This window comes from Natator depressus, chromosome 2, assembly GCF_965152275.1.
Source record: "Natator depressus isolate rNatDep1 chromosome 2, rNatDep2.hap1, whole genome shotgun sequence".
Taxonomy (NCBI): Eukaryota; Metazoa; Chordata; order Testudines; family Cheloniidae; genus Natator; species Natator depressus.
The window spans coordinates 3,103,674-3,173,927 of NC_134235.1; the positions used below are offsets into that span (position 1 = coordinate 3,103,674).

The following is a 70,254-nucleotide window of genomic DNA, read 5'->3' on the forward strand; positions in this document are numbered from 1 at the left end:
CCAGGGAGAGTCACAGAAATGTAGGGCTGGAAGGGACCCTGAGAGGTCATCTAGTCCAGCCCCCCGCGCGGAGACAGGACAAAGTGCACCAGACCTAGAATGGTCAGGAGCTGCCCCTGCAGCAAAGCTGACCTGCCCCGTGGGCCTGCTCCACGGAACAGAGACTCTGCACCCCACGGTGCTGGCAGATCTCCTAGAGAGCAGGGAGGATGACTGGCAGCACGGTTTGGTCAAGTAAACACAGACACAAGTGGTTTGGTTTGGTTTTTTACTACAGTTACATACAGAAACTATTCAAACAGAACGCAGACCACAAAAGGAACAGAAGAAATCATTCCCGACAGCGTCAGAACCAGCCCTCTCAGACGGGGGTCGCCACGTGTAGCGCTCAGGCACCGGGAGGAGGCGGGCGGTAGCGGTAACCAAGCCAGGGGCTGCACGTGCTCTGACAACGCCCTAGCAGCGCTTCTCAGCCCTGACTTGCGGCAGTCCCACGCTGCCCTGATTCGCCTGCCAGCTGCGGGCTGGTTCTGCGAGACACGTGTCCAGAGGCCAGACTGAGACCCACCCACCCTCATCTACTTTGAACACCAGCCTCAAGCTGAATCCCAGAGTTAGAATTAACCCTCTCACCCCCCCGCACCCCACCCTGCCCGTTCTAGCCCTGCTATATAGAATGAACTAAAGGAACGAGAACACAAATAAAACCAGGCCAATTACAGAGAGGACATACGATCCCGCAAACAAACCGTCAACTTTTAAATTATTTTAATTCTACATTCACTAGTTAAATAAATTACCCACAGTAAATACTGTAAGGAGGTTTGTGGTCTGCCAGTCTTCAGCCCTGGCATGAAGAGACGTGCTACAATCTTTATTTGTCTAGTACTGAACTAGACACGTAAGGCTCAGCTACTGTGTATGAATTTTCCAATGTCCAGTAAGGACAGGGTGACCTATGCAAGGGAGTTAGGGATGAGGGCGAGGAGAGAGAGAACAGCTTTGCAAAAAAATTTGATAATTTAGAATTTTTTGACCATCACACCCAGGAAATCCGTTCAGTTGAGTCTGGCTGGCAGCTGGCCAGGGACTCCCGGACACAGCCACCGATTCAGGAAGGCATTTTAAAACCGCAAACCCAAAGGGAGCAATGGACACAGCTCTTATGGAACGCCAACTCTAGCAGCTGGACTCTGATGAGTAACCCCAGCTGGAGTCCCCACTTTACCAGGTCCTCCCCCTCACTGCAATGTGTTTTTCTCAGTCTAATGCTTCGGTCGGATGTGGATATACAGTTGCTTCTCCCTTCGTTTTGCCCTGTTAGAACTAATACTAATATACAAGAACTTTTGTAATACTGTACAAGGGCCCTGTCTTTTGGCTTCCAAAGAGATTACCTGCCATTGTCTTAGTGAAGCAGAACAGTAACCACAGGGGAAGACTGTGCATTCAGTCCCATTCAGACACAATTTGGTCACATCACTCCCCAGGCCTGGGCCACAAAGACTGGCCCGGGCTTACGCAAATTTAAGTCTGCATCTGACCAATAATCTCAGTCCCACCTTTCAGAAACAGGGAACACATGGCTACTCCAAAGCACAACGCCTTGCGCTTACAGGAGAGAGGAATCTAGAGGCAAAAAAAGGGGACAGAAACATTCAGTGGCAACAAGAGAAGAGAAAGAGGAAGAGGCAATACCTCTTCAGTGAAGACCTGCAAACACATTCATTCAACTAGCATCTGCTGAGGGCTGCAGAGGAACGTTCCTGGGAAAGGAAAGGGTTCCACTTTTCCCATAGCCATCCTTTGAAAACAGTGGCCAATATTAAAGGCACATAGCAAACAGTATGTAAAACAGTATGACACAAAAGAGGAGTAGGGAGACATCTACACACACGGGGGAGGATCAGATGACAGTAATGGGTCTCTGCCCAGACAGGTTTGTCATGTGCAGCCCATGGCACTGTGCCTGCTATTGGGAAGCACCCTATGGTGCAGGAGACGCAGAGTTGCATTAAATCACAGCTGACGGGCTGGGTCTCAATTTGCCTTAATACTGGGAACTCTCAGAGATTGTGCCCGTTTCACTCAAAGTTGCTGTCTGACGACATCTTCTGCTCAACTCATGCAACTATCACACAGAGACTAAAGGAATCTCGTTAAATGTGCAAACTGGAGGTTCCTGCCTGAATCTACAGAAGAGAGTTGCATTAAAAAAATCTGTTCCATCTGAATTCAAGGCCTACCGGAGTTGTCTTTGGAGAGAAGACTAATATTCCGACACTGATTAACCCTGTGTTGCATAAAATGCCTGTGGCTTCCCTTATCTTCATGGGGAAGACGGGCCATGGAGATTACAGGGCTACACTTTGATCTAAGCAGCAGCACTGTGCACTGGCAACCATCCTACCCAAGCTGCATCCCTCAAAGAGATGAGGACGGCTGCATCCGTTTTACATACTAATTAGGTGGGGACCCCAACCCCTGCAAAGTAGCCAGTGTGGTGCTCAGCTGGGCAAGCCCGGGAGCACCCCCCTTTGACAGCAGCACAGGAAGACTCCCCTGCCACTAGGCATCATCTAAAGCAAAGTGCACAGAAAACAGCCAGATTCTTCCCATCAACCAAATGAAGATAAGCAAAGCTACCTCCTCCCATGGGAGCCAGTTGCTTGGGACAAGAGTTACCAAATACGAAACAATTTACCCTCAGAAACTCACCAGCATTCACCCTACACACTCAGGGAACTGGAGAAACACTCTCAGAGATGAAAACATAGTAACCTGGACTATTGTACTAAGATTAGGCCACAAACAAGTTCAGACCTGCAGGATTTTACTAGCTTTAAAATCACCGGGGGCGGAATTGGGGAAGCGACCTGGTTAAATTATTCTATCCTGAAAAGTTTGGAGGTTGCCACAAATTCTCCCCATGTTCTAGAAAATGAGTAAGTCCCCAGGTAACCTTCTGAAAGAAGAAGCTGGCGTGGGGAAAACCCAGCATGCAAACTACACATGGATCGAACCCAGAAGCGTCAAGAGCCGGTATTGAGAAATATAAAATGAGTCTTTCCCTATCAGGGGCACGTGGGGGTTGAACATTTCCAATTTTTTAAAAAGTGAATCATTAGAACAAAGCTGTACAAAGATCTCTGCAGCTGCCCATCCTCGGAGCAGCAGAATGAACTCTCCAGAGGATTTGCCTGAAGTTCTCTAGGAGAATCTTCAAAGCTTCCTAACGGAATGACGTCTCTTTGCCATCTCTTGATGGGTTCTCAAGCCTCCTGGGAAAGAGGCTCCCCCTGAACTAAGCCCCAAGTTGCTCTAAGCTTTCAGGATGGAAGGGGAACTCCTCAGGGACAGGATTTCTTCTGTTGAAGTTCATTTCCAAGCACATGTTTCTCATATGCTCCATTTACTTTGGAAAGTTTTACCCCTTAATGCCATGCATAGTTCTCACCCTCCCTCCAACAGCTCATATTAATGCAGAGCGCCTTTGTGTTTCGCTTCTGTGCCTCTCAGTAGCCCATTCCATGAAGCTGTTACTGAAGTTCTACCCCTCGCACGGATGATGCCAGAACTTGGATTTCTTTGGTCACCGGGTTAAGAGGCAGTTGCCTCAGTAGAAAGCACATGAACATACCAGGTGTATTAGCAAACCAGTGGCACTGGTTAGAGAGTGATCAATGCCTTCCAGGCTATACTAAATGGAAAGTGTCAGGTATTGCAGAACATTCCTAGGGTGACCTTTAATGACTCTAGAAAATACTCACCCTCCTGCCTTTGCAACAGTGGGAAAAGGGCATTGGTACATGGGAAATATACCTACCTTGTGCACTGGTCAGTTTGCATGGTGGCTTTAACTAAATTCTCATACTCTATTACCGGACTTAATGTAGCAACTCCTTCCTGATAGATGCACTGTGCGTATCTGCCACACGTGGTATTTTCCAGTTACACTAGGATAGGCAAATCCTTCCTCAAGGTGACTCAACTCTTCACTCATGAGCTTCTTAGAGCCTTAGGAGAAGGCAAGTCTAAGTTTCACAAATGCCAGGGCTGGTAGTCTTCACTTCCCAAAGGTTATAGTCAAGACACTTCTAGATCACTTTTGGTCATTCCAGCGATGCTACTCTGAAGATACCTGCCACAGTGCCACCGTACTCTGCATAAAGTGGACAGAGCACTAAGTGTCCATGTAACCCAACATGACATGCTCCGTCATGCTGACGTTACCCACACCTGGCCATCCTCTCCTGGAAGGTCTGCAGAACATTGGAATCCCCGATACTCCAGTAGGATCAATAATCCAGTGGATACCTAGTCCTGTTCAAAACAGTTAACAAGGACAGGTTCAAAGAGCTATTGCTAGTCACAGAAGGAAGTAGTGGCCTGTACCAGACTGCACTGGAGTTCTTCCACCTCGTAAAAAAACAAGCTCTATTCATGTGGCACTGGCTGAGCCAGTCAGCTACCACACAACGGCCCCTGGTGAGGGGAATTTCTGTTTCCTTGACAAGCCTTTGTGCATTTGACACAAAGGAACAAACTGCACTACAAACTGAACAACTGCAGGCTGGGGCAATGGGAAGACAACTGTGATGCAAGTTCCCTTACCATAACCAAGGGGAAGTCTCAGTCTGCCCCTGGTGTTTGACTCCACTCTAGACTTTTCCAAGCAAGGGACTCTGATCGCGGCCAACTTGTTCTGAATGGCTTTTCCTGAGGGCACCATCTTTCCTGAACTGGCTTCCAACCTATCCTGTAAGCAACTAGATCTCAGGAAACAGCACTAAATGGAGTCTTTGGTGATACCTTCAGTGTTGCTAACACAGAAGACAGGCAACCCTGACACTATCCATTTTGAAAAAATGTACATTCATCACAAAAAAGTTCCTCTGAAGTTTTCCAAGGTGGTCTGACCTGCTCTACGGGCACTGTAGTGTTGGGGTCATTCTTAGACACTCAAAACCGTCATCAAATATAGACTGGCCATTTGCATGCTATTTAGTCTGTCAGTCTAACATGTAGCATGTGAGAGTAACGAAGAGTAAAGGGGCTAACGGGAAAATGGCTCTTTGGTATTTAATCAAAAGAAAGCTATAACAGGTGTAATCCCTCTGAAGCGACGGAGACGCCTCTGTAAAATGACAGCTTACAATTCTAGCAAGTCAGTGTTAGACATTCCACACACTTGGGGCTCTAGCAGCGGAGATCCCGCTCGCAAGGCGAGGGAGGGGAGACGTGAAGGACGGGGCTGCACCTGTAGCACATAAGCTCAGACTCCAACCTCCACACGAGACAGCCACAGCAGCAGCTAATGGAGAGCGATTTTTTCTTTGTAACTCTCACACCCACTCTAACTGAGCATTTTCAACAAGCAAGTTTTAACCTGGCAGTAATACCGTCACTCTATGAAACTCGATGCCTCTTTAAAAGACATCACTAAGATTTCAAGACACTATTAAGACTATTAACTAGGCTTCATGCTATAAACATTCTCCTATTCCATGGGGCACAGCAGAAAGACTCATCAAGTTACCAATAAAAGGGCTCGAACTCCCAGTGGCCACTACCTTTAGAACGGCCAGTGGGAGGTGAAAAAGCTAGGCTGGAAAGCTGACATGATTCAGAATGAAAACCCAGGGCAGAAGAAGCTTCATGACAGAAAGTAAAACAGTAATAGCTTCATTGTAGGCAGCATCTGCGAGAGGTTTCCATGATTTACATCATACCCAATCCAGTTATTCCTTAAAAATAAAATTAGATAGCCTGACTTCAGTGGGCATAGTTACTGGGTGGCTGGTCTTGAATACACGGCATTAATGAGCTTGTGATAGTGTTTTCATCCACCACCAGTAATACCCCACATTTACATTTCTTAAAAATAGTGTCGAGTGAAACATCCCTGTAGATCTCTTCACAATTTGGTGACTGGCTGCACTATCCCTGTCCATAAACATGCTGTATATATTTCATATATAAAAAATATTCTCACACTGTAAAATTGCATAATTACTAGAAGAGCCTGCAACTCGTTTCTTTTTTCTTGTTTCACAAGAAACTCAAGTTTTGGCAAAACTGCAAAGGGACAGAATTTCACCCTGCATTCCGAAAAGTCTGCAAGAATTTAGGTTTGGTTTCTACATAGGTCCTCATCTTGTCTAGATAAAATCTCAACCTGTGCTATATTGCAGGGCTGGAGGAAGCATGAAACTGTAGAAATGACCTTGGGATTGTTTCTTCATGATGTGCAATACGAAATAAACTAGAGATACAGTATTTTGTTTGCAGCAGTCCAGGTGGTGTTTGTGGGGGAAGGGAAGGAGAGGGGACACTGAACCGTTCTGATCCATTCGCCGTTAGCACAGTCCTGACAAAAATGCTCCAATAACCTGTTCTTAAGTTATTCGAGAACAAGAGCATCTTCGCTTGGGAATTACCAGGAAAGCCCACTCAGTCCAGGAGGTTCACGTCACAACCCCGTGAGAGATCATGCGATGCTCAGCATGTCTGCTTTTCATAGTCTTCACCCTGCATCTTAAACTTCCATTTACAAACCATGGCAATGGTTAACTCCACTGGACCCAAAGCTTGGGGCGAAAGGGACGTGGAACAAAGGGTTAGTTTACACAGACTAGACACAAATGGGGAGTCTGGTTCTTTGGAGCACTTTCATATGCAATGCACTACAGCTCCGTCATTTCTCCCCACTTCCATCCTCTTCCCACAGAAGAGTGGAGCGTCAGCCCAGCCAGCACAAGTGCCACAAACTCCCCCAAACACCTCATTAGGGTTTTGCTTTGTTTTTGGAAGGGGGGGGTGGGAATCCCCGTTTGTTTTATTCTACTGATACAATAGACAGAGGACCAGACAGCACAAGTAATAATGAACTAGGCTCTCCCAAGCCCTAAATCACAGCTAGACTTGTCTCTGTGCTCCCCACCCCAAAAGCAAAACAGGAAACTGAAATGTATCCAGTTCATTCAAGCCACATGAGATCTGAAAGGAGGGGGAGAAAATAACACCACTGCCTCCCTTACAGCCCCCCCAGCTGCCACATGCAGATTGTGCACAGGACAACAAAACTGTCTATTCACATATACTGAACTGCTTGGATCGCTGGCTCCCCAACTTGCCCTCGCCACAGCATGCCAAAGAGCTCTCGGTATGCTGCCAGCACCTGCAGGTTTCCCAGCTGTCACCCCCACGTGCCAGTCCTCGACCCGGACCTGGCTCCATTCTTGTCTGTCCCTGGGGAAGATGGGGGAAGGGAAGGGAAGGAAGGCTGTGACTGCTTACGCTGTTGCATACACATGCAGACGTTTTGTTGTTTTTTTCCTTTTAAAATGATCAAATTACTGTGAAATCACAACGGGCACAGGCAGCCGTACGAGGTAACTATGGTTCAGTGGTGCTTTCTTGGTAACTTCCAGCATAACTCAGCCTTGCCTATTTCTGTATCTGGAATATAAAAAGCCGCAAGTTGATGTTCTTGGCAGCCAGCAGTTTGTTACATTCCACAGAGTCGATGATGGGGAGCGGCACGTACTCCGTCTCATTGTTCTCATTGGTGAAGACGAAGTGATAGATCACGGGGTTGATTTTCACGTCGTCGTAGGGCCCCTTCAAGAGCAGGAATGAACACTCCATGGGGGAACTGATCTTGCTTTTCAGAATGAGCTGGAAGGAGAGGGTGCGCTTGCAGGACAGATTGGGGTTGCGTTCGGAGTCGTTGACTCGGGCCTTTAACACCCAGGTCTGGTTGAGCACGGTGAACCTGGGCGTCTCATAGTACAGGCGGGTGATGAAGTCATCGGTTCTATAGGGACGGAACTGAACTTCTGCAACACAACAAAAGAGGGCGGGGGAGAAAACACAGACAGACAATTAACCAGAGCAGCTGGCAGCCTGAACAATCGAGCTCACGTTACCTGTAGCTATTGTGCAGGACCTTTCTTGACATGGCATAAGGAGGCAATTGGGGTTGGGGGTGACCACTCCAAGCCAGTGTCAGGAGAAATGGGACTTCTTGGGAAGGAACTCAATGCACTTTAACAGTCCATCGAAAACAGTAAATACAGGAAGCACTTTTAAGATGCATAAAATTGAGGGGAGGGAAAGGGAGAGGGGAGAATAAAATACAAACAAGGTCAATCAAATCCATTGAATAGACCACCTTATAAACATAGGGATTGCCAAACTGGGTTGGACCATCTAGTCTAGCACCCTCTCTCTGACAATGGCCAGAATCAGATGCTTGCAAGGAAGGCTGAAGTAACCCCATCTGTAGACAGTGAATCCCCTGTCTCTGATGGGTTTAGGTCTGGAGGCATGAGGGTTTATATGCTGTAGATATTTGCATATTTAGTGTAACTGTAGTTATTCTGAATATCAATGTCTGATCCTTTTCAGAATTCTTAGCCTCGGTAATATCTTGTGGCAGAGAGTCTCACAAGTCAACTGGTTGTTGTGTAAAGAAGTATTTCCCTATATCAGTCTGAATTTGTTGTTACAAGGTAAATGACACGCTAATGTTAGCTTGTGGTGAGTGGGTGGTGCACACAGCACACAATTACACAGAATCAGTCAGTTGCCTAAGTGGGTCTGACTGATGCAAATGATCTACATTAATTTGGTTATAAACCATGCCATCAAGAATGGCAAGATGGACGGGCCCTTGCCACTTGTTTCTTTGTGATCTGTTGATGGAGAAAGAGCAGGGGGAACAGGCAATAAGCGTGTAGTGAGGTCAGTCTTGTGGGAAGCCGTAGCCGAATCCTAGGTATAAAATCTTGGGTGTGCCCGAACTGAGGTCTGGAGTGCATAAAAACAAGCATCACACGCAGACAAGATACAGTTCAGATAATAAAGCACATTTTATTGGGATTATGCATACAAATCTGTAATCAAGGTAATAAGGCACAATTATGCAACCACAGTGCAAAACCAGAGAACAGGGCATGTGAAACACAGACCTTCAGGGTTCAAAGGTACAGAAAATTCCGGGTTCAGATACATAAAGAAATAACAATACATTGGGTAGAAGTGGTCCAAATTTACTTTTGCAAATGCACTCTAAAATCTGAAATCCAGCCCCCATTTCAAGGCACAGTCCGCTGTCAGTCCAATAAACTCTTTGCCAGCACAAAGACTTTGTCAACTCTATCACTTTTGAACAAACACATCGTTCCAGTGAAGTCTTTACTGTACAAACCATGGAAGCTCACAGCATAACTACGGGTACAATAACCCTTTGGGTGCATTTCATACAGGTTTACATATTCTTCAAAGTTTCCAGAAGAATTAGGAAAGCACAGCAGGCAACACCTGGACAAAGGAGGTGATCAGTTATTCAAGCTACACAGCATTGGTAACTCAGTGCTTTGACATACACCATCATTTTACTACAGAATCCTACAATAAAAGAGCCGAGAGTCCAGCTGTATCTTCAGGGATCAAGAGGTATTATTTCTAACACACATCTCTACACAGAGAAGACATTTTTCCTAGGAAGTAACTGCTTTAGGCATAGGGGTGTAGTGTCTCGATTGCCTCTCCAGTGCCATGCACTGCAGCACAGAATGCTACTGCTTTGCCCTGCTCTCGAAGGTGCCCACCTGAGCTAACTTATCCTACAAGGGCTGGACCCGGAAAGCAGCAGCAGAGCAAAGCTGGACTATCTCACTCCCTAGCCAACGGTTCTAGCTCAGCCTGGTGCTCCAAGTGCAGATACTACGGAACTTCGCTCCCCTCCTCAGCACCAACTACTTACGTGTATCCACTGGCAGCAACGGATGTAATGCTGGGAAAAAACAGAATCCGGGCTAAGTGGATCAGCTAACAAGACTGCTCCGTTTTTCATGATCTGAGCTCCCAGCACAATCCATTTGCCACACGCCGGCCTCGGTAAGTTTCACTAAGGACTCAGCTCCAGATTTAAAAAACAAAGTGATCAATGCAGCAGGACGCTAGAGTGTCTATCACTGAAACTACAAAAATCACCTTTCTGCCTCACATGGGACAGGCAAACAGAGACCTTGAGCAATACGAGGTTATCACACGCTTCTGCCTGCGGCTCCCTTCTGGGACAGCAGAGCATCCATTGCTCCTCAGAATGGAGGAGGAAAGCCAGCCGAGACCAGGAGATCTTCCCTCTACGCTCCTCTCTGTGGGGCTGCTAAATATTTATGGTAAGGGAAATGTGTTTTCCCCACCCACACCCTTTCCCCTCCATACCCTCTTCAGAGTTTCTCTTCCATATTATTTGCCTGCAAGTACCTCAAGCACAAACAAATCTTAAAGAGCAATTCTCCGGGCCCGACTTTAGCACTGATGTGCCAATAAAGTAACCAGCTTCCCTGCATGTTTCATTGCATTGTTTAGTTGTTAATTCAAAGTTAATTTGTATCCCTCTTTCCCCCCTCCCCACCCTCATGAGTTGCCATTTGAGGCAGACAATAGATAGCTCTGCACTGGGGTTTTTCTTCACCCAAAGGAAAAGCAAGAACAGGAGGAACTCAAATATGAGAAATGACTACGTATTACAAAGAGCGCTCTCCAGGAGATGGGTATAAAACCAACAGCACGGAGACCCCCGTGAAAGATAAATTAAGCTTTCTGAATAGCTCACCAACTGTGTGTGACCCAACAACAGGAAACAGAACGGAATGTGAGGAGCTGTAATTCTCATGCAGTGGAAACGAGAGGCCTATCACGTAGGGTCAGTGTGTGCGGGCAGGTCACTGCAGTTATTAATACACTGGACTCCAGGTGGAAGGATGTGTCAGATGACAGATAAGGGGTCTGTTAGCTGGATGCTGTCAAATTTCATTTTCACTTGCAGTAAAACAAAGAAACAGTACAGGCAACACTGGTTTTATATTCTTATTATTCTGGTCTTGTTCATCAATCCAGTGGATGCAACTACAGCACCTTACCTGCAGCTAGGAAGTGGCCTTCCTCCCCACTCGACACAAGTGCTGCTCCGTGGACTAGCCATCAAGGGAAGCAGAGCCATAAGAACTGAGGTCAGCTCCTGTCCAGAGCCCAAGCACATAGCCTGTGAAACAGGTCCAGTCTTCACCAGTTCCGAGGCCCCGAAATCCTGCATTCGCCTCCTGAATCCAAACCCCACCCGACGCCAGGATAATGAAATCTGCTGCTGCTGAGCCAACTCTTAACATGGCTGACTACCCCTCCATCTCTGCCCAGCACCAAGCAAGGAACACAGACACGAGCTAACCCAACTGCCAAGCAGACAGGGAAGCTTTCTCGGAGAGCACTACTGGGACAGACGCACCGCGGCCACTGTCTGCTCAGCAAAACCCAGCTCTTCTGATCTACAGACCGGCACTGTGCATTACATAAGAAAAACAGGCTTCATCAGTACGTCAAGAATAGTAGTGCCAAAAGCAAGACACTGAAAATATTGGGTGGTGGCTGGTTTTGCCCTGTCTGAGTGATTACCTGTGTAGCCAATCTTCTCAAAGCTGAGCAGGCTGAAGATGCTGTTATACAGCTGCATTTCTTTTTTATGGGTTTGGTCCATTTCATCCAGAATCTCCATCAGTTCATTCCCAGTCTTTGTGGGGTGAGTGCACTCCGCTTCATGAACTGTCAGCTCATGGTATGGACCCTGCCACGGGCACCCAATCCGCTTGTATTTGCACTGAGTCACCCTGTTACAAAGAGAGCACAAACAGGAGTACTTGTCTGCTCTGTAGACAGACGCTGCACCACAGAATGAGATGCACAAATGGCAAATGACACTCCATGAATGAGAAGACTTATTGTCTGATCAGAATACAGCCTCCGAAAGCAAAACCCGACCAACCTGGCGGAACAGTAACTACATCACTGGCTACCAGAATTCATCACTAAACCTCTGGGCCTCGGCATCCCAGAACCTCCATCCGTGCCAAAGAGGCCTAGGCTTTTGCCAGCCAGCACGTTTGGCTGCAGTCATTCATGCTCAAACGAAACAGCTGGTCCCAGCAATGGGGTCAGTAATCCTAAGCTGGGGTGGCATCTTAGTGTGTTGCTTGTAGAGCACCAGACACAGTGGGGCCTCTGGGCGCTACTGCAGTATAAATCTTCCCCAGGATTTATTTAGCACCTGTCATTTTATGCGATGCCAAAGAACTCTATGGACTGTTTGCAGGGCTCTCTTCACTCACCGCTGAAATGCGGCACCCTCTGGGGAGTAGTAAAGTAGCAACTATCCCATACCAGCACCACTCCCTTTTAAAAGCACTTGCGTAAAGTACAGAGCATAAACTGAAGTGACAGGAGGTGCCTTTTGGACTGAATTTGAAATGGAGTTTGAAAAGACGTCAGCGCTGACTCCCTTTTCACTGCAACGAGTGCGATGGATTTTCAGCGACCACGCGTGGGCAGGATTTTAAACTGAAAAAGCCCCTACAACAGCATAGCCCTGTAGTGCCAAGCTGGGGCATAGCTCCTGTAGGGGAGATGGGAATGGTGCCATTTTACCGGAGAGGGCACACAAGCAGCTTCCTGCCAGGGGCCTCCCAGCCAAATCCTGACACTCAACCCTGGCTGGTTTATTAGATTTCTCTTGATCGCAGTACAGCTGGAGCACTCATGTGGACAGGCAGTTCAGTAAGTCTGAATTCCCAACAGCGCTGTGTAACCGGAGCTTCTGCCCCAGCTGACATGCTGCAGTCTAGCCAGTACTCTCTGGGCTAGTGGGCTCTGCCTGAGAGAAGCATGCCACAGGCTTCTGGCTGCTCACAACTACACAAGATAAGGATGGGAGGTAGGGTGCATGCCGCAGGCTAGGACAATGCACTGCCTCTGCCAGTAGGCTGTGAGATAGAAGCAACAGGAAACAATCATGTGCAAATCTCTGTGCTCTCAGTGCTGCTTTACAACTCTATGGAAGTAAAGCAACTTGCGGCCAAGCCAGCCAAAAGCTTCACTTTCCTGTCTCACTGAGTGTGACCTGCAGCCAGACCACCTTACAAACAACAATCATTAGAAGAGGGAGCCTGCTAAGGTGTTCTACTCCAGCCCCACGTCACGGGGCCAGCACACATTGTTTCCTTGTTTTAGATGCCTCAGCAATAGACCTTCCACAGCACCTCTTTTGAAGACTATTCTGCAGCCTAACACATCTCACTGTTAGGGTATTATTGTTCTGATGTATTTTTCTCAAATGTAATCTCATTTTACTTGCTGCCTATGTTCCTAGTCTCTCTGGCTCTCCATTTTGCTGTCCTCCCTGGGGTTTTGTAACATCTGTCCGTTTAGAGTTACCTACATTCAATGTGGTTATCCCACCATAGCCTTAAGGAAGATGGTCTGTAAGACTGGAGAAATCCTCCTCCCCACCTTGCCACGAGCCCAGAGGAGACGCCCTTCACTGAAGATTCTACAGCAACTGGGAAGCAAGTGAGAACTCTCAAAACAGCCTCAGCTGTAAGCAAGAGGCAGTCCAGCTACCTTTTGGCCTGACCTACAGCGGTGATGATTTCTCAGGAAAATGCAATTCCTGCTGTTTTACAAGCTTTGGAAGGCTATTTTCCAGCAGAAGACCACTGGCCATGTGGTTCCTTCCTCCTGCCGCTTTTATAATCGTCACTAGGGGTCACTCAGTTCCCTTTCAATAGTGCAGAAGGGCAATCCAACCGTTCAGTAGGGGTTCTGAATCTGCCTGTGCTAGTATCTCTGGACGGTCAGGAGAAGGTGGAGAGCTGTCATGACTGGGTACGTAAGGGTTCACTTGGTAGCCCCTATTCTTGAAGTGGGACTCAGTTTCTGTAGTGTGGAACAAGGCAAGTCTGCCAAACCCAACTGCCTCCCATTAGCTGTACCTGCTGCCACCCATGCTAACACTCCCATCTGAAACTCACACTGCAGGTTAGTCTTGTTCGCTAGTGTTCAGAATCACAGTTCAGAAGCACCATAAAAAATTCACACTCCAACTAAGCCAGGTATTTTAAACCACACTCTTCTTGGCATTACCTGCTCTGCTTCGGACAGTGCCGTCTGAGGAGCAGCCACTAACACCCAGCCCAGCGGAGAAGACTGCAATGAGCTAAGATGGGTTGTCCTTCAGGGGTTATGAAAGCATCTCGTGCCTCACTGAACAGAAGGTGAGACTGTTTACCTGTCCTGGCACTCCTCTTTCTGGTGTCTCTCCAGAAGGGAGCGAGGAAATTGCCGCATGCAGAAGCCACACTCTGATGGCAGCTCACTCACTGCTTTTTCCACAGCCAGGTTTCGGCAGCAGAGGCTCTTACTGATCTCACAACGGCAATTGGGGCACGTAGCCTGTTCCTCCTTCAGCCGGGCATCTGCTAGTAGGTGGATAAAACAGCCAGCGCACATCAAGTGACCATTAGTACACTGTGAAGAAGGAAAGGGAAATGAAGCTTCAAAGACCTTGTGGGAAATGACGTACCAGAGGTTCACTCTACACTTCCGCCATGTTTGCACTCTAGTCTCCCTTATATTTTGATTATAAACATATGTAATTTTTGCTGCATACATATATGTACTGTAGCTCTCTGGTCCACTGACATGTTAGACAAGAGAGTAACATAAGGAGAATTTTTTTTAAATGCACAAATGTGCGAAAGGTGTCAGGTAAACAAGAAACAGACCTAGCCACTTAAATTAACATTGCAACGTTTAATCTTTAAATAAAGCAAAGGCATCTGGTTTGTTCCACTGTAGTCTTGAGAGAGACACAGAAACAGCAATTCCCTGCAGTCAGTTACCATCTTTAGTAATAAGAGATGGGAGCCCATATTGCAAACTTGTCAAAACTCTTCCACATTGATAAGAACAATCCTGGACTGTACCCCTGGTAAAGATCAGAAACTAGAGAGTAGGAAATTTTCACTTCTGACTCATCAGCACTTGGGCTTCAAACCAAACAATGCAGGAGGGGAAGGAAAGATGCTAAATAACATGAATTTCTGCCTTGGAGGTGCTATTATCTTGGGTCTGCCCATCTGTTTAAAGACAACGGATAGAACCTTAGGGGTTAAATCCCAAGGCTGGATTTTCCCCGCACCCACAATCCTATAGCCTGGCAGAAACACTTACTGCTTTTGCTTTGTTTAAACAAGGCTCAGCTTCAAACAGGGAACAAACAAATGACTGACTAGCCAACATGCTGAAAAACCGCACATGGCACCCAGGATTTGGCCAGGCAGCCAGCGCCCTTTTTACTGGCACTATTCTTGTAGCTCAACAACAGAAAGTGAATGGCACTCCCCACCCCTTCCTTCTAGTGAAAGTCTGCTTTGTAACTGCCTTGCAGGTGACACCCCAACGCCGCCGAGGAAGGCCTGCTTTCTCCTTTGGCACAGCAAAAGGACGATAGCTCATTTCAGCACAGACAGTCTTACTCTTCCTTTACTCAACTATAGACTGAATGGAATCCAGGCATATGCCATTCCCAACCAACCTTTGTATCACATGCTTAACTTGCGATTTATGAGCCTTGTAAGACGGAGGAGACCTCTGGACAGCTTGTCTACTGAAGCCTGTTCACAGTGGACTAAATAGCACTCCTGACCACTATCAAGTTTCGTTTCCCACTTTCCAACACACTGTAGCCCTACTACACCGGGAGACACTATTTTCAGCACTAGGTCAGTTAACTATTGGTTTCCTTGGACTGATGCTGAAGATAATATAACGCTTTGCGTAGACAGGATGAAACTGTTTTCAACACCTTTACAAAAAGTGCTTTTGAAAATAGTTTCTTGAGTCTGAACCATGCCAGAGAGCTTCCAGTAAATTGTCCCTTTCCCACGTGCATAGGAAAGTGAAACCCGCAGATTGAGCCATGCACTGCAACAGTTATTATACAAAGCACACACAGCACCAGAAGAATACTGGTCCTTACCTCAAGAATAAAACCCCACAGGCTTCTACCCTTGAAGCCAAGGAGACATCCCTTGGCCAGTCACACTGAGCCCCTTATTCTCGCTGGATGATGGCAACATCCCAAAAGCAGAACCACACCCCACCACAAACCACCCACTTGTGCAATGCTGCACAGTGGGAGGACGTGTCTTCTTGGCCTCATTTAGTGATAAACTGATGCCCTGAGGCATGCGGGCTGTACAGCTGCATTGTTCTGTCTAGAGCAGGCCAGATTTCCACCAGTGAGTCCTACACTGTCCGCAAAGAGCACGTCAATGACAACCAACCAACCAAAGGCAAATTGTATGTTAACATGTTAGCCGGGCAAGATGAACATAGCAGGAGTCTAGTTTTCACCTCAGCCTGCAGCACTTGGAAAGTTAGAACACATTAGTTAGCATGGGATAACCAACAGGTATTGTAAAACACCTTCTATCCCAGCCCAGGAAGGACAGCCTATCCTGAGGCAACCTGTGTTCAAACTCCACTTACTGAGTCTTTGAAGAGAGCAGTTTTCAAATGTTCACATGTGTTTACACTAGTATGGCGTTGCACTCCATATGTTTTATGGAAATATGCTTATGAGTGTGAATATGCTATAACTGGACTATGCTTTATGCAAAAGGTCTCTTGTAAGGTATCATAACAAAGGCTATAACCTACTGAATATATACCTCTTATTTGTATGCATGTATCATTCTTGTATCTGAAGCTAGAAATATGAAGTATAAAACTGAGGCCCTATTGTAATTATGCAAAGTGTGGGCCATTAATGGTGGCTTAGAATCTCGATGGCTCCTACTGACTAGGACAATTGGTTGGAAATGGTTTATTTACCTGCAAGCCTTCCTGTGTAGGTGTAGGTCAACCCAGGAAGAATGGAAACTAGGGGTCTTACAGTGACATATGACCATGTCACCGGATAGTGGAATCCATCTTAAATCTGATACTTTTCCATTTAGAAAGAGGGGCAGGGACCCAGAGAGACAAAGGATTCCCGCCTTGTGCCAAAGCTATAAAAGGGGGTGAAGCAGGACAAAAGGAGGCCAGTCATGAGAAAACCCCTGCTTACCACCTGAGATGTCTGCTGGAACTAGCAAGGACTGTACAAGGGAAAAGGATTGGGCCCAGATTAGGAAGGAGTCTAGTCTGTGAAAGAAGCTGACTGGAACATCTCTGAGGGTGAAATATTACCTGTAATCAGTTTCTTAATGTATTAGACTTAGACTTGCGTGCTTTTGCTTTATTTTGCTTGGTGACATACTTTCTTTTGTCTGTTATTACTTGAAACCACTTAAATCCTACTTTTTATACTTAATAAAATCACTTTTGTTTATTAATAAACCCAGAATAAGTGATTAATACCTGGGGGAGCAAACAGCTGTGCATATCTCTCTATCAGTGTTATAGAGGGCAGACAGTTTATGAATTTACCCTGTATAAGCTTTATACAAAATAAAATGGATTTATTTGGGGTTTGGATCCCACTGGAAACTGGGTGTCTGGATGCTGGACAAAGGTAATGTGCTGAACTGTTTTCAGTTAACTCTGCAGCTTTGGAGGCATGGACCATGCCCTGGGTCTGTGCTGCAGCAGGCTAGTGTGTCTTGCTCAACAAGACAGGGTTCTGGAAGTCCCAAGCTGGCAGGGAAAACAGGCTCAGAGGTAATTTCAGCACATCAGGTGACAGTCCCAAGGGGGACACTGTGACCGAACCCATCTCAACTAGGATGTGGCATCATTCAACGTAGCACCAAATCCAACTGACTATTTCATTTTTACCAGGCTATTCTGGAAATCAAACTGGTGCTGTGTATTTGATATAGGAAAGCTGCAGTAGAAGAGGGTGCCTAAGAGCTTCCATGCAAGTCACCTTTCCCTGAACAGGCGTATGATTAATTTGATCCATTTTCAGAGAAATATCACCAGCATGGCTTGCAGTAGCAAGACCTACACTTCCTCTTTGCTGGTCTTTTGCTAGAGATCTGAATTTCGGGCAGAACCACAGGACTGAAATGAGCACCAGTAAAAAGATTAGCAGGAACCAATACAGACAGCACCTTTCTGAGAGACAAGTAAAGTAAAAAATACTGTCACCCTAAAACAGGTACGTTTGGGCCATTCTGTCACTCCAAAAGTCAAACAGCCAGAGGTGATCCATATTCATGAAACAACAAGGCACCAATATTCCCTTTAGGCAGGCGCTAGGATTCCTCAGCTGGTTTTATGTTTGGCTATAGAGTCTAACGTGCTTCTGTCCACACTGGACTTTTACTTGCAAGTTCCTGCTGGTTCTTTCCTTCCTCTTTGCCTTATGTGTAAAAGCTTATTTGTAAAAAACAAAGTTTTACCAAGTCCAAGACAATTTGGAAGGCTGAGGAGGGAATAACATCATTGCATCTAGCCAGGGCTCAATCGTATTCGACCCTGACCACTGAGATTTTGAGAAATTTTATTAGTGCAAGTCCTAGTGTAAAATTCTTTAGACTAGCAGAGTCATGTTCAACTGACCCGTGGCTAGTACTCGGAAGACTGAAAGCTCTGGTGGAGAGAGCTGTCCTGCATAGAAGTTAAATGGAAGAGCTACTACGAAGCAACTATTCACCCACTCTGTAAAAACACACTGGAAAAAACCAAACTCCAACGAGTCAGAAGCTGTTGCACTACGAGCAAGACAGCCTCTGTCCCGGCACTGCTGGAGAGCTGCCACGTCACAATTTTCTGTTTTCCTTCGTAAGTCAAATTCCCTTGAAGAAATGTAGCCTACGTGGAAAATTATTTTAGACAGGCCTTGGCCGCACAGTGTTACAGCTAGGTAGGAGGTCAAGCAGTCTCCAGAGTAGGTTCTCACCTACTCCTTGCTCTTACATGTTATTTATTATCCGAGAGGCACCTAGAGGCCACAAAAAGATCAGGGCCTCAGTGTGCCGGGCACGGCACAGACAGAATAAAAGAGTGTCCCTAATCAAAACAGACAAGACAGACATGGAGTCAAAAGTGGGGTATAACTTACAAGCAGAGGGAACCAAGTGACAGTTCAATGGCATGTTAGTGCCACGATTTATTTTTATATAAAAATGAGTGGGCTTAGTTTGTCCTCCTTTATTTTTATTTATTATAGTAAGTGTTTCTCAAGGGGGTTGGGAGAGGAGGGAAGCCACAAAGGGGTCAGCTGAACGGCAAACACCACAAAGGCAGGAAGAGTGGGCACTGAGGCCAGGGAAGGATGGAGGGGACCCACACAGGGCAAGGGGAATGAGACCGAAATGTAGTCCGAGCAAGCAGCCAATCAGCAGAAGAGAAAGATCGTCCAAGGAGAACCTTATACTCCTTTTGGGTGGAGTTCCGACAACAACCAGCTGACACAGCCCTGATTCTATTAACCCAGTGCAAAGCAGGTTGGAAACTAGCAAGTCAAAGGTCACAAGAGACAGGACTGGTTTCTCCAGGGTGTCCGGTGCTTACTTTAAAGCAGAGACACATGACTGCATTCCGGCCAGCCCATGAGTGCTTGGATTCGGCAGGTTTGTAGTTTAATTGCCTGTGGCAGGGCAACCCTTACCTTCCGCCCACCCTCAGTCCAGGGAAGAGAGAATGACTCCCAAATACTTGGTCTGGGGTGGGGAGGGGAAGAAGCCTGTTTTAACATGCTTGTAAATAATCAGATTGCCAGTAGCACTGGGAGCCTTGCATAGCCTGACAGTTAGTACTTGAGTTCCTGCCCACAGGTAGTTTCCTTGTGGTAGAAACAATATGAAATTCACTAGTCTTCGTGAGTTTCAATCTGCAGCTGCCTCCATTATCAGGAAAACATTAATGTAGGAGAACAATGGCACAATCAAACCCACAGTTAATACTGTGCAATTTCATTATCCAGGCTCATTTAAAGCTGTCATGTAGGCGGCTGCAGAAACTGATGGCTTAGCTACTCCTCCCCTCCTCGGCAAAGCATCCCAATTTCCAGTAACAAGGGCATTTTTAAAACCTGCCCCATCCTGTGTTTGCATCTTTGCACTTGGAAAGATGAGTGACCCAACCAATGACACTGAGTGACCAAATTCTAAACCCCCGTTTATCTGCCTCGGGCCAGTTTTCCAAGCCTAGAGTATATGGACTCTCAGATGACGGCTCTCCTCTGACTGTCAGGGTGCTGATGAGGAAGTCACAATGTTTCTACACAAAGTTTAGTTACAGATTTGCCTTTGAGGGTCATTTTTCCTCTCTGCCCCGACTTTCCATAGGAAAAAGTACATGTCTCCTAGACTCTGCTCACTACAACATGCTGCTGGCTTGTTCTATACTAAAGACAGCAAAGATATTTCTCAAGCAATGGCCCACGTTCCAGAAAACATAAGGGCATAACTGTGGCAAATGTTCTAAAACCACCGTCCACAAGAGCTGAGGAGCTACATGCCAAAGAGTGTCATTTGCAACAGAAATAATGGAACATGAAGCCCCTGCAGTCAAAGCCCCCAAATTTCCCCTGGGGCTAAAAACTGCATGAATTCCTCGACTATCTGAGCCCTGCTCAACAGCTGGTCAGTTCTGCATCAGGTTTTAACATGCCCTATCTCATCTTCCTTAACGTACAGGCCTTTGTTTCAGCAAGGTACTTCTAAGCACTCGTTCTGATGTAAAAGTGACCTACAAATACAAGTTGTGCCTGTGCCCTTTTTGCTCCTGTGTGGTAGATAAAGGGCTAACGCTGACACTTTTCTGCTTGTTTCTTGCATTAGAAATATTGGGAGTCACCATTTTCTCTAATCCGCCAAATCATGGCAGACTGATTTAAATCAAGGTGATTTAAGAAGCAATTTAAATCATGATTTAATCACCAAGTGGAAAGCCTCGATTTCAATCATCCATTTTAATCAATTTTTCCATTTGCACTTCAGTTATTTTCTAAAGAAAAGTGCATTCTCACTGGTTAATATAACCAGTGAACCATGTTGAATTACAACTAAACAGAGCCTTTACACTAGATTTGGTACATCTTGTTATTACTAGGAGGGTACATTAGAACAATATATATTTATTTAAGCAATTGCATAGCTTAATATTTTCAGATTCTTATTAACTAATTGTACATTTTAGTATGTTAGAAAATAGTGAATGACATATTGCTTATTAACTAGATAATTAACTTTTTGCTCATGGCTTGTGTCAAGCTGCATGAGGATGGTAACTAGAATTTAATTAAACACACAAAACAGCATATACAATTTATTTTTGTTAAACAAAACAAGCCCTTAATGCAGTACATGACCTGCTGTGCCAGATTTATAAAGACTAACTTCAAAAATTACATGTTTTTCCCCCATTCTTTCTTTAAATAGAAAAGCAGCCTTTAACTCAAAGTTTTTCATAGAGGCCCATGGATTCAGCATGTTCATTTATTTAGTTTAAACAGGTTTATTTTTAAAAAGTAAAAACTTATAATTTCAACAAATCAGAAAATCCAATTTCAATTTTTTTAAAAAATAGATTTATTTTATTTTTTAAAATCATCGATTTTTGTCCACCCTGCTCCAAACACTCTTTCAGCAAAATGTTGGTGTAAGTTTTCTCAGCACTCAGAAGGGAAGGGGGTTTGGATCATTCACAAAGAGTTTTTCTCCCCGGGGTTGTTTTTTCTTTTAAGTTGTAAGCTGCCTGACTAAAAAAAAACATTTCTCTTCCCATTATCCTGGGTTCAGTCTCACCTTATAATAACCCTCATTCCAATTTTGCCAGCAAAACCAGGGGAGCTGAAGCTGAGTGCTGACACATCTAACACAAAACGACTAGAAAAGGACCATGCTAAGCTTCAGAGAAAGTTAGCCAAGCCAGGTGAATGCACAACATAATGTGAAACAGAGTTCAATATTAATAAACGCAAAGTAAGGCACATTGGGGGCAAAAAATCCAACTACTCACACACCATACAGGCGTCTAACCTATCAACCAATTCAGGAAAGACATCAGTGTAGACAGATCAAGGAAGAGCTGAGCTCAAAAGAAAACAAGGTATCAGGAGTGGGATTGTGTAGAATAAAGATTAACGTTATAACGCCTTTATATAAGTCAATGGCGAGGCTTCGTCTGGATACTGTGTGCATTAGGGGTCACCCCATCTCAGAAAGGATATTGCAGAGCTGGAGGGAGTTCAGAGAAGAGCAAAAAGACCATTCAAAAGCCTGGAAAATCTCTCCTATGAAGAGTAAATGTTACCTCAGAAAGGAGACTCGTAAGAGGGGATATGTTAAAAGCACATAAAACAAGTGGTCTAGAGGAGCAGCTTTAACGCAGGGGTCCAAGGCCCCCTGGGGGTCCGCAAGCAGGTTTCAGGGGATCCGCCAAGCAGGGCCGGCATTACACTCACTGGGGCCCAGGGCAGAAAACCTAAGCCACACCACCCCGAGCCCCGCTACCTGGGGCTGAAGCCAAAGTCTGAGCAGCTTAGCTTCATGGGGCTCCCTGTGGCATGGGGCCCTGGGCAATTGCCTGGCTTGCTACCCCCTAATACAGGCCCTGGCTTTTATATGCAGAAAAACAGGTGTTGTGGCACAGGTGGGCCGTGGAGTTTTTATAGCATATTGGGGGGGCCTCAGAAAGAAAAAGGGTGAGACCCCCCTGCTGTAGTGGGTAGACCGGGAGCTGCTGGTCTCCATCTCAAACACAAGAATAAGGGGACAGTCAACAAAATTTTTTAAAAGGTGGGAAATTCGAAACCCATACAAACTCATTGCAAAGGATGAGGCCAAGAACTTAGCAAGGTTCAAAACGGAGTGGACAGTCATACGCATAACACAAGTATCCAGAGTTAATGCGTCCACATTCTGGAAGAGATTAAAAACTCACACTGAAACGAATCTGTAACTATTGGGGATTAGGACAAGACCTAATGTGGGGAGCAAGTTATCTCACACCTGCCTCATGGGAAGTTTCTCGCTCCTTCCTCTGAAGCATCTAGCCGCTATCACAGATATATACTGGACTAGCCGACCTCAGGTCTCATGCAGTTTGGCAACTCCTACAGTTCCTAAAAAGGTGACCCCATCAGGCCTTATATGTCATAAATCAGAGAGGGAAAAAAACCACTATTTTTTGCAAGGCACTTTTGGGTTCACCAATACAAAAAAACATGTTTCACAAGTCTGCAGCTCCACTGTGTTCAGAAACAGGACTGTGTAACATAATACAACTTCCTGCTTTCATGAAAAGCATGTAGCATCATGACCTATAACCACTCACATGATCTTCTCAGTGAATGGAGTTTGAGTGGAACCAGCTATGTGGTTAATCCACTAGGAATTCTACACTGCAGCATTCGCAGGCTGAGAAACAGGATACCGCTCAGCGCTGCTTTGCTGTAGCTGGCATCACTCCTCTGTCTGCGACTTCCAATTAAAAGTTGTCATGGAATAAAGACAAAACAGCCACGCCTGTGTGGAAGATCGATCCCCAAGAACAGAACACTACAAATGTATCAGAACTCTTCCACACACACATAACACAAATGGAGAAGGATCAAAGACAGGAATAACCCTATGTATATCCCAAATACTCTAAGGATCCTGCTGGACCATGCCAGCGGAACCAATGTAAACAGGGAGAAGCCAGTCACTCAGACCCGCTCCAACAAGGATAAACCATCAAGACTACCCTCAACCCCATCCAACAGGGTTTTCCATACCGCTTACATACATGGCAACAAGCACAGAACAAGAACCTGAAGACTTTGCAAGAAGTTTTCTAGATATTTGTAGCTATGCTGCACAACCGGTTGGCCTTGATTTCTACAGCAGGACACTGGGAGAGACCTAATGATCCATACGAATCGTAAGAGGAATCAATAACGTTTGAGGTGTGGTTCTCAAAGAGTCCTCTCTGAACCTCCCCCATGCCCTAAGGCTGCCCCGCCCCCGGTGCATAGTGGTGTGATCATTGTGCAGATAGGTTGGGGGGCAGGCTTGTAGCAACAGAGGGGGTAGGTTTGAAAAGCCCTGTGGAAGTAAGCCCAGCTCTGGCTGAGCAGTCTCTGCAGCAGGCCTACCGGGTCTGAAACTCCTTGCCAGAAGAGAGAAGACTGAGCCCAAGCCTGACTGTTTAGGACAAGAGCTGAAGACACCTTTCGGAAAAACCCGCCAATCCCAAGAACGGTGTGTGGCAAAGCAGGTGCTCAGATACCACGGTGAGCAGATACCAGACAGTCTCAGAACTTGGACACTGCCCCCCCCCACTGAAATGCACACTATTCAGAAGGTAAAGAGTTTACGAGTGTGTCTTCTAAGGAAACAAACTCTAACACTTGCATTCCAAGGTGATAAACTCTTTCCACAATCTCCAGACACCCATATCCTGTCTTCCTGGGCAGGAGCCTGACAGAAAGGCTGCTGACACAGCAACACTTTAGACAAGAGAAATCTATTCTCCTCCAAGTCATTCACTCTCGATATTAACTGGAATTTGAGTCCGACAAAGCACTTCCCATTGATCACTCAGGTTGCTGGGCTCATAGACATGGATCGTTTGGACTGATTCAGAACATAAGCTCTAGCTATGAATCCAGAAGAGAAGGGCTGCTTCAGATTCCACACCCGGAGCCTATCCCCACGGTGTGCTCAGGTCAGCTGATCAAAAGTCAGGGGAGCTTCTCTTCCACTTCCCAGGAGAACGCTTAAAACCCACGAAACTGACATTCCTGTTAATCCCAGTGTGCAACATACTCTTCATTCATTCCACACCAACAGCTGTGACAGAACAGTGCAAAGAGCTCAAGGCAGGGTCCAGCTCTCCACTGATACGTCAAAAATACTGGGAATTGGGGAGTAGCCTGCAAAACTGCAGGCAGCTCAAAAATCACCAGGAGTTGGGTAATTCTCAAAGGACTGGTCTTTACTCAGCCCAGGGTTTAGAGCTCAAGTGGAACAGTTACCAACCAGGGGCAGCAGTCTGCAGAAGGGGCGGCACTAAAAGGCTCAGATGAAAGTTTCCAGAAAGCCTGGAAAGCTTCAGCAAACCTCAGGAAAAGTTTGACTTTTTAAAATTTTTTTAATTAACAGTTGGGGGAAAGGCAAGCATGCCGGAGCTCCGTGACCCAGCCCTGTTCATTATGCAGTGCATCACAGCAATAAACTAAACAGAGGTCAGGAGCAGCACAATTAATAGCAACACTAAACCCACAGGACAGGGAGGGGAAGCCAGAACCTAGGTTCACAAGCACTTCGAGTCAAACATGACCACAGCCCCATGAATAATGTGATTATTGGCTGCAAAAATAGCCACATCACTCCCCTTTTAAATACAGGCCGCCTAACTGCAATACAGTAACTATGCTTCTAGTTTTGTAAAAGAGTCTCTAGTCCTTTTGGTGGGGGAAAACAAGCCTTGAAGTAAAGCAGATTTAAACTCACGTTATACCTCTGTGGGTCTGCAGACAGCCCAGAACAGCTATGACAAAGGGCACGTGTTAGCCCTGGCTAGAGCACTTTGGGATAAACATTAACCTAACACATTTACCCATTGCTAAGTGCAGTGATGGGGCAAGGGCTAGTTACTGGCAAGAGTCACCAGGGAGAGGAATGAGGAACAAACCTTCCCCTCCCCAGCACATTTAAAGTCACACCCACCCTTGTGGGAAAGGGAAACATACATTGTAATGCTGAGAAACAGCAGCAAGAAAAAAACCTCACCTACCCACTGTGTTCCACAACACCCCAAACAGACGCCTACCTCCCTCACTTCTGGACACCCAAAGCCCCCACCCATAAGACAGGAGAGGGCTTTCAAAGCACCCAGCTGCCTCCCTGACCCAAACAGTTTCTGCAGTTACCAAACATTTGTATGTGGACCAAAATACATTTGTTATGTTACGTTCACACAAGGGACGCTGTATGGAACTAGCAGTAGGGCCGCGGTTCCCGGCCTTTTGCTGCAAAGCTTAGATTGACTGGGCTGTGGAGGACACAGGACCATCAACATGATTTAAGGCAGAAATAAACGGTTTGTTCACTCCCTGACAAGGCCCCAACCAAAACTGCCAAACTACCCACCAGCAGTAGACTGCTATACTGCCCTCCTCAGCAGGCGTCTATGGCTAAAGATCCCAGAACCACAGCAAGCCCATGTGCAAGCAGAGCTATGGCTGGGACTGTCAGAAGCCAAAGGCAACTCCCATCCTTTCACGTGCTGTGTGTTTATACCTCCCTACTGTATTTTCCACTCCATGCATCTGATGAAGTGGGTTTTAGCCCACGAAAGCTTATGCCCAAATACATTTGTTAGTCTCTAAGGTGCCACAACGACTCCTCGTTTCTTTTGCTGATATAGACTAACACAGCTACCACTCTGAAACCAGAAGCCAAAGAGAAGCTCCCACGTACCATTGAATTTCAATGGGAGTTGAGTGCCTCACCCCCCGAAGGGTCCTTTGAAAACTCTGGGGCACTAGTTAATTGGTGACTCGGGGAGAGAGGATACCTGACCAATGTAGTTATTTGAAGGGTGTAACCACTGAAGATGGAGAGAGGCTGGAGCTAGTAATCTGCTCCCAGCAGATCCTGCGTGACTTGTGAGTTATTTGGAATGCCTGACGGGTGCATTCCGAGGCCTCATCTGTGCTGCTCTCTCAGGGGTTCAGGTACCCAGAGTGTCCCGCTAGCCCCGCTGTCCAGGTCCACCTACTGTTCTTGCAGATGCTGCCGGAACTGTCTCCACACCCTTCCTGCAATGCTGATGTTGGCTCCAGACAGTAAGCCATGGAGTAGTGGGCTGAGACGTTTAACAGCAGAGATGAGGACCAACAGCTGCACGCATTCAGAACGAGGAAGCAAACCCACCTGGCCCCACCACTAGAGCAGACCATGACAAGGAGAGCTCCCCTCCCCAGAGAAGAGTGGAGATTGCTCTGTGGAAGCTGGCTACACCAGCTATCTCAGTGGTTCTCAAACTTTTGTACTGGTGACGCCTTTCACATAGCAAGCCTCTGAGTGCGACCGCCCACCCTTATAAATTAAAAACACTTTTTTATATATCGAACACCATTATAAATGCTGGAGGCAAAGCGGGGTGGAGGCTGACTGCTCACGACCCCCCACGCATTAACCTCGCAACCCCCTGTGGGTCCCAACGCTGTTTGAGAACGCCTGAGCTATCTGGTGGCCAACTCCTTGGCACAGTCAGTACATCCCAGCAAACACTACTGTTGGGAGTCATGCAGGGCAGTACACATACTGCTAATGGGGTATGTGATCAAGGTGGCCACTAGTCCAGAGCCCCTGCTGGAAGCCATGAGCCTCAACCCCACCCAGCAGTTTATTAACAGACCAGAGATACTAAACTTTCATGTGCAGGCAAAAGAGGACGATTCCCATGGTACATTGATGGGTCTGCTGTTAGCATGATGCGTCGGGACACCACCCCAATCACACAGCAACTCCCATGTATAGGCAGCAGATGGAGAGAGCGAGCATGCATGAGACAAAGCAGGATGAGACAGCTCCTGACCCACCGTGGCAGTTCCACAACTAATGAATGCAGCACGGCAGAAGAGTTCAGTATCAAGGCAGCCAGCCTGGCATTAACCAATGAAGCTGTTAGCACAGACAGCACATGTTAGAACACACTTTTAAACTCATGAGGGACTGGAGCACCCATCAGTGAAGTGAATAACTTTAGTGGAGTTTATTCCATGGGGAGATGGAACTGGGTTTTTGTAAGCATTAAACATTCTTTATTATTTGTATGGGAAAAAGTTCATGGAGGTGCTGTACTTTTCACAGCTGTGGACTTTATATTCTAGTACAAGGGAGTTGACAGAGGATTGAAGTGTAGGTGTAGTGGCAGTAAACAGTAATTGTGATATGTAAAGGGTACAAGATTTGTTTTCAAGAAAGTTTATTACACACAGACAAGCTCGCAGGCCTGCCCCCATATCAAAAAAACCTAACATGCATGAGAGCAAGAGCACTTCTTCCAAACACATTTTTCTTTCCCCTGCTCTTGCAGAAGGTGCCTGCAAAAGCGGTTGTGAGGATGCTTTAGAAGAAAGGGCAGAGCAAGAGCTATTACCCTAATTCAGGGGTTCTCAAACTGGGGGTCAGGACCCCTCAGGGGGTCACGAGCTGTCAGCTTCCACCCCAAGCCCCGCTTTGCCGCCAGCATTTATAATGGTGTTCAATATAAAAAAGTGTTTTTAATTTGTAAGAGGGGATCGCACTCCGAGGCTTGCTGAGTGAAAGGGGGCACCAGAAAAAAAGGTTGAGAACCACTGTCCTAACAGATACGCAGCAATCAGGCAGGCGGTGCTCCTGCCAGTCTCAGGGTCAAAGCAGCAGTATCTCATTTTGTTACAGAACTCCCATTGGCATCGTCTATCCTCGCTGGGTATCTTCCTCGTGCGCCATACGCATCGCTGCCTGGCCCTCCTGCCCGCACTAGCCCCGACTTTCCAGGAGTTTTCCAAACTTTGGGTCCTGCTGTATAGTAGTAGCCCTCCTCTTGTGTGCCTGAGACTGGAGCACTCAATGCAGCTATTAACCGGTGGGATTTTCCTCTTCCTTCAGCTCATATTTTTAAGAGGTCCCAAAACTGGAATGCCATTACCCCCACCCTGTACCTGCAATGGGCTGTCCAGGCTGCAGGACTACAATTTAAAACAAGGGGAGTTGGTCGCAGCCGCATCCCCTCAATCCCAGGGAAAGCGATCAAAGCAATTTCAATTCAGCACTGACTTCCCCTGCTTACTTAGAATCCATTACCCTTCACACACACTTGGGAAGGGGGGGGGGGGTGTCACTTCATTAAATAAAGACTTGATTGAAGGCTCGCTGCACCATGATCTCTAGGTGCACCTTGGAGGCAGAGGGCCTGATAAGCACACCATGTAACAGCAATGTTTTGCCCCTAGTGCTCACTGTAATTTTGCGAAGTGGAGGTTTGTTTCTTTGATGGCTTCTCATCATCAAGTCTGACCACATGGCCCAGCTCAGACAGATACTCTGTGAAGGAGTCAGGCACTTCTACCCTGATAGCTAAGAGCAGCCCAAGAAACAGGAGCAGCGAATGTAGGGGGGATAGGGTCTGCAGGCACAGCAGAACAGGGGCAAGGGGGTATTTTGGTCCTATTACCAACACCGCAGGCAGCATACATCAGAATGCGCCCAGTTCTTCCATGGACTTGCATGATAAGTCCCAGCTGTACAATAAAAAGCTGCAGGCCTGCTGAAGTGTTTTGTCCCCCCAATTCTTTCTCAAGCATAAGTGGCTCAGCTGACATCTCAGGATTCTGGGTCCCTCCCAAAGCGATCCCAAAACTCAATCCTCCCCCAGTCCCTATCACCTCTGCCCTTGGTGTATAGGGGCCCCATAAGCAGCGTTCTTCCGACAAAGCCATAAGGCAGATGAGGATATGAAGGGAATGGCGTGGGCATTGACATTAAGACTTCTGTAAGGATTTTGCTTGGTGCTGCCTGACATTTGCTTGGAAACAAGAATACAAAATCACTCTCTGTCAGGAATCTGAGTTCAGTGGCCTAACAACAGGCTGTAATCATGAACAGGAAGTCATCAGCAAGCAGGTGTGTTTCTATAGGGTCCCAGGGGGGATCAGTTCTTGGCCCTATGCTGTTTAACGTTTTAGGGACCTGGAGTTAAAAAATCATTAGTGGTAGTTTGCAGATGACAAAGCATGGGCTAATAGTAAACAGAGGAGATACACAGAGCGAGCTGGACCTCTTAGTAAGCTGGGTGCAAAAAAAAATTTTAAAAAATGCATTTTGATATGGCCACGTGTAAAGTAACATCTAGGAACCAAGAATGTAAGCCATACTTTCCCGGGAAGCAGTGACCCTGAAAGAGACTTGGGGGTCAGGGTGAATAACCAGCTGAACATGAGATCTTAGTGCAACACTGTGGCCAAAAGGATTAGCATATCCAGCTCAGCAGAAGAGTCAGTCCCAGAGATCTGATACAGTTCATTGTACAATGAGCAAGTTTCCCACTGTGACCTTAAGACCATTTGCCTTTTAACAGCACTGCCTGCTGCTCCTGGCAATGCCCATCTCTGCTAGTTGTTCAATTCTCTATCAGTACACTAAGACAGTCATTCTAATTCAGGACCCATTTCTAAACCCTGATGGCCTGTCGCAGCCCAGAGACATCCCCAGACCCAAAGCTCCACCCCCCAGGGACCCCTGTGGGGGCTTGGAGCTAAAATAATAGACACTGGCCAGCTAGGGAATACTCTCCACCAGCAACTGCAGGGAAGGGCAATGAGCCGAGGCCCCCAGCAAAGAAAACTGCCATCGCCAGCATATGGGGGCAGACGCAGGGGGATTCGTGGGGCAGAGAAATGTGCAGATGCAATGGAGGGGCTATGGGAAGAATATGGGGCAGATGGGTCTAGGGGAGGGGTGGTGAGCTAACAGCTCCTGAAAAATCACAGCCCTCTCAACCCCCCCTCCCCCCCCACACACTGTGCATGGGATGCAGGGGTGGTGTGTTCTGTGTGTAAAGTGAGGGCTGGGGATATGGTGGGGGAAGATCTAGGGGGATACCAGGATGGGGGGTATGACAGAAGGAGGGTTACATTACAGGCTCAGGCAGGGGTAGGACAGGGTGTAGAGACAAACAGCCAGCCTTGTGCAACAAAGTCCAAATACAGAGTGAAGTGCCTGGGCCCAGGTTAAGTGTGGAAATGTCCACTGTGAAAGTTGTGCCATTGTCCAGGTAACAGAATTCTAACAGCCCTGACTCAAAGACTGGATGTTCTAACCCCTCTGCTCTAGGCATGATCTGGGGGCAGGTCTCTGGCCTGTATTGCACAGGAGACCAGACAGGAGGATCACCATGGTCCCCCTTCTGGCCTTGGAATCTACAAACCCCTGAAACAGGCGCCACAGCCCAAGTTTCATTACCGTCTGCCAAGGACGGCAGCTTGTCTGGAAGTGTTCATTAACAGGAGAAGCGGGACCTGATCCTCACCCAGGCCTTCAGGTGCATTTTCTGTTTGGTAAAAGGCCCTGAACGACATGAGGATCAATGTGGAGAGAGATGCATTTATGGTCTGACGGGTAACACATACACCCACTGCCAAAGCTTCTGAGCACATCTGCATTAAAATGTGAAGTCCAATACAGCTACAGCTGCACCATGTTCCCTTCGCTCCCCACCACGCCTGAAGGCAAATACTCAAGGAAGTCTCAGGGCCATGAGCAGCCCTCTGAAGACACCACTAAGAATGTCTTAGAGCAGTGGCTCTCAAACTGTGGTCCATGGATTAGTAACCTAGAGAGTCCTCCCTGATGGTCAGTAAGAGAAAACACTGAGGATCAGCAGTTGGGAGGGTGGCTAAGGGTTAGAAGTGACTCACAAGGGATCATGTATGGAATGGTCTGTAAAAGTATCTGGGCAACCACTGTTTAGAGTAAATCCTTTTGCAGCACTTTGAAGTCAAGGGACACCATTCACTCTTGTCCTGCTGTCTCACCTGGTGACAGCAGTGAAATATTCAGAGCTGCACAGACCAAGTCGCTGACTGAATCCATGAGACAAGAGAAAGATATGCTGTGAAGAGTTTCAGAGTAGCAGCTGTGTTAGTCTGTATCCGTAAAAAGAAAAAGGAGTACTTGTGGCACCTTAGAGACTAACGAAGAGTAGGTCTGCAGCTTGCCAGCTCATCTGCAGACTGTGGAGAAGCGTACGCATTTCACCATAGGTGCTCTCCAAATTTTAAGCGGAAGCAGGCATCATATTCACAGCTGTCAAACGGCCTCATGAGAAGAGCCATCAGCAGTGAGTTTGGACAACCCAGATTAACCTTCACTCTTACTCTCACCTGCTAAGAATTGCTCTCTCCTGAGTAAGCTCTGAGGACGAAGGCAGGGAGTAAAGAACGCAGTTCTAAAGTTTCAGCCAGTGAGCCAACAATAAGACACAAGCCAGTGGGTCAGCCAGGAGGAATTAAAGCTCTCGCCTACAGCAAACAGATGAGAGCTATGGAAGCAGTTTAATCTTTCACTACAGCAGAAAGGGAGATTGGAAAGGCTTGATCCCACAATGGTGATTAGTGATTTATCTGCTTAAATCATTGTCCCAACCCTGAAAGGTTGTAAATATTATTTCTGTAGATCAAGAGCACAGGCAACAGGGCAGAAGGAGAGTGTTGTAAAACATGAGACCCTTGCCCTAAAGACGACATCTAAAAAAAGCCATGTATCAAAGAGACCCCTGCAGCGTACAGAAATCATGTATAGACAGTTGTCTTCTGCAACCACCACCGTCCTCTCTCGTCCTCCAAACGTCTTTCCACCACTGATTTCCTCTCTGAAATTATCAGACTACATTTATAGTTAAAGGCTTAATAAATTATTGATATTTAAATATAGTTATAGATTGTTAGAGTCCAACATTCTCTAATATACTACGATCTAAACCTGTTTATAAAAGGTTAATAAATGATAGATGGTCTAAACTTTAAATGTACCCTTCATATAAATCCACACCTGTTATGAAGCCCAGTCAGAGGACATAAAACACATGCAGTCCCCAAGAAGGGCACTCTTCTCTGGTGCATGGCTCTCCTTTCCACCACTCTTCTACTCTCACGGTCTCATTTCTTTACCTAATTTACAGCCTGACCTCCAAAGCCCTGGCCATCCAAGACCCGTACTGCAGCAAGGTCTGGATGCTGATGGGTCAGGCCTCTAGGTTGTAAACTCCTAAATGCAGGCACAGGGTCATCTTCAGTATCAGAAAAACACTGGTGGCAAATGGGTGCCTGAAATCCAAGAGCACCTATATAGCTGCGTATCTGCATCTTTAGGTGCCTAAACACCTTTGAAAACCTAGCCCTTAGTCTCAAGAGACAAGGCCCTTGGTTATATTTGAAGAAGTGCTGCTTACCAGTCAGTATTTCCTACACTCAGGATGTTTAGCTGAAAAGGATCACATTTAAAGTTCTCCAATATTGTCTACTTTAGACTAAAAAAATGCAAACAAAATGCAGTGGGGGGGAGGGGGTTAATATGTCAAAAGCCAGAGCTCCCTACAGTAGCTTACTGAACCACAACGCGTATCTAGGAAATGCACATGTTCCTGGGTATAGTAAGAAAGGCAGCAGAGAAAGGTATAACACGATTCAATGGCTGGAAGACAAATTCAGACTGGAAAGATGGCACAGTTTTAGAGTAATTAACCACTGAAAATTTCCCAGGGGTGGTGGTGAATTCTCCAAGGCAGAGCATTTTTAAACTGGGATGGGCTGTGTTTCTAACAGCTCTGCTCTAGGAATGATTTGGAGGCAGGGCTCAGGCCTGTGTTACACAGGAAGTCACACTGGATGATCATGGTGGTCCCTTCTGGCTTGGGAATCCACAAGTCTCAGACTACATTTTAAGCACATGTACTTCAGTAACACCTGGAGGCTGCAATGAGGATCAGGACCCCAGTGTACCATGTAAGCGCAGGAAAGCCTAGTCAGCGTCTGTGGGAACCCTGGGACGAACTTGTTTTCAGTTTTTCAACCATGAAAATCCAGTGGTTTGCACTGGTCTAACTAGATTTTAACTCACCATTCTTCTACTACAGAAGCCACCAGAGGGGACTAAGCATTTAAAGGGTTAAACATATGCACTAAACTGACTCAGCTGGGAAGTATTTCCTTCAAGCCCCACTCAACTGAGCTGCTGAATCGAGGTACAGCTGCCCTTAGTGCTTTAGAGGGGGGCTGTTGGGCTCCCTACCCTGTTAGTTCTCATTGTCCTGTGAAGTTCTCTGAGGAAGGCATGAAACCACACGGGGTCAGGAGAGCGGAGTACCTGGGGTGCACTAAACTGAGGGTGGCCATGGTCCTTATGGAGGTATTAAGAGTTCATAAAACCAGAACCAAACCAGTTTAACAGCTGAGCCAGTTAAACACCAACATTTACAGACTCAGTTGTCTAAACATGCAACTAGCTCAGCTAGAAACTACTTTGCTCCTCCAAGCAGAAGCTTTAACACTCCCTTTTCTTTAAAAAGCTAGGAAATCCCTCCCCAGACTAACTTAGTTCAGATTAGTCAAGCGATTGCTTGACTGTTTGGCTATACAGTATCTCAGAGTCCCCGTTAAAAACCAAAGCACTGAAGCATAGAAATGCTCTACTAAAGTCACTGAAACAACTCTCAACAGGTTTCAGAGTAGCAGCCGTGTTATTCTGTATTCGCAAAAAGAAAAGGAGGACTTGTGGCACCTCAGAGACTAACCAATTTGAGCATAAGCTTTCGTGAGCTACAGCTCACTTCATCGGATGCATTCAACAGTACATTCAGTTACCGATACTGTTACCTTACAGACATCCTCGAGAGACCGAGCTGAACGAATACCTATTTATAAACTCATCACATCGAGGAGTGCATCCAACTATATAAAGTACATTAGTAATGATCTCAAAAGCTGGAGTATGTATGGTCACCATGAACAAACATTAACATTAACCTTAAGCATCTCATATTGACAACCTATAAAAAAGTTTATTTATAGATAAGGTAATTTATAGAAATATTTTGTTAACTTGTTGTTTCCAGAGTTACTGCTTAAGTTTGGGGGTTTTTTAATGGTAATGCTGGTTATGCAGTAAATATTACCTTTATATATATCCCTTGAGCAGTGTTAAGGCTTTATCTGGGCATACTAATACATATTCATTCAACCCGTAGCTCTTTAGAGCTGTGTAAGATTTTAGATGTTTTATTTTAGGATCTCAGTTATAACACCACAATCCCAGATTAATGTGCTAATTAAAACCCCTCAAGTCTGCAGTGTACAGAACCCCTATTTAATGTTTGCCTATAGCGTATTAGGGGAACACGGAGGCTGGACAGGTGATCTGTGCTGACTTACAATGCACCAGTGCAACTACAGAGTCTGGTGAAGGAACATGACCGCAAATGGCTTCCACGGCTTATTTTGCTATATTAAAAATATCGTTAAACTGACTAGCCAGAGATCTTTGGTTCAGTTGCCAACTGAGTGGGCAAAACAGCTAAATTCTCCTAAGAACACTGAAAGTTACATTCCTTAGAAGTATAAATGTACAATTACAGCTGTTCGGGCTGCCCTGCAGCAGCTTATTGGGGATTTTCATTGTAGGCCTCAAGAAGTCCAACCGACAGCAGATGATCCAGCAAGGGAAAGGAGAGAGAACTAGAACATATTACCAAGACACTAGAAATGCACCCTATAGTGTATACCGGAGGCAGTGTGCTAAGGAAACTCCTGCTTGTTGTGTATTTATGGATTAGATAAATATTAAGGAAGCCTGGGATTCCTATTAAGCACAAGGGATGGGCAGCACTAAGAACAGAGTTAGAACATGGCGATGGCTCCATATCAACAACACTAAACACTATAACTGCATACAATTAGTTTGTTTAAAGACAGCTGTACTACTCCTTCCCTAAGACACCTCCCCTGTGACGCTCACAAAGTGAGCCAATAATTATGGGGAAACAGCTTGCTGAACCATCAAGTTGTACACAACCCTACACAGTAATTGCATTATTTTATTGATGTTGCTTTTCCCCTCAGCCCGTCCCTCCCTACTCGGTTACACAGCTTGTTGTTACATGTCTAGAATTAGACTGTAAGGCCTTCAGGGCAGGGACCATTTCCTCTTCGTACCATGAAGCATCAGCACGCTTGGGGCTTGTCTACACAGGGACAGACAGGAAAGTTAAGATGAATTAACTAAAGCTGCGGAGTAAGAGCTCATTATCTCCTGTATGGACCTCTCAATCAGACATAAAAGGACTTGAGCTCACTCTAACTTAATTCCCTGAATGAAAGCATGCATGCAGAGGTTAAAGCAGGGATCTCAAACTCAAATCACCATGAGGGTCACATGAGGACTAGTGCATTGGCCTGAGGGTCGCATCACTGACACCTTTTCGTATAAAGGTACAAAAGCCGCCTCCTCCCCCTCCTGCTGCCCCCGGCCCTGGCCCCACTCCACCCCTTCCAATCCCTTCCCCAAAGTCCCCACCCCAACTCTGCCCCCTCCCTGCCCCTATTCCAACCCCTCCCCCTGAGCACACAGCTCCCCGCTCCTCCCTCCTAGAAAGCGCTAAGCACCACCGAACAGCTGTCTGGCAGCGGGAAGCACCTGGAGGTGCGGGAAGCGCCTTGGCAGCCACAGGAAATAACTCCGGGGGGAGCTTGACGGGCCACAACAAATAACGCCACGGGCCGTGTGTTTGAGACCCCTGGGTTAAAGTGATTTAACGTCACACCTTTAGTTAATTCATCCGAACTTTCCTGATCATCCCCATGTAGATAAACCCTTAAGAACTATAAAAGTTACCAGCAGCTAAAATACTCAGGATAACCTATTTCCTGCTTTCAACCACAAAATCAGCCATCCCGGGGCCACCGTTACTGAAGAAAAACGCATGCACTCCACCTTATCCACCCTGCTAGGCCATTCATTCACCTGTAGGAACCCCAGCCTTCCACAACATGCACAAAGGGATGGGCGGCACTCAGAACATGGGGTGGCTGCATATCAGTGCTAACACTATTGCTTACAATTAGTTTGTTTCAAGGCAGACGCACTACTCCCTTCTCCAGACACCTCTCCTGTGATGTCCTGCAAAGCAACCTTGGAAAAATCTACTCTCCCACCCTGCCTGTTCAAATCTCTGCTTGCCTGGGCTAACTACCATTTAATTTATTTTTTATATGAACACCGAAGAGCAAGGTATCTGGAATTCCATTCATTCTCCTGTTCATCATCAGATTTCATCAGCATCTATACACCTGAACAAAGACACACTGTAAATAAAAAGCTTCAGACATTAATGTGTACATCATAGCAACTCCAAGAGAAGGTTTGCACTGGCTATCCTGTGTCTAGTATTAGGTCCCCACTAAGAATCCTTACAGCAGCCTCGGCACAAAGCATATCTATCCTTCCCCTCCACCTCCCTCACGAACAGGGATTACAAATGACTAGCTTGCTCCTCAGTTACAACAAATAAGGGTAGTCAGCCCAGGCAAGCAGAGACTGGACCAGGTAGGATGGGAGAGTAGATTTTTCTAAAGTTGCTTTGCAGGACATTTTGCCAAGTCTAGTTGGTTAATAAGGGTTTCAGGTTTATTACACTGTAACGAAGGATGGCCAAAGAGAACCCACAGAATTGTACAGTACTGCGTAGGACACCCATCTACAACACTTTCCACCCAGGACCTCAAAGTTCTTTACAAATAAATTAGGGCTCAACACTATGCTAGGTGGATATCCCCATTTTACAGGTGGAGAAAGTGAGGCACAAAGAATAAGTGACTTCCCCAGGATAACACAGAAAGCTGGTAGTACTGCCAGGACCAGGACCCGGACCCAGTGCTTTAAGCACAAGACCTTTCTTCCTCATTCAGAATAACCTTCACCTTTAATAGAGGAGCAGTCCATAATCACAGACCATCCACCACCTTGATCCCCAAGCAGCTACCTACAGGTCTCAGAACTGAGGGTAGCTGCAGTCTGCTCTTCCTGGTAAGTTGCAATACAGCCCATATTTAGACAAGATCTGGGCATTCCATGTCAGAAAGCTCCAACTTTTCCCCATGCACCAAGTCACTGCATCATCTGAGCTCCTCGCAAGCATTCATAAATGTATGCTCAACACTGTCACACGGGGACCCCTAGTTTAGAGATGAGGAAACCAAGGCATGGAGAGCGAGGGGCTAGCCCAAGGTGTCACAGTAAATCCAGAGATATGGGTTCAATTCCCACCTCCACCAGAGACCCAGTTCATTGCCTCAACCACAAAGCCACCCTTTCCCTCAAATTCAGCCAGGTGGCTAGAGAGATGTATGACACACCTCAGGGAAGAGGGCATACAAGAGGAATAAAAAAAACATATGCTCCTTGTGGCACTATTTAGATTCCTTTGCCAGCACATACAAAGCTAGCACAAGCAAATCAAGCAACAGCAACTAAACCGCATAAGCTCCACTCAAGAGGACATGTACAAGCAAGCACCGATTTCACTCTGTGGGTCTCTACAGATACAGGAAGACCTCTCGCTATTCATGGCTGTTTTCGTTTCTCCCAAAACATTTTAAATGCTCCTAATTGAATCTGCCCAGGGAATTCCACAGCTACCAAAGCGCCACAGACTGGCTTGCACCAGCCTTTCCAAAAATCACAATCATGTTTGCTTTGCTAGCCTGTAAAAGCAGCAGTAATTTTGTGGCAATCCAAAACCTTGAGTGCCCTCATCAATAATGGGACCATTGTGCGATGCTGCCAAAGCTCCCACAGCATGGCAGCCAGCAGCAGCTTGTCCTGGTTTACCTATTCTCTGCAGGGAAGGAAGTTAAAACTCAATTATTTCGTCTTCTTTTAGGGAAAAAAATTCTAGGGCACCAGACAAACACGACTGGAAGAGGGCCCAGAGGAGGGAAAGTGGCAGTTAGTTTTAGAATCAGCATCTGACCCGTATTCCCACAACACTTTTCTCCCAATGAAGCCTAATACCTACAAAGGCTCAGAAAAGAAAGCCAATTTTTTTGCAGGCATACATACCAAGGCAAGAGCCATCGGTTTATCACCAGTCATTCGGATTCAGTTTAACTGTGTACCCATACATTTCTGCTAACAGATTTGCTCCTAAGAACACTGCTTCCTCAGAGCAAGCAGCCATTTTACATGATCCCTTGAGCCTGTAAACCTTACCATGAATGACAGAGTTGCACATGAAATAAACCTCGCAGTAACATAGCTCCCTTCCTTGAGACAGCACAGCTCTGCCATTTTAGGTGACTCTCACATTAGCAACAGTGTGCAGCCGAAATTATTAGGGTCTGATCAGCAAAGTGTAACATCACCAAGGCAATGACCTTTGCATTTAAGCTCTTGGCTAATTCAAGTCTCTCACTCCTACCATTTCAAGGCTTTCAGCTCACACTCTGCTTCACAGCTCAGCTCTGTGGCTATTAAATGCGAGTCATACGAACCTTCCAAACATCAGATTGCTTTAATTCTCCTTCCCACAGGGTTGCCAATCCTCCAGGATTGTCCTGAAGTCTCCAGGAATGAAAGATTAATCTTTAATTAAAGATTGTCATGTGATGAAATCTCCAGGAATACGTCCAAAATTGGCAACCCTATGTCTAAATTCCTCTAACCAAATCAGCCTGCGCAGCATGGAAACTGTAAGCTGAGGAATGGCTAGGCCGAAGTCCATTTTGTTTTTCCTCTTGCTTGCCTGAAGAGGCCAGAATGGTTAGCATACCCCAGGAAGATCAACTATCCCAGCTCAAAGATAGATTTGAATGAACTGACAGGGCTATCCAACTCTTTCACTTCTCAGTCATCCTCAGATCTAGAAAGTGATGGGTAGCCCTGCCTTACATGTGAAGCCTCAACAGCGCCAGAAGGTCAGTGTCCCACAAAATGGACGCTGGCTATACCGAGGCCACTTACAACTGTCTGCAGATTAGCGCACGTTCCTGCAGCACTATTACAAGGAGAAGTGTATGCTTTGCAGAGCAAAGAGAGAACTGCCTGCTTGCAGAAGAGGTGGTAAAATAAAAAGCAGATCTGAGTCTTGTCAACACCACACATGCCCACACGTATTTACGCAACAGGTCCACATAATGCCCTGGAGTTTCTGGCACCTCCACTCGTGCTGTTCGAATGAAACCCTCACTGTGATGCGAGTCTGTGTGGGACATGCAGCTGGCAGCGAGCCCGCGATCATTGCTTTCCACCAATCCCAGCCACCAGCACACTCAGGTGGAAGTAAGATGCGGTTTTGGTTTTTTATGAATATTTCTATTTCTATTCCATAGAAGTTTGCCTTCTTTCTCTGGCCTGGCCCTATTTCAGACTAAGGGACCAGTCACTGGAGCCATTCAATGGGATCAAGTTATTTCACTAAGAGATTCAAAACAGGGTGGGATCTTCCATGACTAAACAAGGTACCCCTCCCTCCATGGAATACAAGTATCCCAGAGGAAGCAAACAAACCCTGACCAGCTGACAATCCCCAGGGAGAGGCACTGTAGCCTGCTCCATTCAATAGGAGTTCAACTAGATCCCTGTTTTCTTCTGCAAAGCCCATTCCTCCCCAGAATGTTATGTATTTTGGGAGTTGGTGACCAGGAGCCGTGGAGTGGGAGGAATACACCCTGCAGGAGGGTGAAGTGAAGTTGCCTTGACTTTGGTACCAGGTGACCTAGAAAAAGCAAGGAGCACATCTCAGATGCTATCTGGGGAAAGGCCCTTTGGGAGCGACCATGGGAAGCCCCCTTAGTGATCAGCAGACTGAGGAAGAAATGACTCACTTCATCTTCTCTTTGAGAATCACTTTGCTCAGTAGCAAAGCCTAGTCCTCAAACCTCAGAGAGGCAGAGGAAGCGATAACCCAGAACAGGACTGGACAAGGGTACAGGGCTGGAGGCTGGGTTTGATAAGGGGAATCGGAGGCGGAGTGCAGGTGTGAAACAGAGGCCTTGGGCAGGCTCAAGTGCACAGTCCCCAGAGCAATAGGGGCTCCCCTCTACCCAGAAGCAGCATTGCAGTGTGATGGTCCCATTCCCTGGAGAATGGAAGCTAGCAGACCAAGGCCGTGGGCAGGGCTAGACACCATGAGGGGGGTGGAGATAAGGTCTTCTGGGTACAGGAGGGGTCAGCCCTTGACAGAGGGGTTCTGTAGAAGACCGAGGCTCGTCTAGATCCAGGCACACCATCCAGAGGATGCCAGGGGGAGGTCCTGCTTGGGAGTGGGGCCAGGAAAACAGATGCTATGGGCAGATCCATGCAGTGGCAGCAGAGACGGAGAAGAGGTCCCAGGAAGGTATATAGTGGACTCAGGTCCCAAGGGTGGGTACCTGGTTGAACAAGATCATGGGCAGGTGCAGGCAATGCTGTGCAGGGGTATGAGAATAGGGGATCAGATCTGAGGGTACTTGGTAGATGAAGCCTTAGCCAGATCCAGGTATACTGTGAAGGGAGGACAGGTAGAGGGTACCATGTAGACAGAAGCATTGAGCAGTCCCTCAGGCACACCATGCAGGGGAAGGGAGAGTCTCATCCCAGCAGGGATAAGGTCCAGGGCGCCAGTACCAGGTAGATCAAGCCTTGGGAAGGTCCATGCACACCATACAGAGAGGTTACAGAGGGTATGGGGGAGTCCAGGGATCAGTGCGGTGGAGGTTCCCAGGGGTACCTGGTAGACCCAGGCCTTGGGCAGGTCCAGGCACACCGTGCAAGGTGGTAAGCTCCCATGGGGAATCCTGAAAGGGTCCAGGGGGGGATGCGGGTAGCTGTTAGACTGAAGCCTTGGACAAGTCAGTCATGCCATGCAGGGTGGGAATGTCAGCAGGAGTGTCCTGGAGATCCTGGAACTAGTAGACCACGGGTGGGTGATCCCAGGGGAATCGGGGTGGGACGGTGGTACTGGTAAACCACAAATGGGGGATCCCAGGGGAATCAAGATGGTATTGGTAGACCAAGGCCTTAGGCAGGTCAAAGCATACCGGGTGGGAGGCCCTGGGAGACAGTACCTAGTACACCAAGGCCTTGCGCAGGTTCAGGCATACTGTGCGGGGAGGTCCTGGAGGTCCCAAGGGAGTTATGGGGGTCCCGGGGGGTGGGGATAACTGCGAGACCGAGGCCTTGGGCAGGTCCAGACACACCGTACAGGGCAGGGTGGGGTGGGGTTTGGGGAGTTCCAGGGGGGCTGTGGGGGATTGGGAGGGTCCTGGGGGGCAGTACCTGTTGGACCGAGGCCTTGGGCAGGTCCAGGCTCACCGTGCGCAAGAGAGGAGTTTGGCGGGGTCCCAGGAGGCTATGGAGGCCCCAAGGGGACTCCGGGGGTGTTGGGGGTAAGGGAGGACGGTACCTGGTAGACCGAGGCCTTGGGCAGGGCTAGACACACTGTGCGGGGCAAGGGGGTTTGGGGGGTTTAGGGGAGCTGTAGGGGACATGGGGGCCACAGAGATGTTGGGGTACAGGCGGACAGTACCTGGTAGACCGAGGCCTTGAGCAGGTCCAGGCACACCATGCGGGATGGGGGAGTTTGGGAGGTCCCGGGGGGAAGTAGGGGATGTGGGAGCCCCAGAGGGGCTCCAGGGGGTTTGGAGGTACAGGGGGGCAGTATCTGGTAGACCAAGGCCTTGGGCAAGTCCAGGCACACCGTGCGGGGCGGGGGAGTTGTGGGGGGCTCCAGGGGGCAGCAGGGATGTGGGGGGCTCCAGGAGGGATTTGGGGGTACAGGGCAGTACCCAGTAGACTGAGGCCTTGGGCAGGTCCAGGTACACCGTGTGGGGCGGGGGACTTGGGGTGGCCCCAGGGGGGCTGTAGGGGGCCCCAGGGGGGTACCTGGTAGACCAAGGCCTTGGGCAGGTCCAGGCACACCATGTGGGGCAGGGAAGTTGGGGGGGCCCCGGGGGGCTGTAGGGGGCACGGGGGGATGTGGGGGGCGGTACCTAGTAGACCGAGGCCTTGGGCAGGCCCAGGCACACCACACAGGGTGGAGCAGTTGGGGGAGCTGTAGGGATGCAGGGGGCCCCAGGAGGGATGCGAGAGCTGTACCTGGTAGACTGAGGCCTTGGGCAGGTCCAGGCACGCCGTGCGGGGCAGGGCCCCGGGGGGAGATTTGGGGGGGCCCGGGGGGGCGGTACCTGGTAGACCGAGGCCTTGGGCAGGTCCAGGCACACCGTGCGGGGCGGGGCACTTGGGGAGGGCCCGGGGGGGCTGTAGAGGAGGTGGGGGGCCCCGGGGGAGATTTGGGGGGCCCCGGGGGCCGGTACCTGGTAGACCGAGGCCTTGGGCAGGTCCAGGCACGCCGTGCGGGGCGGGGCACTTGGGGAGGGCCCGGGGGGGCTGTAGAGGATGTGGGGGGCCCGGGGGAGATTGGGGGGGCCCCGGGAGGCGGTACCTGGTAGACCGAGGCCTTGGGCAGGTCCAGGCACGCCGTGCGGGGCGGGGCACTTGGGGAGGGCCCGGGGGGGCTGTAGAGGATGTGGGGGGCCCGGGGGAGATTTGGGGAGCCCCGGGGGGCGGTACCTGGTAGACCGAGGCCTTGGGCAGGTCCAGGCACGCCGTGCGGGGCGGGGCAGTTGGGGAGGGCCCGGGGGGGCTGTAGAGGATGTGGGGGGCCCCGGGGGAGATTTGGGGGGCCCCGGGAGGCGGTACCTGGTAGACCGAGGCCTTGGGCAGGTCCAGGCACACCGTGCAGCACAGCACCGAGTACAGCCGCTCCTCCAGCTTCACGCTGCCCTCGGCCCCGCCCGCCCCCGCCACCTTCAGCCGCTTCTTGGGCGGCGCGTCCGGGTCGGCGGCGGGCTCCGCGTGCGGCCGGGCCCCGCCGAGCAGCAGCCCCGGCTCCTCGGGCCCCGCCGCCGCCGCCGGCCCCGCCGCCTCGCCCAGCCCCGCCGAGGAGGAGGAGGAGGAGGCCGCCACGGAGGAGGAGGCGGCGGCCGGGCCCCCGCCGCCGGGCTCCCGCTCCTCCGCCCCAGACATGGCGCCGCCCGCCCCGCGCTGCTGCCGGCCCAGACTCCGCCGCCGCCGCTTCACCCCGCCACCGCCGCCGCCATCTTTGCTTGCCGCCGCCTCCTCCTCCTCCTTCCCTCGTCCGCCCCGCCCCCTCCACGCCCTCCGCCAATCATCGCGCTGCGGGGGCGGGCCCGGCGCGCCACCCACCTACCAGCACAAAGGTCGACGCCCCGCCCCTGGGGAGGCCCCGCCCCGCGCCCACTGGCTTTTTTTTAGTGAAAATTTCACGAACCCGGAGAAGGGAACAAAACAGCGGGGGCGGGGCCAGATGGGGCGGGGCTCGCGGGGCGGGGCTCGGTGGGGCGGGGCTATAAGGTGAGGGGAAGAGGCTAGAGGGAGGGGCTAGAGGGGAGGAGGCCGAATGGGAGAGGCTAAAGGAGAAGGGGAGGGGCTAGAGGGGGAAGGGAAGAGGCTGGAGGGGCTAGAGGGGAAGGGCAGAGGCTAGAGGGAGGGGCTAGAGGGGGAGGGGGCGGGGCTAAAGGGGGAGGGGCTGAATGGGAGAGGCTAAAGAGAAGGGGAGGGGCTAGAGGGGGAAGGGAAGAGGCTGGAGGGGGAGGGGCTGAATGGGAGAGGCTAAAGGAGAAGGGGGCTAGAGATGGGAGAGGAGGGGCTAAAGAGAAGGGGCGGAGCTAGAGGGGGAGGGAGAGACTAGAGTGGAGGTGGGGCTGGAGATGAGAGGGCAGTGCCGGGAAGCAGGGGGTGCTGGAATGGGCAGGTCTAGTGAGAGGGGGAAGGGTACGGTAGGGTGGGCGAAAGGTGGGAGGGAAGGGTGGCAAAGAGTAGCTGGGCAAGGGGCTGCAGAGCCTGCAGCAGGCACAGCAGAGACCGGATGACGATGGCAAAGCACCAACAAAGACATCCGACCCCTAGGGTTCCCAACTGTCTAATCACAGGTTTCAGAGCAGCAGCCCTGTTAGTCTGTATTCGCAAAAAGAAAAGGAGGACTTGTGGCACCTTACAGACTAACCAATTTATTTGAGCATGAGCTTTCGTGAGCTACAGCTCACTTCATCAGATGCATTCAGTGGAAAATACAGTGGGGAGATTTATATACACAGAGAACATGAAACCATGGGTGTTACCATACAGACTGTAACCAGAGTGATCACTTAAGATGAGCTATTACCAGCAGGAGAGCTATTCCTACCTACATGCCTCCAGCTTTCATCCAGAACACACCACACGATCCATTGTCTACAGCCAAGCTCTACGATACAACCCCATTTGCTCCAACCCTCAGACAGAGAAAAACACCTACAAGATCTCTATCAAGCCTTCTTACAACTACAGTACCCACCTGCTGAAGTGAAGAAACAGATTGATAGAGCCAGAAGAGTTCCCAGAAGTCACCTACTACAGGACAGGCCTAACAAAGAAAACAACAGAACGCCACTAGCCGTCACCTTCAGCCCCCAACTAAAACCTCTCCAACGCATCATCAAGGATCTACAACCTATCCTGAAGGACGACCCATCACTCTCACAGATCTTGGGAGACAGGCCAGTCCTTGCCTACAGACAGCCCCCCAACCTGAAGCAAATACTCACCAGCAACCACACACCACACAACAGAACCACTAACCCAGGAACCTATCCTTGCAACAAAGCCCGTTACCAACTCTATCCACATATCTATTCAGGGGACACCATCCTAGGGCCTAATCACATCAGCCACACTATCAGAGGCTCGTTCACCTGCACATCTACCAATGTGATATATGCCATCATGTGCCAGCAATGCCCCTCTGCCATGTACATTGGCCAAACTGGACAGTCTCTACGTAAAAGAATAAATGGACACAAATCAGACGTCAAGAATTATAACATTCAAAAACCAGTCGGAGAACACTTCAATCTCTCTGGTCACTCGATTACAGACCTAAAAGTGGCAATTCTTCAACAAAAAACCTTCAAAAACAGACTCCAACAGGAGACTGCTGAATTGGAATTAATTTGCAAACTGGATACAATTAACTTAGGCTTGAATAGAGACAGGGAGTGGATGGGTCATTACACAAAGTAAAACTATTTCCCCATGTTTATCCCCCCCCCCCCCGCACTGTTCCTCAGACGTTCTTGTCAACTGCTGGAAATGGCCCACCTTGATTATCACTAAAAAAGGTCCCTCCCCCCCCCCAGACCGCTCTCCTGCTGGTAATAGCTCACCTTTCCTGATCACTTGCTTCCAGGAGCTGCGTGGAATCAGGGCAGGCAGTGAGCCTGCCTTAGCTCTGCTGAACCGCCAACCGGATTTTTAATGGCCTAAAATCTCCCAGACTGGCTTCAGAAGCCTCCGGGAGCTCAAGCCTGATTCCAGGACACATCCGCCCAATCTGGGAGGGTTGGCAACCCTAACCACCGCCCCCTACTTTTTTGCATGGTATTTCATCTCCTTTCCCTGCTCTCCTCCTTCCCCCCTGCAGTACAGTGTCAGGAGGGTACTTACCATTCAGGCTGACAATAAATGGGTGCTTTCCATAGGGCCTGCTCACCCCCACTCGGTTACTGGGATCAAATCCCTCCTGGCTGCAATAAATAAGCCGAGAGCTGAGCTGGTGGGATGGGGGGAGCCTGGCCCTGCAGCGCCACACTGGAGAGCCTGCAAGATCCACTCTGTGAGCTGCTTCCAACCTCATTAAGATGTGGGGAGACCTTGAGAAATGTAGGTGGGCCGGGAAAGTGTCCCTGTCCTCGCCCGCTCTCCCCAGCACAACGCACACCTGGCTCCTGCCCTGCCAGAGCTGAGGTCTCCTGCAAGGCGTGCGAGGAACCAGGCCAGCTCAGAAATGCTGTCACTGGAACTCCGTGCAAGGAGCGAGATGCACTTTCTGATCCCGCCCTGGCACCTCCATCCAGCCCCTGCACGGACAGCGGCATTGGCTGGGTGGGATAATGTCACGTCTGAAGGTCCTTCATTTCCACTGAGCACCAAGCTGGGAGGAGGAGCTACTGTGAAATCAGCTGGGCCTGCTGGCTCCCAAAAGCCTCCACCTGGACTCCCCCAAGCCACTTACCACACGCACTGGCTGCCCAAAGCCTGAAGTTAATGAGAAATATCCCATCCGGTCCTTATTGAGCGAGAGAAGGCTGGAACCAAGGAACTGCCCAGGTAGTGATTCCTACAGCACACGAATAAAGCCATACACACTTATTTTTAGGGTGACCTGCTTCCCAGCAATGTGTCCCTGGAATTAGCTTGGCTCTCCCAGGGGCACAAAGCAGGAGTCAGACCAGCCCAATGAAGCCGGACGCTCTTCAAGCACTGGCCTTATCCCAGTCTAGCCGGGTGCTTCTGAACTGAACCCTGGGGAAACGACTAGCAGCACTGACACTTAAATGGTCATGGTTATGCTGTGGAGTTCCCCAAAATGGATGGAGGCTCCTCTCCAGCTGGATCCTGCAGACTCTGGGGGTAGCAATGCATGGGGGTCCCATTTGCAAGTGGATCTTGTGACCCTAGCAATTAGAACGTTAGGGGTTGCAAAGGAAAGCTTAAATTCTGCAGTAAGTGCTCAAGGCCGTGGAGAAGTCCTACCATGCTGCAGTTCAACACCTGGGGCCTAAGTGATGGATTGGAGTGGGTCTCTTCTGAGGATCTGCTGGGGTATCTCATCTCCTAGGTGAATCTCGTTTCACAGGGCAGTTTGGTTTGTGAAGCTCAGGAAGTAACTTCCCCTGCAGTGGTGAGAGGACACCCCCAGTGTCGATGCACCAGTGCAATGCAGCTAGCCTAGGGGTCTGCACTGGGGCAACTGCATTGGCAAAGCTATACCAGTGGCTAAAATCCCCAGTGCAGACAAGGCCTTGGCTAACAGCACTGCTGGCTGTAACAGGCCAGACCTTTGCATGTTGCTACATGTCCTGCCTTTGTTTTGCACAGCCCATGCTGGATATGTGCATGGTGAGCTGTGGGCAGGCAGGTGCAAGTGGCGTGTTAAAAGCTGGTCTGGGCCCCAGGAAGAATAATGGCCATTTATGCCTGACCAGTGTTTTCTCTGTGACCGTTCCTTGGGCAAGGACACACAAAAACCAAAATCCCCATCCGGCTGCAAAACAGCAGCGACCATTCTAACACGATGCATTTTTAATCTTTCAGGGGCTGTGTGAACAATGCCCTGTTGTTCCTGGCTCATTTGGATGCTCTTGTGCTTGGAGATGATATTCCTTTGATGTTGAATTCTGGAGGAAAAAAGGGAGAGTAATTTGCATATTAATGACACTTATCTAGTCAACAATCCAAATCTCATTTGGGATTGGGCCGGTTTTATACTAGAGTTGCAGAACCAAACAGGAAATGATTGTCATTCTCCTGGCCTGCAGCAGTACCAGAGTTGCTACTTTTAACTTTCCAACAATTCCCGGCTCTTCTCAGTCTGTAATCATCCGTCTGGCCGACATCCAGGGCCTGGTTTTCCTCCTAAAGAAGAAAGAAATGGCCCCAACCCTGAAAGATGCCCAAGGACTTCCTCTGTTCCTATGGACTTTGCAGGATCAGGCCCAAAGACTTGGAATGTTATTTTGTGTTAAAAAGTGACCAGCAAACGATTATTTTGAAACCTGTCCTTGTGCCTTTTGTGCTTCTTTATAATGGGGGGGGAAATGGTCTGAAGGATTTATTTTGTTAATATTTTCTGTTTACCTTTAGAAATATCAGGTCTGCCCTGGTTTTGCTGAAGGATGCAAGTGGGGATGGGGTTGGGGAATGAGGGGTGTCTGGAGGCTGTTACAGTGTGAACCCTTACTCCCTAACTGACAGAATGATCTGGATCACTTGATAAATTGGGCGCAAGCAAACAATATGCACTTTAATCTGGCTAAATGTAAATGGAACTATGGAGGGTTTCCCCCTTTAGGATGCCACCTGATGTGCTGAGATACCACTGAGCCTGCCTTTTATGCCAGCCTGGGCACCCTTTTTACCTGTCTTGCTGAGCCAGGCTATTAAGCCTCCTCCAGCACACACACACACAGGGCCACACTGAACTGCAGAACGACACAGACACTAAGATCAGTTCTGGGAAGTCTCAGCTTAAGGGACTTGCCCCAGAACTCAGGTGTCCACCTCTCTTGGAGTGCAGACCCAAAGGTATATTATGAAATCTGCTTCCTTCCTCAATGTGGAGGAAGGTATGCACAGCCTCTTACACACACACACACACACACACACACACACACACAAATTATGAATTGTACAAAAGGGGTTATATTATAAATAGGGCTGTCAAGCGATTTAAAAAATTAATCATGATTAATCACGCTCTTAATAATCGAATACCATTTATTTCAATATTTTTGGATGGTTTCTACATTTTCAAATATATTGATTTCAATTATAACACAGAATACAAAGTGTACACTGCTCACTTTATATTTACTTTTATTACAAATATTTTCACAGTAAAAAACAAAAGAAATAGTATTTTTCAATTCACCTAACACAAGTACTGTGGTGCAATCTCTTTATCATGAAAGTTGAACTTACAAATGTAGAATTATGTATAAAAAAACTTGTATTCAAAAATAGAACAATGTAAAACTTTAGAGCCTACAAGTCCACTCAGTCCTACTTCAGCCAATCGCTCAGACAAACAAGTTTGGTTACAATTAGCAAGAATTAATGCTGCCTGCTTCTTGTTTACAATGTCCCCTGAAAGTGAGAACAGGTGTTCGCATGGCACTTTTGTAGCCGGCGTCACAAGATATTTACGTGCCAGATGCGCTAAAGATTCATATGTCCCTTCATGCTTCAACCACCATTCTAGAGGGCATGCAGCCATGCTGATGATGGCTTCTGCTTGATAACGATCCAAAGCACCCACGTATGTTCATTTTCATCATCTGAGTCAGATGCCACCAGCAGAGGGTTGACTTCCTTGTTTTTGGTGGTTCAGATTCTGTAGTTTCCCCATCGGAGTGCTGCTTTTTTAAGATGTCTGAAAGCATGCTCCACACCTCGTCCCTCTCAGGTTTTGAAAGGCACTTCAGATTCTTAAGCCTTGTGTCGAGTGCTCTAGCTATCTTTAGAAATCTCACATTGGTACCTTCTTTGCGTTTTGTGAAATCTGCTGTGAAAGTATTCTTAAAACGAACATGTGCCGGATCATCATCCGAGACTGCTAGAACATGAAATCTATGGCAGAATGTGTGTAAAACAGAGCAGGGGACATACAATTCTCCCCCTAGGAGTTCAGTCACAAATTTAATTAACACACTATTTTTTTAACGAGCATCATCAGCATGGAAGCATGTCCTCTGGAATGGTGGCCAAAGCATGAAGGGGCATATGAATATTTAGCATATCTGACACGTAAATATCTTGTAATGCCGGCTACAAAAGTGCCATGGGAACCCCTGTTCTCACTTTCTGGTGACATTGTAAATAAGAAGAGGGCAGCATTAACTCCTGTAAATGTAAACAAACTTCTTTGTCTTAGCAATTGGCTGAATAAGAAGTAGGACTGAGTGGACTTGTAGGCTCTAAAGTTTTACATTGTTTTGTTTTTGAGTGCAGTTATGTAACAAAAAAAACTACATTTGTAAATGATACTTTCACAATAAACAAGAAATAAGTTTATTAAGCACAAAAGGTGAATTTTAAGTGAGTATAAGAGAACAAAGCAGATTACTGAGCAAATGAAACAAAATATACAAGCTAAGCTCAATATACTTAAGAAACAGGTTACAAAATGTAATTTCTTACCCTAAATGTTATTTTAGGCAGGTTGCAAAGTTTCTGTGGTTTAGAGTTCCAGTTATATTCCTTTTCAGACTGGACCCCGTCTCAATCTGGACTCCCCCCGACCCCGCCTTCCCTTCAGGTGTCTTTAGCAGTCATAGAATCATAGAATATCAGGGTTGGAAGGGACCTCAGGAGGTCATCTAGTCCAACCCCCTGCTCAAAGCAGAACCAATCCCCAACTAAATCATCCCAGCCAGGGCTTTCTCAAGCCTGACCTTAAAAACCTGTAAGGAAGGAGATTCCACCACCTCCCTAGGTAACACATTCCAGTATTTCACCACCCTCCTAGTGAAAAAGTTTTTCCTAATATCCAACCTAAACCTCCCCTACTGCAACTTGAGACCATTACTCCTTGTTCTGTCATCTGCTACCACTGAGAACAGTCTAGATCCATCCTCTTTGGAACGCCCCTTCAGGTTGAAAGCAGCTATCAAATCCCCCTTCATTCTTCTCTTCTGCAGACTAAACAATCCCAGTTCTCTCAGCCTCTCCTCATAAGTCATGTGTTCCAGTCCCCTAATCATTTTTGTTGCCCTTCGCTGGACTCTCTCCAATTTTTCCACATCCTTCTTGTAGTGTGGGGCCCAAAACTGGACACAGTACTCCAGATGAGGCCTCACCAGTGCTGAATAGAGGGGAACGATCACGTCCCTCGATCTGCTGCCAATGCCCCTACTTATACATCCCAAAATGCCATTGGCCTTCTTGGCAACAAGGGCACACTGTTGACTCCTATCCAGCTTCTCGTCCACTGTAACCCCTAGGTCCTTTTCTGCAGAACTGCTGCCGACCCATTCGGTCCCTAGTCTGTAGCGGTGCATGGGATTCTTCCGTCCTAAGTGTAGGACTCTGCACTTGTCCTTGTGGAACCTCATCAGATTTCTTTTGGCCCAATCCTCTAATTTGTCTAGGGCCCTCTGTATCCTATCCCTACCCTCCAGCGTATGTACCTCTCCTCCCAGTTTAGTGTCATCTGCAAACTTGCTGAGGGTGCCATCCACGCCATCCTCCAGATCATTAATGAAGATATCGAACAAAACCGGCCCCAGGACCGACCCTTGGGGCACTCCACTTGATACCAGCTACCAACTAGACATGGAGCCATTAATCACTACCCGTTGAGCCCGACAATCTAGCCAACTTTCTATCCACCTTATAGTCCATTCATCCAGCCCATACTTCTTTAACTTGCTGGCAAGAATACTGTGGGAGACAGTGTCAAAAGCTTTGCTAAAGTCAAGGAACAACACGTCCACTGCTTTCCCCTCATCCACAGAGCCAGTTATCTCGTCATAGAAGGCAATTAGATTAGTCAGGCATGACTTGCCCTTGGTGAATCCATGCTGACTGTTCCTGATCACTTTCCTCTCCTCTAAGTGCTTCAGAATTGATTCCTTGAGGAGCTCCATGATTTTTCCAGGGACTGAGGTAAGGCTGACTGGCCTGTAGTTCCCCGGATCCTCCTTCTTCCCTTTTTTAAAGATGGGCACTACATTCACCTTTTTCCAGTCGTCCGGGACCTACCCCGATCACCATGAGTTTTCAAAGATAATGGACAATGGCTCTGCAATCACATCCGCCAACTCCTTTAGCACTCTCGGATGCAACGCATCCGGCCCCATGGACTTGTGCTCGTCCAGCTTTTCTAAATAGTCCCGAACCACTTCTTTCTCCACAGAGGGCTGGTCACCTCCTCCCCATGCTGTGCTGCCCAGCGCAGCAGTCTGGGAGCTGACCTTGTTCGTGAAGACAGAGGCAAAAAAAGCATTGAGTACATTTGCTTTTTCCACATCCTCTGTCACTAGGTTGCCTTTCTCATTCAGTAAGGGGCCCACACTTTCCTTGGCTTTCTTCTTGTTGCTAACATACCTGAAGAAACCCTTCTTGTTACTCTTAACATCTCTTGCTAGCTGCAACTCCCATTGTGATTTGGCCTTCCTGATTTCACTCCTGCATGCCTGAGCAATATTTTTATGCTCTTCCCTGGTCATTTGTCCAATCTTCCACTTCTTGTAAGCTGCTTTTTTGCGTTTAAGATTAGCAAGGATTTCACTGTTAAGCCAAGCTGGTCGCCTGCCATATTTACTATTCTTTCTACACATCGGGATGGTTTGTTCCTGTAACCTCAATAAGGATTCTTTAAAATACAGCCAGCTCTCCTGGACTCCGTTCCCCCTCATGTTATCCTCCCAGGGGATTCTGCCCAAGAGGTCACGCTGGATGACCCCAACAGTCCCTTCTGGCCGTGGAGTCTATGACTCGATGAACAGAAGGAGTTGGGCTTCCTGCCTCCACAGGCTGGTTAGTCATTGGAGTCTGACTTTTGGGAGCTCTGCTAACAAGGCTCCGTTATTCCTGCTCCATTTAGTGCCACTGCTTGGAACTGATATTCCAGACATTCCTTTTATATTAACGAAAAGACCCCAACAAATAATCACCCCCAAAGTGTTTGAAGTAGCCAAGCACATAAGGGCGCAGGCTCCATTTCCCCATCCTTACAGGTCACCTTTACGAGGGACTTTCACAATGAATCCAACTTTGAGTTTGGCAGAGGAGGCATGGCCTTGGGTTTAAGGATCAGGACACACGGTGAACTTATGGCCCAATCCTGCACCCCTTGAATGGTTTAGAAGTGTCTATCTATGTTCACAGGAGCAGGGACAAGGCCTAACTAGCATGAAGCATGCCTCAGTTTCCCCCTCTGTAAGGTGGGATGATGATACTGTCCAGCTCCCAGGGGGGTGAGGGTGGATGAATTAGCCCATCAGGCACTTTGAGATCCTTGGGTGCCAAGGAAAGGAGATGGTTTATGGGGTTAAAAACGGAAGATCCGTGGTTCAAACTGACAGGCTCAGCGGTCAAATGTGCTGGTGCAGCGAATGCAGAGACTGGTGACTCAGAACCTCCCGCACCCCGGTGGCCCCTGCTGTGGGATCAGCACCGGCCCAGTCAGCTGGCATGAGACGAGCCTCCAATCCAGAGAGCTGGTTCCACCGCAAGCGTCTCCGGAGATGGGGCGCAAGAGGAAACGCAGTGGGAAAAGTTCAGCCCAGGGATGCTCTCGGGGAGCTGCCCATCCTTGCTGTGACAGGGATGGCAACGCCCCGCAGCACAGGCGCTGACTTCTGGTTTGGCTGTCGGGTGCTCCCAGGGATGAGCTGCCAAAATCTTAACCACTGGTTCCCTCCTCACCCCACGAGGGGGTGGTGGCCCACGCCTGCCCCCTGGGACTCCTGCCCCATCCAACCCCCCCGCGTTCCTTGAGGCCCCCCCCCCGGACCTCTGGCCCATCCACCCCCCTCCCCTGTCCCCGACTGCCCCCAGAACTGGGCAGGAGGGTCTCGTGGGTCACCATAGTGGGTGCCCACCCCACCCCTAAGAGCCAGAGGCACCTGCTGGGGGGGGGGGCGAGGTGGGGAGTCCCGGAGGCGCTCACCTGGGGCAGCTTCCAGGAAGCATCCGGCAGGTCCCTCTGGCTCCTAGGGGTGGGGGAGCGTAGCTAGGGGAGGAGCAGGGGGAGCGACCGCTCCCCCCACCGATCACATCAAAAGTGGCGCTTTAGGCTGGAGCCCCCATGGGAAAAGCAGAGCCCCCACTGGCAGCTCCCCGCCCCGCGCCCGCCCCCAGCTCCCCTCCGCTCCACCTCCGCCTCCCTGGGCCTGAGTGCGAAGCCACCGCCTGCTTCTCAGCCCTCCCTGGCTTCCCGCGCGAACAGCTGATCCACAGGAAGCCGGAGGCGGGGGAGAAGCAGAGCGGGGCGGCGCGTTCAGGGGAGGAGGCGGAGCGGAGGTGAGCTGGGGCCAGGCGTGGGGCGGGGAGCTGCCGGTGGGGGCTCTGCACCCACCAAATTTTCCCCGTGGGGGCTCCAGCCCCGGAGCACCCCCGGGGTCGGGGCCTGTGCCTCGCCGTGTCTTGGGGAGCTCTCACTGTATTACGTTCCTGTATCATTGTGGGCCAGGGACTGTCTGTAATTCCATGGCGGGAGGTCGACCACAGACCTCCGGGAACTCAGAGCAGCGGGGGGTAACTGGGGAAATTCACTCAGGTTGTGACACCGCCAGAGAAGTCCCACCAGCGGGAGAGGCTCGCGTAGGCTGGGTCAGACTGGATTCTCCCAAGACCAATAAAGAAAGGCCGAAGTTTAAAGGGACTCAGGGCCTGCTTTCTGCTCCAGCCAACGGGCGGGACAGCTTTAGGGGAGAGTCGGAAGGAGGGATGCAGGCCCGAGCCCGAGGCTGGAGTTTGGGGTGACCTCTGGAAAGCTTTTTAGAAGCTATTTTTTAAAATGTTTTCTCTGTCATGCTTCCACCTGCCCAGAACTGTGCTCCCTTAGGAAGGGCTGTGTGGGAACTCGTAACCAATGGCTGCTAGGCCGTTTATCGCTTTGGAGAACAAGGCAAAGCCCAGAAGCTGGCCTGCTCGGGCAGCCTGGCTTGCTGGGGATATCGCAGTGTAGGCAGGGAACTGTGCAGCCTGGAAAACCCCCTGCTCAGGAGGGAGAGAGACAGGTGACGACGGAGGAGCTGGGAGCCTAGAGCAGGTGCCCTCCAGGGACCACAAGGGGGGAAACACAGCCCTGAACTGTGACACTTGCATCCTGGGCCCAGGAGGCTCCTGGCTTCATCGTGTGCATGTTTTCCTTGGTCCCTCAGCTAGGCTGCTGACCAGGTTTCACAGCTGTAACAATGACACACATACCAGGCCGCCTACGGAGACCAGATCAAAGAGCCCATTTCAGCCTGGACCTGGCAGGAGGATCTTCACGAGAGCCCCGCAACTTGCTCCCTCCGCTGACCTGAAATAGCCTGGACTACGTGACATGGACACCCTGCCAAAGCCACCTGTGAGGCAGGGCTTTGGAGAGGGCTGAGGGTTTGCTGCCCGCATCGATGTGAGGGTGGAAAGGAGTCTTGCTGGAGGTGACTGGCTGGCAGGAGTTTGCCCTGGTGCCGGCTTCTCTTGCAGTACGAATGGCAGCTTAGAGCGGCTGAAGCCTGGCTTGTCTGGGTGTCTCTTGTATAATTATTTAAACGGGAACAAAACAAACTCTGGCCAAGACATTTCACTTCCCTGTGCCTCGGTTTCCCCATCTAGGAAATGCGGATGACAATCTCACCCAGGTGGGTTGGGAGGGAACGTATTCAAGCGCTGGCAATAGCCAGGCCCAAGGAGCCGCAGAAGGCAAAGTGTTGTGTGTCCCTTTGGCCTTAAATGTGTTTTCCATTGAGTGCCCGCTTGCTGAGTGTACGCCACCGAGCCCTGGGGCAAGGGCAGAGCCTGCGCGCACGCTGCCAAGCACGCAGCACGCTGCCAGGGCCCAGCAATCACTGAGCCCCCCAAACCATCCCGTGACCTGCTAACTGCGGCCCCCCGGGGGGAAAAGCCAAGTCTCCCTGCAGACCCAAGGGGCTGCTTGGAACCAGCTCAGGCCTGCCCCACGCTGGCGATCAGCAGCAGGACACGGCGGAGGGGGCTGTGGAAATGGCTCTCTGCAGTGGAGGTTTGGAACCAGCCGCCTTCCCCCGTGCCACCAGGAGCAGGACGGTCCTTTCTCAGCCCCGACACCTGGCTCCTCACTCCCGGCTCACCAGCAGCTTCTCAGGGGTTCCAGCGAGGAGGAAAGTTGCTCCCCCTGTCCTGCTGCAGCAGGAAGCAAACCGGGCCAGGGCACAGAAAGGAGAGAGGCAGGGCTGCTTCTGAGAAGGGGGGAACAGGCCACGGGGGTGCCTTGGAACCAAGAGTCTGGTCTTGGAGGGCCACTGACGTTCCTTGTCTGGCCTCAGTCTCCCGGCCTGTCGTGTTTTGTCCTCGTTACCCCACCCCTCAGGAAAGCCTGCTGCCGCAGTGCAGGGCTAGGTTCACACCAGCGGGTGCATCTGCAGTGTACCTTTGTCACCCCAAAGACCATCGCAGACTCAGGCTGCATCGCCAGCCACGGCTGTGGCCAGCTTTGCCCGTTACTTTGGGGTATGCTCATTTATTAGGGTTACTCTTCTGGGGGCAGGGGGATGTCTGTACTTCTATCCATGTACTGCTTGTGTCATTTGTGTTCTCACACGGCGCTCTGCTTCTCCCTGCTGAAGGCCCCTCCCGATGGAGCTGTCCTGCCGGACCTCGGTTCCCAGGGCTGGGTTCCTCCAGCCCCAGAATCAGATGAGCGCAAGCACGTTAACAGGGTGCATCTGAGAGGACAGGGTTAATCAGCACGCCCCAGCTGACCCCTCATATGCCCCTGCACTCAGCAGGCCGGGTCGAGCAGCATTTCCAAGCAGTCACCCACACGTGCCACGGGCACCGCACCGGAACAGAGCCCGCCGGAGCAGGCTGGGCCGAGCAGCACTTTCAGTCCGCCACGCTGATATGCCCCTGGCCCCAGCAGACTGGGTCGAGCAGCACTCCCCAGCTGCCGCCCTCCTATGCCCCAGGTTCAGCACGTCCCCATCCCCACTTTCCCATTACCGTTCTTCTGCTCGTAACCCACTGGAGGAGCAAACCCCACAGGATTGTTGGACGCTGCGGGGATCTGTAGTTTAAGCACGAGGAGCGCTGCTGCAGAGCGAATGAGGAAACCAAAAACACCCACGAGGGGGATGGGGGGAGAGAGAGAGAGAAGCAACCAGCTTAACCATGAAAGTTATTTATTGCCAGGTAATAACTATGGGGAGCCACACAAACAAAACAGGGATACTATTATATCTAACAAACACAATTGTAAAAGTCAGGTTTAGAAACCTCTAACTGACCCCACCAGTCAAGGTCAGGGGGCTGCACCTAGAGCGAGCTGGGTTCTTGCCACTCCGTGAAGCTGGACTCGATTGGGAGGTCCCAGGTGGTGGTGGTAGCTGAGGGTCCAGAGAGCTGGAGACAGGCACAGCCCGCAGCATGATCAGTCAGGAGAAGATGAAGTCCCAGTGGGACTGATGCAGATTGTGGATCCAGGCATCAGAGCACTTACTTGAGCGTGGATAGGGGTTTTTGTAGAGAAACGACAACAGTTCAAGGGAGAACACTAGATTTGTTGCCGTGTAAACAAGGGAGGTCGTTTTGTTCAGGCTAGACCAGGGGAGCTGATCATCCCTGGCTATGGGCGGTGTTCCTTCGAGGGAGCTCCCAATGCAGTTAGGCAGCTTCAGTATTTTGGATACCAATCAAGGATTTATTACTAGAATTGGTCTGATAACTGCTGAGCTGGGTGTGTGCAGGCGTGGGTTTGTTAAGATCTGGAGCAGAGATCCCCCATCATGCACTGCTTCCCTGCTTTTCTGGTCCCAGAATTCCATGCGATTCTTGCCTTGGTATCTCTGTTCTCCAATCTGTATGCTAATGGAGATGCCTCCCTGTCCCATCTTTGATGCAAATGAGCCTACGGGAGTTTCCTTAATCCGTCACCCTTCTCCCAGGGGTTTAGGTGGGTCTCCCACGGCCTTTTCATTGCTTTTTGTAAGTCTTTCTTCTGATGCAGCTTTGGTTCAAGCAGAGGCTGGGGGGTGGAGGAATGTCTTTCGTGAGTCAGATAGGCTGGGTGCTGCGCCTGGTTCCCCAAGAACACAGAGCTGCTAGGAAACACAGCCTCCAGCCCAGTGCTTCTCCACCAGCAGAAGGGCTGCTTGGGAACCAGCAGGGTTAGGTGACAAAGTATCACCTGGGTCTCCTTTCTCCACCATGTGCTGACATGCTCAAAGAATTCCAGCAGATCGGAGAGGCGTGACTTTCCCTTGCAGAGCCCGGGCAGGCTCGTCCCTGGCTTTTTGTTGATCGTGATAAGACTGGAACACGGGGCCTACGTTTTACAAAGGAAGTTGAAACTTGGTGAGGGTGCAGGAAAGAGCTACAGCGATGACTTGAGACAGTGAAAGACGGGCGGCACTCAGTACCGTAGAGAGGGATCAACACAGGGAGAAGCTACCAGGCCCTAAGCGGAATCTCTGATTTAGCAAAGAAAGAGACCAGGGCTGGAAGTTAAAGCCAGACAAATGGAAGTTAGAAAGATGAGACATTTTTAACAGGCAGGGCAGTTATCCATTGCAACAAACAGACACCACATGGTGGAGTCTCCATCTCTGCCGTCTTCACATCAACATGGGATGATTTTCTGGAGGAGTGCCCCAGCCAGACACAAGCAGCTGGCTCAGAACAGGCGGAGCTGGGGGAGATCCAGTCTGGCCTGCTGAGGAGGTCAGGCTCAGGCTCCCTTCTAGCCTTGAAGATCTATGGGTGAATTCCTAGTTCCAGGGAAGCCAACAGGAACGTGCCATTGCCTTCCATGGGGCCAAGATTTCACCCGATGGAGCATTTCAGATAGTTTCCCGAGCTTTGCGATGAGACTCGCGGTGACTCCCCGGATCATGGGCAACACCTTTCTTACGGCAGGTGCAACCAGGGGTCCCAGGTACCACGCCCTCTGGTGCAGATCACACAGTACCACTGGTGGCTTATCCCACCTGGTGCTGGGGACTGCCAGCGCCTTGGCAACTTGTTCCAGTACCCCCCCCCCGTCACCTCAATCCCTCCTCCCTTCTCTGCAGTGCCTGACAAGAGCGAGTCTGGGACTGGTTCCCCCCACCCCCTGCCCCAGTGAAGGCTGATGCAAAGAAGTCACCTGCTATGCAGCCCCCTTCTCCTTGTTCACATCTCCCAGAGCCCAGCCCAGCCCAGGTGCTTGACATGGCATCTGGCCAGGGCACAGGACAGTGGGTTACCCCACCACCCTGCATGGAGAACAATGGGATTTGCAATGAGCTCTAGGAAGCAGGGGCTGCTTTTCACACCCTCTCTCAAACAGGATGCAGAGCGGCCTCCAGCACCGGGTGGGGGCAGTGATTTGCTGCCGGCCCAGAGGGTGGAAGAGCCCCCATAACCACTGACACGGCTTCCTGCTGGGCCTAGTGTGTGCGCGTGGGTCTCCCAGCGACCAGGCGCAGCCCATGTGCTGGGCCTGTGGGAGGCTCTCCTCCCCTGCAGGCTGGTGAGCAGCGAGAGGACAAACCGCAGACGCGGGGACAGACGGGCTCAGCCCCAGCCCCTGGGGTCCGGCCTCCCCTTCCAGGGGACAAAGGTGCCCGGATAGCACGAGGCTGCTCACCCCCCACAGCAGGGATTATCCGGCAGCACGTTCCAGGAACAGGGCAGGAGGGTCTCTCCAAGGGTGGCTCCACGCCCGGCAGGAGCAGTGGCTGGCGGTGGCACAGTGGCTTTCGGGGCTCAGGCTGGGACCCCAGCAGCTTCCTGACGCAGAGCGCAGTTTTGCCAGGCATCCCCAGCGCTCTCAGCATGTGCACGGGCTGGAGGAGCCGGCCTCCTGCAGCGGCACCGTGAGCTGGCCGCACCCTGCGTCGCTCTCAAGGACGAGCAGCTGCACCACATCCTGCACGCACCTGTCCACGTTCTCCCCTGCAGGGGCGAGACCGGCCACGGCTCAGCCGCGGGCGGCAGCACCAGGAGTCCCCCCGGGGGAAAGGAAGAGGAGCCGCTTCTCCCGCAGAGCGTGTGTGTGTGTGTCTGTGTGTAACGGGGGTTCAGTGCACATGCATGTGTCTAGGGTTGTGCGTGAGAAGGAAGGCTCTACACACGAGTGTGTACACGAGGGCTGGACGTGCACAAGGGCTGTGTGTGTCTGAAAGCCAGACATGGGCACCTGCACCCAAAATCCCTCCCGGAGCCCACACCCCTCACCCCCTCCCGCACCCCAACCCCAGCCCTGAGCCCCCTCCTGCACCCAAACTCCCTCCCAGAGCCCGCACCCCCTCCTGCACCACAACCAGCCCACACCCCGCACCCCTCCCGGACCCCAACCCCCTGCCCCGAGCCCCCTCCCGCACCCAAAATCCCTCCTGGAGCCCACACCCCTCTCCCCCTCCCACACCCCAACCCCAGCCCTGAGCCCCCTCCTGCACCCAAACTCTCTCCCGCACCCCAATGAGCCTGCACCCCACACCCCCTCCTGCACCCCAACCCCCTGCCCTGAGCCCCCTCCCGCACCCAAACTCCTTCCCAGAGCCCACAACCCGCACACCCTCCCGCACCTGAGCCCCCACTGGGAGCCCACACCCCTCCCCCAGCCCTGAGCCCCCTCCCACACCTTGAACTTCTCATTTCCAGCCTCACCCCAGAGCCTGCACCCCAAGCCGGAGCTCTCACTCCCTCCGGCACCCCAACCTCCTGCCTCAGTCCAATGAAAATGAGCGAGTGAATGAGGGTGGGGGAGAGCAAGCAACAGAGGAAGGGGGGGATGGAGTGAGTGAGGGCAGGGCCTCAGGGAAGGGGTGGGGCAAGGGTGTCGGTTTTCTGCTATTAGAAAGTTGGCAACCCTAGGACAGTAGCTCCTGTCTGACAGCCACTCAACAGCTGGGGAGGAATCTCAGCACAGCACTGGCCATGGGCACTGACGTCCTGCTCCCCAAAGGTACTAACTCCCACTGAAATCAATGGCAGGGCCCCCCAAGGCCAAGGACTGAATGGGCAAGAACCTGAACTCCCTGCCCCGTGGGCAGGGTGGGCCACACGGCTGGGGCAGGGAAGCTGCCCAGCTGCCACATCATGTTTTGCAGAGGGCTCCAGCTCCTCCCAGCCGTGCCGAGCCCATTTGGGGGGCCCAGCTCCCCGGCTGCATGAGGCAAGGGGGGCAGCCCCACCCTACCTGTCTTGGCAGACACGTTAAACCTGCCGGCTATTCTGTGCTCCACAGAAAACTTCTCAGCCTTGTCCTCCGGCAGGCACGGCTCCAGGTCAGTCTTGTTCCCCAGCAGGAAGATGGGGGCTGCAGGAGGCAGAGATGGGATGGGGTGATGAGGGAGAGAGAAATGGGAAAACGCAAGGGCTCAGGACAGGGCCAGCACCTGCCAAGCTGCAGGGTGTGACTGGGGGGCCGCGGCTGTAAGCAGGGAGGCCCAGCCAGGGCCCTCTACCCCAGCGCACAGCAGGGAGGCCTGGACACATGTTCAGACCGGCGTCCGCACCCTGAACTGCCCTGTCCCTTGGCACTGCCTCAGCATCTGTGCCAACTCCCTCGTGTACAGAGCTCGAGAGCCCGCGGGGCTCAGCTCACGGATGGACTGGCCCCGCATCCCCCACTGATCCCAGACGACACCTGCCACAGGGAGAGCCGAGCAGCTCTGTGGGACGCTCTGCCCTGCCAGTGGCCCGTGTTCCCTGTCAGCTCTTTGGGGCAGGGCGTGTCCCGGTACGTGTCTGCACAGCACCCTGGGGCCCGGCCCTGAATGGAGCCTGTGGGTGCCAGGGCCAGCAGCGTGTGAGCACCTAGCGATTCTGCCTCAAGGGGCAGGCTTGGACAAGAGCTGGGATGAGACGAGACGAGCTCTCTGGAAGGGCTTCTCCTGCCTGCTCTGCCCTCCCGGCTGCAGCTCCCCGCCGGAGCCCAGCACAGCTGTGCGTGGGGAGCCCAGGGCTGGGGTAGCACAGGCACTGACTCTGGGGGTGCTCTGGGGCTGGAGCAGCCATGGGGAAAAAAGAGTGGGTGCTTAGCACCCACCAGCCTCCCACTGATCAGCTGCTTGGCAGGCGGGAGGCACTGGAGCGGGGCGGGAAGAGGTGAAGCAAGGGTGGGGCCTTGGGGAAGGGGCCTCCAGGCAGAGCAGGGGTGGGGCACCCTCCCGGAAAAAAGAAGGTTTAAGTTGGTGCCTGTGAGCACAGGGCTGAGGTCCAGCATTGAGGGGCACCGGCTGAGCTGGGGGTGGGACGCAGGTAGTGGAATGGGGAGGGAGAGGGGCTTTGTGCACGGGACAGGGACAGTGTGTGGGGAGGCTAGAACCGGTCAGTGGGGGGCATGGGGCCCTGCTGGGCATCCCTGTCATGGGCCAGAGCCCATGTAGCATCACCACGTCACGTGTCCATGCACTGGGGTGTGATCGCTGCCTTATCAGAGTCCCAGACCCCTTGTCTACGGGGAGCTCTTCTGCTCTTCCAGCTGCTCTGGCGGCCCATCCATCCCACAAGCCTTCCAGGAGGGAGGGGGCGGGGGAAAGCCACGTCCTCGCAGGGATTCAAAGAGGGAGAGGAGACAAAAGGGCGGGGAGCGTAACAGACCTTTTGAGCATACAGGTGATACAGATCACTGCTGCTCCGACAGCACCGCGAACCGCCCCCCTTGGCGGGCCGGCGGAACCCGCTGTCTGGGAGGGAGCAGAGTCAGGGGACTGTGCAGAGGAGGGGTATTGGGAACCTCGGCCCTCCCTGTCCCCGCACGGCATGAGTTGCCCAGGGACACCGGCCCGCCTGCCCCGCCCCCTACCTTCTGGGCAGTGCTGCCGGGCCATGCACACCCAGTGCGGGAGGCTGTCGAAGGAGAGCTGGCTCTGGACGCTGTACACCAGCAGCACAGCATCTGTGTCCCGGTAGTAGCAGCTGCTCAGGGAGAGGAACCTTTCTTCACCGGCCGTGTCCCACAGGGAGATCTGCGCACAGCAGAGAGCAAGGCACTGGCAGCCTGTGGAACTCACTGCCACATGAGCTTGGCTAGACAAACGCTGCGGCTGGAGTCTGTAAGCCGGCTGGGTTAGATGGTAAAGGTTTCGGGCTGCAGGGCCTAAACCGCCTGGCTTGTGGGCGTGCCAGGGACGTGCCACAGACAGCACTGCCCAGCCGGCTGGTTTCATCTCCCTCAGGACGCCGGCAGGATACCAGGCGAGATGGGCCCAGAGCCCCACGTGCTGTGGTGAGTGGAGCGAGAGTCCAGAGGGGGACTCAGAAAAACCAGCTCATTTACAGAGCATCGTGATTCAACTCCAGGCCCTCAGCCAGCCCGGCCCCCCCACCAGTGGGGACCACCAAGGCTCCCAGCCAACACAAGCCCAGCCCTGAGCCGCTACCTGAGGGTGGGATGCTGTCGCCTAGCAACTCCCGACAGCCGATTAACCCCTTTGTGGCGTCGCTCCCCAGAGCGGGACAGTCTGGGTGCCCGTGGCAGGGCCCGGCGGCTACCATGGTGCTGTTGCAAGGAGCCTCGCTGGTGTGGCCCAGACACACCCGGCCCTGGGGGGGAGGGGTAGGGACAGGCCCACAGCCACATACCTGGGCCAGGCGGGGGGCCTGGGGGCGGCTGAGCTGCACGGTCCTCTCGCAGATGGCCAGGTGCTCGGTGGGGGCATGGGCCCCCTGCAGGAAGCGCCCTGCCCGGACGCGGTGGAACAGCGTGGTCTTCCCCACCCCAAAGTCCCCCAGCAGGATGAGCTTGAACTTCAGCCCGGGCGGGGGCACGGTCGCCATCACAGTGCGGGGGCTGGCTCCCTCCAGCAGCCGCGGGGGGTAAGTGCCCAGGCCTGGCCCAGGGGCTCCATTCCCCGGCAGGACCTGTCCCGCTGGGCCACGGGCAGGCAGACCTAGCAGGGCTGCAGCCGGAGGGAAGGAGAAAGCAGGGAATGGAGCATGTTTCCCCAGCTGGGGCCCAGGCTGCTGTATGCTGGGGGAACCCCCCACCCCCCTCCCTGCCAGCTCCAGCCCCAGGGGGCCCACCCCACAGACTGTGAATGCCTCTAGCTCTCCCCAGGGCAGGAACCTTCCCAGCACACCACAGCCCGACCCTGGAAGGACTCGATCCCTGGGCCCTCTGCCCCTTGGGAAGGCATCGTTAGCTCCCTGAGAGGGCGTGGTGTGAAATTCGGCACCTCCAGCGACTCCGGCCCCCTAGCACTGCTCTGGAGCACTAGGGCCAGCACTGACTGCTGGGGAGAGAGCCCCCTGTTGAGCCCCCTGTTCAGCTCCCCGTCGCCCCAGGCGTGCCCTCACGCAGTCACTATGGGAGCAGGGACGAGCGGGGCCTGGGCTGCTCTGTCCTCCAAGCGGGGAGTGCCAGGGGAGAGGGTCCAACAGGCACTGGCGCGGCCTTGCCTGGCGCAGCTCTCTGATACAGGGACTCTGAGCTGGGATGTAATGGGGCCCCCTCGGGGCTCCAGCAGAGGCTGGTACCCCCCAGCCAGAGTGTTTGCTTTCTGCATCACAGGGGGGCGGGGGGAGGGCTGGGGCAGCTGACTGAGCGGGGCAGGGGGAGGTTCGGCAAAGCTAAGAGGGGCTTTCTCTACCTTGGCCAGGATCTTGCTGTGCCCACAAGGGAGCTTGCCAACTGCTTCCTGGTGCGTTGGAGAAGAACCTGGGGAGAAGCCAGTGCACCTGGCACACCCCTCCCAGCAGGGCAGTCACATGCGGTCATGCAGTAAAAAAGGAGGGTGGGGCCCCCTTTTCCATTAAGCCTCCACAGGCAGAAAACCCTGGTTTCCCCCTGCAGCCCCGACACCCACTCCCCAGCCTGGGGCAGGGCCCAACCCTGCTCTGTGCCTCAGTTTCCCCCGTGCAACCTGGAGATGTCCCCATCCCACCCGCCAGGGGCTGCATGGGTTAACATCTGTCCAGCAAAGAGCTCCCAGCCTCGCAGACTGGAGAGCTACCCACCCCAGTGACACCGGCTTGCCTGTCTGTCCGGTTGGCCCAGGTGGGGGATGAAGGTGACCAGCCGCTCCTGCCCCCTGGGCCCCACTGCATTCAGCCCCTGCCCCCTCTTGCTGATCAGGGAGATGTCTGGGCTGCCAGGGAACTGCACTCACGGGGAAAACTGCATACGTACACCCATCCCCCCTTGATCTGCTCTGCCCTGCTCCTGCTTTCACCCATTTGCTCTTTGACGGTTCAGTGCCCCCAGAGAGGGAACTGAGCCCTGCATTCATAAACTGGAGAGGCCCCCTGGAGGGAGCTCGGGCTCCGTTCCAGGCTTGGCATCTCTGCCTGCGCGGCGGCTCATCACAGTGGCAGATGCAGCCGGGACAAGACCCCCCTCTTCCCCTGACTTACTCCATCGTGGCCGGTGAGATGTTCAGCTGCTCCTGCCCAGGAGTGAACCACTGGCCTAGGTGGGAGGCCTGCGTCACCCAGCTGTCCTGTTCTACCCGCTGGCGGATGGAGCGCAGGGCGTTCCCAGAGCCAGCCTTGCATAGAAGGCAGCATGGCCTCATTTGCCTCCCCTGCCACCATCCTGCTCTCTGTGTCCCCCACGTGCTCAGCCGGCTATTGGGGGGAGGGGAACTGAACTCCGGCAGCTGGGCTTGGCTTTTTCATAGGCACAGCGCTGCAGCCAGGTCTGCCAGCACGCCCCGAACGTGCCCTGTACCTGGGCTTAGGACGGGCGCTGCAAGGGACTTTCTGCTGATGGTGCTTCCCCAGCTCCTGCTGCTGCTCCCACCTGCACTTTGCCACACTCCTTCCTCTCGTGTGTTACAAGGGCTGCTTTGCACAGCTCCTCCCCAGCAGAATGGGCAGAGACGCACGTAGCCACCCCACTCCACCCCACTCCTGCAAGCCACATACGAGTGACAGCAGAAATTCTACCCCACACGTGGTCCTGCTCTTTTAACTCCTTTGGCACAAATCAACAATAGCACATGGTTACTTACCTGTCTGGTAACTGTTATTCTTCGAGGTGTGGCTGCAGGCACGTATCCCGCGCTCATGCAGCAAAGCTGGAGAAATCCGCCTAGCAGCACGCATGGGCAGTGCTCACGCCCTTTGCCTCACAGCCCCTCCCCTGGCTCTAGAAGGGCAGAGCTGCCACGACCCCTCTGTTCCTTTGCACCAAACCCCAGGCTGGAGCCTCCGATGCAGAAGGGGTGCAGGGTGGGTCGTGGAATACGTGTCTCGAAGAACAGCTCCAGCGCAGGTGAGTAACAGTCTTTTCCTCTTCGAGTGGTTGCAGACGTGTATTCCCAGGGCTCGGAGTCGATTTACACAGAGACTGCAGAACTGCCTTTCCAAAGCGTGCATCAGCCCGAGAAGCCATGGTGATAGCGCAGTGTCTCGCAAAGGTGTGCACTGAGGGCCAGTTGCAGCCCTGCGGCCATCCACTCGGGGAAACATCTCTAAGAAAGGCTATTGATGTTGCTCGAGCGCTCGTCGAATGAGCCCGTAACGACTTTGGGGGCGTAATCTGAGCTGCTCCAGAAGCTGCGGTAATACACGTCCTTATCTACTTAGCCACGGTCTAAGCGGAGACCAATTGTCCTTTCATCCGCTCAGTGTAAGATACGAAGAGGAGAGGTGATGAACGAAAGGGGTTAGTCCTTTCCAGATAAAATGCCGAGCACCTTCCCACATCTAAGGTCTGAAGGCGTTGTTCTTCTATGCCCAAGTGTGGTTTGGGAAAAAATACAGGTAAGTAAATAACCTCATTAAGGTGAATCCGAGAGATCGCTTTTGACAGAAATTTTGGCTATGGTCTTGAAGCTACCTTGCCTTTGAAGAAGTGGGTGTATGGGGGATCTGCTGCCATGAAGGCTTCCCTGACTAGTCTAGTGGATGTTATAGCTACCGGGAAAGCCATCTCCTGGGAGCGGAGAGCCAATGAGCATGTTGCTATTGACTCAAACAGACTCATTGGTGGCACGAGCACTGTATTAAGGTCCCCCAATGGCACCATTTTCTTCACCGGTGGAAAATGACAGACAATGCCTTTCAGAAACCTCCCTACCATAGGATTTGAATTTAGCGACTTTCCCCAAAGAGGAGGGTAGAAAGCTGAAATCATAGCCAAATGAACTTTGGAAGAGCTAAGAGCCAGGCCCAAAGATTTCAACTGCAACCAATAGTCCAGAGCGTTCTGAATCCATGCTGACATAGGATGAACTCCCTCTGAGGTCCCCCAAATCGAAAACTGCTTCCACTTAGACGAAAACAGGTGGCCCCCCCTAGATTTCCTACTCTAAGCAGAACTTCTTTAACTGCGTCTCTTCCTCATCTAGCCACGCAGCACCCACGCGGTAAGGGGTAGACTGCCTGCTGCTGGATAAACAACCTGGCCTGATGTTGGGTCAACAGTTCAGGGAGGAGGAGAGACTTGGGAGGTTGAATTGAAAGCGTAAAGAGGTTGCCCTAGAGTGGGTGGAAGATCAGAATCGGAAGGAAGAAGGAGTGTTCCACAGATTCCCAGGCCATTGTGGATATGGGTAAGGCATCGGTGGCCAATGAGTAGCGTGCCAAGAGCCCCTATGCCTAATGTGTGATTGGTATTGATCCCATGATGTCAGTATCAGATGTGTGTCTGGACCAAGCTGTAAACCGGCCTCTGGGGGACAAAAGGGAGGGGGAGGAAGAATTCTAATTCAGCCCCGATGAACCCCAAAGTCATTTGGGGTAATGGAGGGTCAACTCCCGGCAGAGCCAGCCAGCCACCATCCAGCTTCATGCAAGGCCCAATATGCTGCCTGCATGGGCTCTAGGTCAGTAAGGGGCCCTATGGGTTGCAGGGGCAACATGTTCTCGCTCAGTACTGACTCTCAAGGCGGCTCCAGTGCCGGTGTTGGCACCGGTCTTCAAGCCTCAGTCTGTACCGAAGTCATCATCGCCGAAGAACTGGTCAGACACCAGCCTAGACAGGGTACCCAGGCGCACAGGTGGTACCAAGGATGGTGTCAGTGCCATAATCATTGATGAAGTCATTGCTGCTGACGGTTCATTGGTGATTGGAGAGTCTGGGACTGAGAGGCATAATAGGTCTGATGTCGCCTAGTAGACCATGGGCGTGGTCATTGTTGGTGCTGAAGACGGCAGTTCTGGACTCACGCATGGTGTTGGAGTTGACTGTACATCCTCTCAATGTTGCCTTGGTACAAGAGAATGGGTTGAAGGACCAGCTCCCGCACGGGTACCCAAGGAGCCACCATTGATCCCTGCAGGGAATGACTCTCTCTGCCAGCTGGTCTCCAATTTATGGGTCCTTTTCCTTGGTGGAGCCCTCCTAGAGGCTGCCTCCAAGTTCTGCCGCAGAACATCGGTACGATGAGGCTCAGACAACAGCTGAGGAGCTGGTACCATCTCCAATGCTGACGTGGGCCTCATGGCTTGCTCACGTCTCAAGTGCCTTGCTAACTGCATCCTTGTCCTGAAGGACTTACAGATGGAGCATCTGTCCTTACTGTGTTCCTCTCCCAGGCACATTAAACACTGCGTGTGGGGATCACTATTTGGAATAGCCCCTCACGTGATGGGCAACTTTTAAATCCTGGTGAAGACATTCCACCAGGAAACTACAGCTAACTAACTAACCCACCTAAGGTACTAACTACCAAACAACTAACTATGAACACAAAGTTCTCAACAACTTAGAGATAAAAGGGCCGTGCTCACACTGCTCTGACTCTAGCTGGGGGTGGTCAAAAAGGCGGGTCAAGGCGATGCTGCCCTTATACAGCCAGGGGACAGGCTATGAGGCAAGGGGCGGGAACACTACCCCTACGGGTACTGCTAGGCGAATTTCTCCGGCTTTGGTGCACTGGGCATGCACACACCTGAGTGGAATGTCTATAAGCACTCAAAGAAGAACAAAGAGCCAGCCAGAGCCTGTGAGGCTCCTGGGGTTGGTAACGGGGCAGGGGTCCTGTCACTTCTAGGGCATCTAACTCCTACAGACGGGTTGAACTACATAGGGACTCATGCCCGGATACAGAACGCCTGTCACCAGGGTAACGATTTATGCAGATAGATAAGGTCAGCAGAGAGTGCTAGAAGTCAGGCGTTCTACCGGCAGAGCTGCACTGGGGACCGGGGGGGAGCAAGGGGTGGTGCAGAATTTGCCTGACTCCTTTAATTTTACTGAGAGAAAAACCCAAGAGCTGCTGTTGATGTTTTAATCACCTTCATGAGGAAAGACAGAAATGTTCAAACCTTATTATGGAAGGATCTAACTCAGGGGTTGGCAAACTGTGGCCCGCGGGCCACATCCAACCAGAGGGACCGTCCTGCCTAGCCCCTGAGCTCCCGGCTGGGGAGGCTCACCCCTGGCTCCTCCCCTGCTGTCCCCCCTCCCCCACAGCCACACGGCTAGCACGGCTTGCGCCCGCCCACCTCCCAGGCTTTCAAATAAGCCTGTCCTGCCGCTCTGAGCGGCACGATAAGGGTAGGGCGGAGCGGGGGTTGGATAAGAGGTCCCAGGGGCAGTCAGATGACGGGGAGGTTGGATGGGACAGAGGTTCGGGGGAGGGGGGGGTCAGGAGACAGAGAGGGTTGGATGGGGGTGGGGTCCCGGGAGGCCAGGGGGGATGGACAGGGGGTGAGGTCCTGGGGGGACAGTTTGGTACAGGAGTCCCAGGGGGCAGTCAGGGTTGGATAGGCATGGGAGTCCCGGGGGGCCTGTCAGGAGACAGGGGTGTGGACAGGGGTCGGGGGGGCAGTCAGGGGACAGGGGGGTCTGGATAGGGTGTGGGGTCCCAGGGGAGCAGTTGGGGTAGGGGGCAGTCAGGGGACAAGGAGCCAGGGGGTTGGATGGGTCAGGGGTTCTGAGGAGGGCAGTCAGGGGGCGGGAAGTGGGAGGGGGCGGATAGGGGGCGGGGGCCAGGCTCTTTGGGGAGGCACAGCCTTTCCTATCCGGCCCTCCATAACGTTTCGCAATCCTGATGTGGCCCTCGGGCCAAAAAGTTTGCCCACCCCGGTCTAATTGCACAGTGAGTATCCCAGTGGCTGGGAAAAGCCATGCCAGGGTACAAGTGAGACCCTCTATACCAGCATCAGCTACAACCATAGATACCCAAACACTGGGGGCCCAGTCAGAGCATTAATACGGGTAAGAAACTCAAATATGCTTGTGGGGGTTCCCCCAGCTGCTCTTCCACACCCTGAATGGATGGTCTCTGCAAACAGAAGCCAAGCTGGAGAGCAAAACATTGCCCTGTGTGTGTGTGGGGCGGTGGGGAGAGGGGGGCAGCAGGGGGAGAGCTTTCCCGGGTGTTAAGAGGGACATTCAAGAAGATTTCAGCAGCCTGGTTTGAAACCGTCTTATAGGGTCTCCAAGGAGGACTTGGCTTTGCCAAGTGTTGGAGGAGAAGCAAGTGAACACAGCACAGCAGCCAGGCCAGCTTCCTTATGAGGGTGCACTCTTGGGTTACACTTGTGGTGTGTGTCTATCCAGAGAGCTACAGCCATGCAGTGCTCCCTCCAGCAATCACCCAGGAGACAGAGACAGCCAGCGTGCTCGTGCGACTCCATGGGGACACATGCACCGGGTGGAAAACGCTTTATTTCATCTGGTCTCACTTTTTTATTTTCCCTTTCAAGTGAAGAAATTAAATGTAAAAAAACCAGCTAGTACTCAAGGCTTTAC

At 50.9% G+C, this 70,254-nt stretch overlaps 3 protein-coding genes across 8 annotated transcripts in view; all 3 read right to left on the minus strand.

The window, feature by feature from the left end:
- Positions 1-279: 279 nt before the first annotated feature.
- Positions 280-43,199, minus strand: ZFTRAF1 (zinc finger TRAF-type containing 1). 3 transcript variants are annotated; one of them, XM_074943698.1, is made up of 4 exons: positions 42,554-42,588; positions 14,132-14,370; positions 11,467-11,678; positions 280-7,841 (listed from the first exon to the last, which is right to left on the minus strand). In XM_074943698.1, the coding sequence occupies exons 2-4, from the start codon at positions 14,350-14,352 to the stop codon at positions 7,450-7,452; spliced, it is 825 nt and encodes a 274-aa protein (XP_074799799.1). In that variant the 5' UTR covers positions 14,353-14,370; positions 42,554-42,588; the 3' UTR covers positions 280-7,449. The 3 variants fall into 3 exon arrangements, with proteins under 3 accessions (XP_074799799.1, XP_074799800.1, XP_074799798.1); XM_074943699.1 differs by lacking the exon at positions 42,554-42,588 and adding an exon at positions 41,773-41,790; XM_074943697.1 differs by lacking the exon at positions 42,554-42,588 and adding an exon at positions 43,068-43,199 and having other exon boundaries at positions 281-7,841.
- Positions 43,200-56,636: 13,437 nt separating this feature from the next.
- LOC141982031 (ras-related protein Rab-13-like) lies at positions 56,637-68,858 on the minus strand. Of its 3 annotated transcripts, none has more exons than XM_074943702.1 (6): positions 65,561-68,858; positions 63,192-63,508; positions 62,413-62,575; positions 60,802-60,921; positions 59,248-59,555; positions 56,637-57,945 (listed from the first exon to the last, which is right to left on the minus strand). In XM_074943702.1, the coding sequence occupies exons 1-5, from the start codon at positions 65,652-65,654 to the stop codon at positions 59,431-59,433; spliced, it is 819 nt and encodes a 272-aa protein (XP_074799803.1). In that variant the 5' UTR covers positions 65,655-68,858; the 3' UTR covers positions 56,637-57,945; positions 59,248-59,430. The 3 variants fall into 3 exon arrangements, with proteins under 3 accessions (XP_074799803.1, XP_074799802.1, XP_074799804.1); XM_074943701.1 differs by having other exon boundaries at positions 56,637-58,090; XM_074943703.1 differs by lacking the exon at positions 59,248-59,555 and having other exon boundaries at positions 65,561-68,854.
- A 671-nt stretch (positions 68,859-69,529) lies between these two features.
- The window catches only part of TMEM276 (transmembrane protein 276), a 3,698-nt gene continuing 2,973 nt past the window's right edge, over positions 69,530-70,254 (minus strand). For both annotated transcript variants that reach the window (XM_074943704.1, XM_074943705.1), the window contains one exon: positions 69,530-70,254. This exon is cut by the window's right edge and continues 1,397 nt beyond it. The gene's annotated coding sequence lies outside the window, so the exon portion shown is untranslated.

Bases quoted from the DNA above. Each gene is read 5' to 3' on its own strand.
- LOC141982031 (XM_074943702.1), bottom strand. From the start codon at position 65,654: ATGCGTGCTGCTAGGCGGATTTCTCCAGCTTTGCTGCATGAGCGCGGG. The intron at 62,576-63,191 runs GTATGTGGCTGT...TGCTGTGCGCAG, and splicing joins AGGCCCCCCGCCTGGCCCAG to ATCTCCCTGTGGGACACGGC. The intron at 59,556-60,801 runs GTAGGGTGGGGC...TCGCCCCTGCAG, and splicing joins TAACGTGTCTGCCAAGACAG to GGGAGAACGTGGACAGGTGC.
- ZFTRAF1 (XM_074943698.1), bottom strand. From the start codon at position 14,352: ATGTGCGCTGGCTGTTTTATCCACCTACTAGCAGATGCCCGGCTGAAG. The intron at 11,679-14,131 runs GTAAACAGTCTC...TCTTTGTAACAG, and splicing joins AAAGAGGAGTGCCAGGACAG to GGTGACTCAGTGCAAATACA. The intron at 7,842-11,466 runs GTAATCACTCAG...GTTGTGTTGCAG, and splicing joins TGAGAAGATTGGCTACACAG to AAGTTCAGTTCCGTCCCTAT.